The following is a 72,089-nucleotide window of genomic DNA, read 5'->3' as shown; positions in this document are numbered from 1 at the left end:
AAGATTTTCTCAATATTCCTAAATAAAAAGTTTTAACAAAAATTTATTTTTAAATAAAAAAAATTATTATTAAATTTTAAATCGAAACAATTTCATCCAATACTGAAATAGCACAAGATTAAATGGTACCAATTTATGGGCATTGTGAGGTGCTAATCCTTCCTCACACGTAACCGACTCCCGAGCCCAACCTGATTTTTCGTAAACCAAATTTTTTTTTTGATAAACTCTAAACCTGCTTTTATAGTTTTATTAAAAAGATAAACATTTTGGTGGCCAATCACACCCTAAAAAAGATTGGTTGCGACTCTTTTCATTTTCTTTGATTTTAAAATTTTTTACATCTGGCGGTCCCAGAACCGTTATAATAACTACTAAGTTATCAATTTATTATTAAATTATCAATGATTTACTATTATAGTTTTATATATTTATTATTATATTATTATTGATTTACTATTTAATTTTTAATTATTTATCACAAAATTATTTCTGATTTATTACTAAATCATCTATAATTCACTACCAAGTTATTACTATTTTATATTAAATTATGCATGATTTACTATTAAGTTTTTAGTTATTAACTATTATATTATCAATGATTTACTATTAAGTTATACTTATTTACTTTTCAATTTTCAATGAATAACTACTATCAATTAATTACTATTAAATTGAAACTAATTTACTATTAATTATCACTAATTTACTATTAAGTTTCATTAATTTATTACTAAATTATCAATAGTTAACTAATAAGTTCTCATTTATTTTTTGTTAAGTTATTCTTGATTTAGTACTATGCATTTATAATTATATTATAATTGATTTATCATTAATGTATTATGCATTTGTTATTGTATTATTACTTATTCACTAAAAAGTTATCAACTATTAACTACTAAATTATCATTCATTTACTATTAAGTTATTACTCATTTACTACTAAGTTATCAATTATTATTATTAAGTTATACTAATTACATTTAAATTTTCAATGTTTAATTACTAAGGTATTAATTATCCACTACTATGTTATCACTAATTTAAATATATCCATAAAAAAATAATAATCACAATGTATAGTAGATTATGTAATTCGTAAGGTAAAGAAAGAAAGAAGAAAAAGTTCAAGTGTAAATGACTTAAAAAATATGAGTAAATCCTTTTAATTTATTATCAGTAGTTTAATACATAATAATAAATTAAAATCATAATACTAATGTAAGTATTAAACTAAATAAATAAATATATATATATATATATACAATATGCATTAAGTCAACATTTTAAAGATGTTTTTCAGATTTTTTAGTTCATGATAAAATAATACATATAAAGATAAGCTTTAATAATGATTTGATTCAATTATTATTGCATATATTTTCATACATGTTACCGAAATATTAGTGTATATAAAAAATTAAAAATTTTGAAGCCTTGTCACCAATGAAAGTAATAATTTAAACTTATGTTTCTATCTTTAAGTATATAATTTTGGTTAAAAATTTTGTTATATATGTTATAAAAGTAATGAGAACAAATTTACTAAATAAAATTTTAAAAAATTAACAAATCACAATTTTAAAAAAATATTAAATTCACAATAAGTATCTTCGCGTTCTACATAAAAATTTTCTTTTACTAAATAAAAAAATGGTATATTTTTAATTATTGCTTTATTATTATTACCGTAATTCAAAATGACTTTTTTTATATTTTAATACGACTTAACTTCTCTATTTGAAAAGAATAAAAAATATTGTAAGGGATCATAATAACTTAATTTCTATTTAACTTTATGTTATCTTCCTAAATAACTTAATTTCTATTTAACTTCATAGAAGAACAACTTAATCAACAAATGAACAATTATAAACTCGTTAATCTATATCAATATTTCTACAATGTGAATGTCAAAATCCTTGAAAGAAGATTTATCCTTTAATCTCTGTAAAATTTGACTTAAGGATTTTCTTCTTTAATCATTATTAGTATCTCTATATTTTGCACTTAAATTTTTATTGTATTGTGTTCTTATTTTATTTTGAAATTTTATATTTATGTCATAAAAGTATAGCTAAAATAATATGGATTAATCAATTCAAACTTGAAACAATTCAAAACTCAAATTGAGTATAAATAAAATTTTTACTCACTTTAAATTTTAATTTAATAAAAAATAATATAATACAATTAATTATAAAAATAAACTGACTTAACTCAATTTCAATTGATTTTAAAAATTAATAACTTAGTAGTTATTTAAAACTCAAAATGATTGAGTATAACTAAAATCCAAATTGAAATAATAACATAATCAAAATATAATATTTCTTATTATTATTCCGTAACAATTTAAAATTTTCTTATTTAATTTTTTCCTTAATCTTCAATTTCTTATTTTTATTGTTTTTGTGGTTGAATTAGTTACTTAATTTTAAAAGTATTTCTAAAATAAAATTACAATTATAAATAATTAAGTTTACTTTTTTTATTTGGATTTAAGATTATTTGAATTCAACTTTTTAAATAAAGAGAAATATGTACCAATTATTGAATCAAATTTACTTAGTTGTATAAGTGAATAATTGAGTACACTATGAATAGAGGTAAATGTTAAAACTTAACTCAACCTAATTGGTTGTTAATCCTAAACCTAAAATCCAACTCGAAATTATGAAAAATCAAAATTCAAAAAAATTGAAATATTAAATACACAATTAAATAAAGATTTATCAAATGAATTTTGTTGATGAATATCTTTAAATCACTTTTAAGTTTAGTTAAATTATAATTTATAATAATATTTTTATATTAAATAAAACCGTGATTATTAATTCGATGAATTTCAATTTTTTTTGAACAAATATTACCTAATATGGCAACTTTAAAATTTTTTATGCAATAATGAATATTTTTCAACTGATATAAAAGTGAAAATGAAAAAGTATACAGTGTTTTTTTTTTTTCTTTTCAAATGAAAGTTTCATATTAATGCTAAAAAAATTTGAAACCAATATATTTGTACTTGTCACTGAACATCATATAACTCTAACCTTCTTTATCATATGAAAAAGATGGAGTTATGCACAACCAATCAATCTTTCCTCTTATTTGTCTACTTAAAATAATCTTCCATTGATACTACCTTCAATTGAACGTAATTATGCATTTTATTCATTACAAGCTTAATTTTTCTTTTATTTAAAAAATTTTATTATGCATAAATTTTTATTATATAAAATTATTAAAATACATAATTTTAAAAAATAAAATAAAATCTTAATCTTGGTGCTTGTCATGTTTTATTAAGAAATTTTCAATTCTAAGAATGGTAAACTTGTTATGTAATCCCTATACAATTTATAACGGTTTCATTTTCAACATTAACAAATAAATTTTCATGAATGAATGGAACTTTGGTATAAAAACATTCCAAAGATAGTTTCAATGAATTTTGTTGTACTTTAAAAGAATTCACCAAAAACAATTAATTTTACTTCACTTGATTTTTTTTATTTAAAATAATTCACATTAGGTTGTTTAACCACCTAGATGATAAAAAAAAACAAGCAATTTAAAATAATTTATAAAGATTTAATAATCTTGAGATATAAATTAATCACATATAAGCATATTAAGATAAAATTTTAGAAAAAATCAAATCAATTATTATTTTAATCAAAGTGAACAATTTTTATAACAATTTGACAAGACCCAATCTTGAGCTACCGGTAACTTCATCATCTCTTAAATCATCTAATTTTACAGGTGGCCAGTCCAATTAAAGTGTTCAATGAATCATATAATACTAATTGTGGGTGAAGGGGGTGTAATTGATTTGCATTTAATTTGATATTATTTTTTATTCATAGAAATAGCAATTATAAAATTTTAAAGAAGAAATACAAAAAAGGAATTAATTATAAATGTCATACTAAATTGTAAGAATGATACATTAAAAAGCTATTTTAAGGACTAAAAATATTTAGTTATGTTATTAATGATCAAATAATCAACTCATAAGACACATAAATAATAAAATCATTATGATACATATATAGTTAATATATGAAAACAAACAATTGAAAGGCAAAAAATAGAGAAAAATGAATATGCTTAAATGATTTAATTATGATTATTTTTAATGAATTTATTTATCAATATAAACTGCATATATAATTATTTTTACAACAACTAAAAAAACAAACTTCATATAATTGTTTTATTTCTATACACATTAAATTTTTATATCATTCTATTTGTATTTTCATTTGATATGAAAAATCATTTTACCTATGAAAAAAGAGTTTAATAATAAAAATAAAATCATTTAAATTAAAATTTTAAAAAAATTACAAATGATATTTTAATTAATCACTTTTAATATTTTCAAAATTAAAATTTTATTAAGGATTTACTCAATCATTTTTAGTATTTTTTAGTTTAATTATAAAAAAGTCTAATAATAAAATTTTCATTTAAATTAAAATTTATAAAAAATAATTATAAAAATATTTTAGTTAATCACTGTTAACACTTAAAATTAAAACTTTAAAATTTTAAATAGTTTAATTTCTCATAAACTTTATTTTTAATTCTAGTTTATTTAAATTAAATTTAAATAAAATAATAAAAGTTATATATTTAAGGATAAATTTATTAATTTAAAATTTTGTAAGATATTTAAGTGATTAGTATTAATAATTTTGGAGTTCATATTTTTATATATAGATAATATATATATATATATATGACATATTTGAAATGAATACAGTGATCAAGTGAAGCCTTCAATTGGTGGTAACTGAGGAAATTGCATGGCTAACATAAATTATGGTATCTTTCATGCTTGATAGAGTAATATTGTTAAGCAATTATGTCTAGGGGTGTAAATGATACATTAGTACTCGCAAGCTATTCGGGTTTGATTCGAAAAAAATTTGAATTCGGTTCGATTATTGTCGAGTCGAATTCGAGTATTCTTATATTTGACTCGATTAGCTCGTAAGCCTAATCGAGCTTTTATATTTAAATATATTTTTATAATTTTAATTAATAAAATATTTCGAGTCCGAGTTCGAGTTCGAATTCGAGCATGAATAATCGAACTCTTGTCAAATATATGAATCGAGTTTATTTTTACATATTAATCGAGCTTAATCAAGCGAGCTCGAGTAACTCGAATTCGATCACAAATCGAGCTCGAGCTTGAAAAATAAAACTCGATCGAGCTCGAATTGAATATCGAACCCCAAGTTGTAAGTCGAACTCGAATTCGAACTTCTCACTATTCGACTCGGCTCGACTCGTTTACACCTCTAATTATGACTCAGAAAACAGAAGTAGACATATATATTAGCAGTGAATTTAGCTATACAATGCAAATTGAGCGTTACAAAGAATTTTTAAGGTGGATATAAAATTATATTATTAACTGCCAACCGACAGTTTCTTTGTTTGGGTAACCGCATACGGAGGTGGCGCCACTGATTGTGTCACCGGCAGGATTTTCCCGATGCCAACATTACAGCGACAAAAACTGTTCGGAATTTCACCAATTCGAAGCAACAAAGTTTTATCTTATATTCACAATTTACTGAGACCACAAGTTGCAAACTTCAAGTAAAATCATAAATAATTTTGACTGTAGATATTATATCTTTCGGTTTCCCACGTTTTATAAGTTCACGCCCCTTGGCTTATGCATTAATGTTCAAATTTCATCTATCTATGGTACAACTTGTGATTCAGAAATCCAAGCGTTGAGATGTGTTTCATCAAACCAAAACCTGATATGGCAGAAGGAAAATAAAAAATTGTCATACTTAATATACTCAACAAAATGAGAGAGAGTCGCGTTAACGCCTAAATGGTCAAACCTTGCTAGGCTGCTGTTGATAATTGGTTAGTTCGATCAGAAGCCGAAGTTGTGGAAACAAAGATTGTTCATTATTGATTTATTTTATTAATGAACTTTACTGAGTCGGTGTTGCAATATTTTGAAAAAGAGCCGTAATCCAATGGAAATTCCCCCCAAATTGTCAAGTCATCGATCGGTTTCTAGACCTGCTCGAAGCAATTAATCGAATAACATTTTATATGTGAGCATGGAGCAGTGAATTATAGGCTCCACAACCCTTAGACAGAAGTGACTAATGGTACGTACAATTGCACACAAATAATAATAACAGATAAATTAATATATATATATATAGTCCGCATGACAAATTAGAACTTATTTATAGGAGAATAATGTGTATGAAGTGTAGTAAACATGCACTTTTTTCCATTAGTGCGCCCATCAACTTTTCCACTTTAATTTCCTCGAAAAATTTTCAAAACGAAATTAATTAATAGATTATAAGGTTAGATCAATTGATACGGCATTGTAAAAATATTAAAAGCAAAATATCAAAAATAATAATAATAAAAATAATTGTTTATATCAATTCTGATTGTTCATAATTAATCATAAATAAAACGTATACAGATGAATAAAATTTAAGATTATGCTGGCACTCTCAATTGTTTTTTATTACTTTTCTTGTCAAAGTGAAACTTGTAAACCAATTGAAGCAGTGGAGGAAGATAAGGTTGCATTGCAAATGGCAAGCAAGAATTAGGATGGGTTTTGGGTGGTGAAAGCTGGGAAGCAGCATTGAGAGGAAATTGGTGCGGCTATTCAAAGCAGGCAGCAATTGCTTGGACAAGAAAATCAGTGATTTGAACCATGCACGGGTTTTAGTGGGCCACGCCCACATCGACATCCCCCACTCAACGCGACGCTGACATAGCTATCTCAACCACCATTTTTAAGAACAAAAACATTGTGGCCACAAAATTTATTTTCGTGATTAAATGAACTAATAATTGCTTTTGGGGAATATTGTACGTACGTAAACTGAAATTTTCATGCCAGAGTTCTTCCGAGGCCTGGCCCTCCTAAATTCAATGCCAAACTTCTATGGGTCTTTGCGCTCGATTCATTTTAATGTCGATTCCTATCAATTAATTACTCTTTGTGAGAATTGTTCAATTCAAATGATTTTTTTAAGAGGTGAATTTTTGTAAATTAAAATTTGATTTTTTACAACAATTACTATTTATGATGACCAAAAATTTGTATGGAAAGCTGACCGCCTGGAATCGTAATATTTGCTATGGTTACCAAGGGTTGCAATCATACCTGTGTCGACAACTTCAATGGCAATTGCAATGGGCAAGTAACTTGTGAACGTGCATGGGAAAATTTGTCCATTTTTTTTTAATTCTTTTTGTACTGACAAAAAGAGAGCAATGGTCAAGGCTTGGCGGTTTAAAAAAGCAACTTTGAAATTGAGTAGCTTATTTTAGTTTGAGTGTGACTGTGAGAGAAGGCCAAGAAGTAAATTACAGACGTAAAGATTTTTTTTGCTGGAAGATGATAATGGAAATTAAAGGCCTTGGATTAGGAGACTTGTCAGATGCCTGGCTTTTTGGTTACATAGCCATGTGAGAGTTGTTCGAAGAGCCAGTGGCATGGCAGTGACAAACTGGCTTATGAATAATAATAATAATAATAATGCAAATGTATATGTCAAAGAGTGTCTGCTGTTAATGTGTGTCTTGTGTCTATACCATGTTTGAAATGAAACCCTGAGAGTCTCGGCCCTCACTGCACGCCGAAAAAGGAGCTGCAACATCTGGGCTGCAGGCTTCAAGAACTTCCAGAGATTATTTACTTGCTCTTCTGTGGCACATGTAATCTTGAATGAGAGAGAAGTTTATTTTGATAGGATTTGTTTGCTCCTTGGGAGGGGATTTCATGTGTAGAGACTAGAGGTTCAATGTTTGTTGTTTAAATGCCATGTGAGTCTATAGCCCACTTGCCTTGCCTTCCCACAACATGGGACACTTCAAGTTTGTGTTCCCTCATTTGTCTCTCAATCTAAATCTTGGCTTTCTTCATTCTCAAAATATACCCCATGGACAAATAATTAACTAGCTGATCTCAATTTTATAAACAAACTGCTTGCTCACCACCCGCATATACTATTAGTGACATACTAATTAAATAGACTACTATAAATATATATTCTGCTATTGTTAAAATATTCAAACATTTGGTTCAATAATTAATGTATAATTTTTTGCTAAATGAGTATGTTGAAAATTTCTTTTTCTAGTATATATAGAGTGCCATTAAGCACATGAAAAGTACTTGAATTACATATTAAAATCTTAGCCATGGCAGGATCCAAGTGTTTTAGATAATTTTCTTTCATTATCTCTCTAATTACAACCTGTTTTCATTATTCACACCTCATTCCTTCACCAATGACACAGTTATTGCCTGTGATTCCTGTATAATTATTTATTTATTTTTTTTCTGCTCAAATAACCTACTTCAGGGAATCAAAAGGAAGTTGAGATCATAAGTGCCACATGCAGAGTTATCTGGCAGGAAAACTGTAATCAACCCTGCCAGGCTAACAGAAAACTGCAGTCATACCGATTAAAAAATGCATCGAGAATCTGAAATTGAAATTTTCTTTTTAGTCAAGAGTTCTAGCAAATGCTTATATCTTATAATTTTAGTTATACAATAAATCGAGTACAATGATGAGCTCCTTTACCAGTTAGACTTGTTGCTCAGTGTTTCAGAGAATATTGTGTTATAAGAACATGATTGGTAAAATTAATAATGTCACTAACATGGTTGATTATATCTTAATTAAGTAATAGTCTAATTTGAATATTGATTGAACAAAACTTTCTCTATTTCATTAGATTAATAATGCACTATGTTTTCTTTCTAGGACAGAAAAAAAATCCGAACGTCATATTTGATGCATGCTATCGTAAGTCTCACATGATTAGCATCTCTCGATCGATATATATGGAGGAATTGATCAAAATCTGCAAATGAAATCTGCTCCCTTTTTTGCAGTAGTTGTTTTCATTACTCCACTTTTTCTTTCTTGCAAATTGCAAACCAATGGGGTCTGTCTCTAACCTGTCTCCTTAAGAGGTATAAGTTCATTGCACATCGTTTTCCATTTGATGAAACAACAATTGGTGGTGAGCACATGATCAGGAGAAGAATTCGCCAGGCTTAATGGGAAAAATGCCGGGATTTCAATTTCCCATCAATCTTTTCGACTTTTCTACCTGCTACAAGCTGCTTTTTTCCTTCATGATGGATCATCGGCACACACATTGAATTTTACTTGGATTCATGTGGACGTAGAAGCCCTTCCATTTCCATTTTCAAAACTAGGAGAGTTGCTTTGGGTTGTTAAATGTCCATTAGGCCATCGACCTTATATTTTATCTTCATAAATAAATATATATAATAATTACTCAAGGTAAAAGCCTATTGGGATCTTCTATGGTCAAAGTATCAAACTAGAAGACGAGAGGCCATTGTCAAAGCATGGCCGTTGACGGATTGTGGGATATAATTTAATTGTAGGACCCATTGTCATAATAGGGGGGCATGATACAGAGTGGGATCCACTTAGATTTCGAAGATAAGGGTTATTTTGGAGTCAATGCTCCCACCTCCTACACCTCGACTATCCCTCTCAATTCTTTCTTAGCTGTTAAGGGGTACCCCCACCCCCACAATCCCACAAGTAATAAGGACTCATTGCTCATACCTGATCTTCTCCAGTTGCCTAGGTACCCTATTATTAAATGTACAAAATTACAATTATGCTATCACCTTATAGAGAGATTACTGACGTTTTAAATGTAAATTAGCTCCATTTAGAGGGGCAAATTCCGATTTATAAGTTTCATAGCGTGCCAAAAGTCGGACATTAATGGCTCCCTCAATGACTTGCTGAGGATATCAGGATAATATGAACTGAGGAAGATGGGGAAAGGTATTTAATTATTTGGAGGTATCGATCGCAGACATTCGAGAGGAGGGCCACTCGTGCTAACACACAAGACAGCTGCCCAACAAATCACTCCTCTTCACATATCTCCCCTCCCCCTCCACCCCGCCCTTATCCCTTCATGAATTGCCACGTGAGTCATTGTCTTCTGCTGACATCTCTTGCTTGATATCTTTGTTACAATTGCTAATAATCTTGGCAGCTTGACAAACGAAAACGCCTGTTTAGGCTAATGAACAAAAATCGACGCTTGGCTTTACTTGGTTTACAATTTGCAAACTCAAAATGAAAGATCTTGACTTGAATTAATTTAAAATCTAATCTAACGTACAATAAAACCTTTCCAGGGCATGTTTTCATGCAGAACTTAACTCAGCCTGTTTGTCTCCTCGTTAAACTCTGAAAGCCCTGGAAGAAAATCAGTTCCTAGTCCTTACTGTCCGGCGCATATTTCAGAATTGTCTTTGGCTTGGAATCTAGAGATATTAGAAGACCCTTTGATGGAATCAAATCAAACTGATTATCAAATGCTTATTTCAAAACGATTTGTCCCTTCAGATTATAGGCACCATCGAATTTGTAGGCATCTTTTTGACTTAAGGATACCTCTCTTTCCATTATTTTTTTAGTACAAAGAGAGTTTTTCTGCAAGACCTGACACTGGTAATGGCTCCTCACGCCAAAAAACGCACGTGAGACACATGAGCCAATGGCCGGAGACAGGGTGTTTCATGGCTTCCAGGGGCTAGCATATTCTCACAGCCACTATGCTGTTAAAAAAGACAATAAATAATGCTAAAGGTAAACAATGAGCCTTTTCCACTACTAGTCTTTTCCAAGTTTTCTAGGAAATTGATTATTCAAAACTTTAAAAGCATGGAGCAGAGGAGTTGAAAGTTGAAAACCTAATTAAAAAAGGAGAAAGATTAAAGAAGAGTGTCTTCTTCCCTCCCCTTTACACCTGAAAACCTCTTTTCCTCTGCTTTATCTTTTTGCTTTCAGCTCATTTCTGACCCACTTTCTAAGGTTGTTACTTGTAATATGGGTCTATGGGACTTTGTATTGAGCTTAGTTTCTTTTACTGGAGAGATCAGTGCCTGCCACATCATTAGATTAAACGGAAGAAATAGTGGTGTCAATCACTTTGCTTTTGGTTTGTTAAGTCAACCTTTTCTTTCCCTAAACTCAACTATCGTCACCTTCTTTGTTCTTGGAAATTGGAATAGAAACCTATACGGTGACTACAACAACACGAGATCCAAAGAATCAAAGATCAACTAACCATATGATATAATCTATTGAAGTAACTAAATCATCATAATTAAATAAAAAAAGGAAAATTCTGTAAATCATCTTTGGTAGGAGGGGTGCATTCATAAATTGCATCTGGATATTCTTCATAGGACTGGAGAGGAGCGATTGTTTTATAACTGTAGCAAATATTATTGATTAGTTTTCTTTTCTATTATAATGACTTTTTTTTATCTGTTTTTTACTCATTGAATATTTTATTTGTAAATGATAGAACCCCAATTTCTGCAAATTTTCACTGATATTTTGAAATTCAAATACTTCATTTAGACAGAGGTTACTTAAATTTTATTGAAAGGATGTAATTGATTGAGCTTTGAGGGTTCCTTGGAACAAAGCTAAAGGTTCTCTTTTACCTTGCTAGCAATAAATAGTGGCATTCATGGCCTACAAAGCTGATTTCTCCTCAGCATTGGAGGAATGCACTGAAAAAGAATATCTGATGGCAAGTCTTTTTCTGGTTTCGAGTAAATGGTTTTCGATCTTAAAAGAATGAAAAGAGCTACATGTTGGAAGTTTATTTCTTCCAACTTCATTTTCTTTTATTTATTTATTTATTTTTCCTTCAGCTTTCTTTTCTGCCTCGTCAGTTCTCTTTCCACTATCATTTGCCTCCCTTTTCTTATTGCACGAATGGATTGGATAGTCTGTGGCAGACATCAGGTAACCCACACGAAACTGCATTGAAGATTTGGATATGTATAGAGATTCCCGGCCAAGTCAACAAGAAAACTGCGTAGTGGATTCTCCCACCACAGGCATCTTTCATAATTTCGGATGGCTGCCCAATTAATTTTATAATGGCTTCTTAGATGGTTTAATATTAGAGTTTATATTTAATATATTATTAGTATATAAATTTTATATATTATTGATATATCAAATTATGTTATTTCATTAATTAGTTTTTAAAATAAATATATAAAAATTAAAATTTTTTTAAAAAATTTATTCATTGACGAGATAATATTATTTGATGTATTTCATTAATAAAATAATATCATTCTATTTATTGATAATATATAAAAATAATTTATCAAATATAAATTCTTAACATTATTACAGCAGATAAAAGTTAAAAGAGTGAGAAACTGCATAAGGAGTCCAAGGAAGTGGTATCAAATTTGAGGGCCTTTTAAATGAAGAATTATGTTCGATTGTCCATAGGGATAGGAGGGCTCTGGAGTATGAAGCACTGGAAATGGTCGGTAGATGGCCCAGGCCTGTTCTAAACTAACAATTGATAAAGGCTTTGTTTCTAATATAGGCCTCATTGATGCCCATCTATTTGGGACTGAGCTCTAAATGACCATTTAAATGAACTGTCCTAATGGGGCCAACAAGTGGAACAGGGTCAGACAAAGGCATTAAAACCATTATCTTAATCATAGAGCTTTTAGATCTGATCTGTATCTTAATTCCAACAAGTGAAGCCCACAGGAGTTTTGCTGACCAGGCTCAGCTCTAGGCCACATGTTACAATAGGGTTGGAATTGAGTATGAACGGTCAAAGGTTCCAAATTCCGCGAGTTTTTAACAAGAATATCCTGAAAGCCTGTTAAGAGTTCAGATCTTTGATACAGGCCTTTTCAGTTAGGTCCAATCTTGATCACTCCACAGTCCACCCAAGTATGATAAGGAAGTCCCAGGTAGGTTGGCTGGTAGGCAGTTTTCCAGTTTCCGTGATGATAATTGGGCTTTAAAGAAAGTCAACTGGAAAGAATGTTCTGCCTGATGAGCATATATGGGCCTAGTTCATCAACTCTTTGGGTAGCACGGGTGAGAGCATAAACAGCATTTCTTATCAAACGCAGAAGGTTTTGACAATTGGCTTGTCCCCAAAATTGCAGCTGGCGATTAAGAAAGCTGCTTGGCCAAAAGACACATTAGGAAATGTGAAATTTTCTATTCACTGTTTGTTGACCTAAACAATAAACATAATAACATAAAAGTAATATATTATAATAAACTCATAATAATAGACAATAATTAATAATCAATAATATAAAAAAAATAAAATACACTAAGATTTTTATTAAAAACCCTTCAGTGTAAAGAGAAAAATTATGGACTACTTAAAAAATATTCACTATCAAATAATTTATATACAAAGTTAATCAACAACTATAGTTAAACAACAATTAGAGAGATAATTAGAGAAATCTCACCAAATAAATGACTCAACAAATATACTTTAGATTTATTTTTAGAGAACTTCAAATTCGATCTTTCACCGTTCAAAATGTAAAACTCTGAATCATAAACCTATTGATAAAGTTTTAGTTCAATCGAACCACGAATCGACTTTCGATCAACCAACTCTCCCTTTTTTCTTTTCTCTCTATTTTTCTAGCTTCTTTTTTCTCTTTTTTTTTCTTGGTTTGTGACACCACCTTAAAATAGCCTCACATTTTTTTTATTAAATAGCTAAGGCTCTGTGTAAAAAGAAAGATTGAGGTCATGGCCTTTGATTGGTCTAAAACCAATTATATGAGGTTAAACCCTACTTTTCTAACAATCTTTCCCTCTAGTCCCATTAGAAAAAAATTCATCACTATAGCAGTTTCATTTAAAATTTACCTTGGCCAAAGAACTCATTTCAGCCAAGTTATTACAAAGCTCAAGTTTCTTTCTAAAAAGTATTTTAGTCAATATATCTACTACATTTTTATTAGTATGAATTTTTTTCAATAGCATCTACTATTCTTTAATCACTAAACGTAACCAGTGATATCTAATATCAATGTGCTTCGTTCTAGTATGATACATAGCATTCTTACTCAAATCTAAAGTACTCTGACTATCACAAAATATCACATACTCTTTTTTATTTAATCCCAATTCAAGAAGAAAATATTTCATCCAAAGTATTTTTTTACATGTTTCGGTTGTTGCAATATACTCAGCTTCTGTAGTTAACAAATCAACACACTTTTATAACTTAAATTGTTAAGACATAGCTCTTTCTATAAAATTGAATAAATACCTTGAAATAAATTTTTTACTATCAAGATCACTTGTCATGTTAGCATCAGTAAATCATTCTAGAACTAGTTATGAAACTTCATAACTCAAGCACATTTTTTATGTACCCCTCAAATATCAAAAATCTATTTTATTGCTTCTTAGTGAATTTTTTTCGGATTAAAAAAAATCTATCCACTACACCAACTGCATAAGTAATGTTAGGTCGTGTACAAACTATAAGATACATTAAAAAATCGACTGCAAAAGAATAAAAAATACTAGATATAGCTAGTTGCTCTTCCTTAGACAGCAGACAAGATTTCTTACTCAGATGAAAATTGTTGACAAGTAGACTGCTAACTGATTTAGTATGTTGTATGTTGAATCTACTAAGCATCCGTTCAATATACTTTTCCTGTGACAATCACAGCTTTTCAGCTCTCCTATATCAAATAATGTCCATACCAAGAATCTATTTTACTGTACCTAAATTATTCATATCAAAGAATTTAGATAATTATTCCTTCAACCTGCAAGTCATACCAGCATCTTATCTCACAATCAATATATCATCAACATATAATAAGAGAATAATGAAGTTACCATCAAAAAAATTTTTAACATACATAAAAGGATCCGCTATCATTCTTTTATAGCTGTGGTTCACTATAAAAGAATCAAACTTTTTATACTACTATTGTGGAGCTTGTTTCAAGCCATACAAGCTTTTCTTCAGTTTATAAACTAAGTGCTCTTTTTCTTTCACTTAAAAACTCTTAAGCTGATTGATATAAATGTTTTTCTGTAAGTCACCATGTAAGAATGTAGTTTTAACATCAAGTTACTCAAGCTTAAGATTTAAACTAGCTACTAATCTAGTACCACTCAAATAGAACTTATATTTACAACTGAAGTGAAGATCTCATCAAAATCGATGCTTAGTTTTTGAAAAAAAAAATTATCACCAATCGAGCTTTGTACCTCACTAGTTTATCATCATCTTTTTTCAACTTGAACACTCATTTATTTTTTAACTACCTCTTCCCTTTTGAAAGTTTAATAAGATCATATATATCATTTTTTCGTAATGACTTCATATCTTTTTTCATTACTTTTAATCAATGCTCTCTATTTCTAGTAGCTTGCATGTCTTGGAAGCTTTCTGGCTTCCTCTCACTGGTAACTAAAATAAAATCTAAACTTAGATACCCGGTAGATGATCTACATTCTCTAGTAGATCTCTTAAGTTGTAACTGTACATCATCTAATGTGAAAGGTAGCTCCTCTTGCTCAACACTCTCAGGTAGAGAAAATTGCTTCTCCTGTTCAAAATTGATTGCATCTGACTCATCACTAACTGTGACTGGATTATTTATATCTCCAAGTTTTGTTTCTTGCTCATTTTCACCATTTGTGACTTTTTCTTATGAAACCCCTATCAGTGTTGAAACATCACATTCAACAGTAACTTATGTAGTTTTCTCCATTTGTGACTTTTTCTTATGAAACCTCTATCAGTGTTGAAACATCACATTCAATAGTAACTTATGTAGTTTTCTCATTTTTTTGAAGGTCTACTATGGTTTATTTTTCATGAAAAATCATATATTTGCTTTTGATTGTCTTTCTCTTCACTAAATCTGATACCTTGTAGCTAAATTTCTTTTCACCATATCATATAAACATATACTGTATAGTTTACTGTCAAGCTTTGAACTCTACTCTTTCGGTACATGAATGAATATTTTACACCCGAAACTTTCAAGTAAAAGTATGAAGCATCTTTTTCTATTCATACTCTTTTTGAAATGTCAAAGCTTAAAGGAACTGATGGTGATTTATTAAGCAAATAACAACTTATGTTTACTGTTTCACCTCAAAATGACTTTGGTAATTTTGTCATCCTCAACATATATCTAATTTTTTTCATAATGGTGCGGTTCATCCTTTCAGCTACACCATTATGCTGTAATGTTTCAGGTTTTGTCATCTCATGCCTGATCTCATGCTTTGAACAATACTCTTCAAAGTCTTTGGATGTGTATTCTCCATCATTATCAGTTTGAATACACTTTGAGGGTAGCATTGTCAACCTTTCCATCATGGCATGAAATTTTTAAAAATACTGCAATACCTAGCTTTTGTTTTTCAACATATATACCAAAGTCTTAGGTGAAGCATTATCAATAAAAGTAACAAAATATCTACTATCACCTAATGATTCAACCTCAATAAGATCACATACGTCAAAATAAATCAATTTTAATCTATTTTTTTCTTTGAGAACTCTTACAAAAAGAAACTCTATGATATTTACCAAACAAACAATAATCATATAAATCGAGAGACATACTTTTGGTCAAGGGAATGAAAGATTATCTTATCAAACCTGTAACCCCTTTTCACTCATGTGTGTCAACCTCTTGTGCTATAAGTTGTTAAAGCATCATCCTTAATAGCATTTATCTGGTAGTCATTCAATTGTATTCATGTTTTGTACATTATGTAGCATAGTTTTCCCTTTGTAACTACCATAGATCTTTTGAAAAGCTTTCACTGTTTATTCATTTATCAACTCTCATATCCTTCCTTATCAAAAACATTAATAGTAAGTAAGTTTATTCTCATAACTAAAATGTGTTTGACATCCCTCAAAGTCAACAGTAGCCTATACTAGTTTATACAATAATCTCATCAATCCTAATAATCTGCGATACACTTTTATTTTTTATCTTGGTGCAACCAAAGTCTCATACTTTGTAAATTATAAACAACTCTTTCTTATGAACATAATGATATGTTGCTCATGTATCAACTATTTACTCAATGCCGAGATCACCAATATAATTACAATCATCATGTGTATAAATCAAAGTAACTAAATCACTATCTGAATTCACTGCTGTAACATTGCCATCATCCAGACTCTTACCTTTCTCATCTTTTCACTTTTGCTTCAAGATTTTATAGTATCGTTTTGTATGACATACTTTACCATAATAGAAATACTTCACTTTATCTCTGGACTTATATCTATATTTAGACTTACTATGACCTTTTGAGTTCTGACATTTGTCAATGTTTCTACCCCTATTCTCTGTTATCAGAACTTGATTTTTAGGGTTTACATCTTTTTGCCTTGCTTCTTCATTAAGCATATTGTCATTTACCATCTCCAATACCTTCTTGTAATCAAAAGTTGAATTAAGAACAGTCACAATTAAAGTATTCTAGTTATCTGGTAATGAATCCAAAAGAAAATAATGTTTTTATTTCATCATCCATCTTAAGCTTCATAGTAGTTATCCAATCAAATATATCTTAAAAATCACTCAAGTACTTTGTAATAAAACCATCCATCCTTATATTATAAAGTTGTAAGCTTTTTAACAAGCATAACTTTATTCATCTATATTTTTCTCTCATATAATGCTGTCAAATTTTTTTCAAATAGTGTGGACATTTATCTCTTACACTAAATAATGGAACACACTAATATTAACCCATTTTTTTATTGTAACCAGCGTCTTTTTGCTTAACTTCTTTCAGTTTTTATCTTTTATATCTGTTGATTTAGTCGAATCATCTAATATCGGCTCATATAAATCTTTGCAATATAAATGATCTTCTATCATAAGCTTTCAAATTGAATAATTTGATGCTGTCAATTTTATCATGAAACATATATCACCTTTCATAATCTCAAACAAAATTTACTTCTATCTTAAACTGCTTCTATATCAATATCTTAAAAATAACTTTCTCTTTGATACCACTTATTGGAGAGATAAACCACACTTAGAGTCTATGAAAGCACACCAAAGAGCTCATACATACATGTTGGACATCACTTGAGCCCAAAAGCTTAAGTTATTAGATTCTTGGGTCCTTCATGCATATATAAGATATCTCATTCAAATTTTCTAATAATATGAAATTTTTTACTTATATGTGAACCATATCCCAACACTATTTTAAAAAATAATAAAAGTTTTCGTTACATTATCTAAAAGTGAACATTATAATCTATGTTGATATTCAATGATTTTAGATTGAATAAGAAAATCCATAAAAATTAGTTAAAAAATAAAATAATTTAAACAAATATCAATAATAAAAAAAAATGTGTTATTCACCTTTAAATAAAATAGTAAAAACTTTCGTTACTTTTACATTATTTTTGAATAAATATTAAAAAAATTAAAAGAAAGAAAATGATACATATGTTCCTTGTTTGATAATTATGAATAATAAAGAAAAAAATTCTAATAATTATTATTTGATTAAACAGAGAAAAACAAAGAATTCATTATAATAAATTTTCTAATTATAACCATTTTTTTATAAAATAACATATAAATCAAACAAAAATAATATAAAATTCTCTTTCTACTATCTAACTTTTATAAACAAATAATTCTCATAATGACCACTCTTTCAAAAACATTTATTTATAGATTGTTGTGATATGAAATTGCTCTAGAGATGAAATATTTAATTCATGAAACATATTTATTATATAATTATTTTCTTCTTTCAATGACTGTCAATATTTGTTTTTAACACATAAAAAGGTTCATCTGATAGTCAGACCATGAAATTTAAAGTCTGATTTATATAGTTCAGTTCACCTGATTGATTTTATGTCGTCAAAACTATTTATAAGTAATTTTGAAATCTACTGTTATTTTGTTTATTCATCGTTAACCATACATAGACAGGTAAAATGCATTTGACCTCCTAACTATGTGTGAAATTCAAAAAGTTATAACAAATATTGAAAAATTGAGAATTTCAAAATAAATCAAGTTTACATTATTCCTCTAAAAGTTATTAAACAAAAAAGGTGCAATCACATAAAACATTACACATTAAGTTATCAATACTTATCAAAAGATTTATTAAGTTAAATGAAAATATTGGTATAATAATTTTTTCATAAAACTTACGGTTTTTTTTTTTTTTTTTGAATATAAAATCCCCTTGCAATATCCATTAGTACAGCTGAAGTTATAGAATCCGAAAAATCCTTTATCCAAAATATGTCGCTATCTACCTGCAAACTATACCGTGCAAGTGAATGAGCTGCCTCATTTCTTTCTGTCTTCGTGTGTTCTATCAAGCATGTATCAAACCTCCTTACCCATCCCCTGCCATCACGAATAATTGGGCCTATGTTGGATAGTACCTCATCCTTTGTTTTCAAACAGTTTGTAACTATCCGAGAGTCTCCTTCAAGCACAATCTTCCCGAATTCCATTTGTGCTACGAACCCCAATGCTTTTACTGTTGCTATTGCTTCTATTACATAAGCATTTGATACTAGGTTCACTGTGAATGCCACCGCACCTGCAACTTGTCCCATGTGATCTCATATGAAAACTCCAACACCTCCTTTTCTACTGTGAGAGTTCAGAGCACCATCAAAATTGACTTTGTGGAGCGTTTCTAGTGATGCTTTCCATTTCGTCACTTTTGTGTTCCCTTGGTTATTTTCTGTAGAAATTTACTTTTGTGTTCAGTCAACAGTATTCTGGCTTTCTGTTCAATGGTGTTTTTCGGTTGTGATTGCCCCGTCTTCACATTCGAGTTTCTGTCTTCCCATAATGACCAAAGTAACACAAGAAAGATTTCAAAGTCTGTATTTTGACAGTATCCTTGCAGCAGTTTCCAGCCACTCCGTGCAACTTTGACTTGTTATCTATACCATCTGTTTCACATTATTGCTCTCAGACAGTACTCTGGATGGGGTTGAGCAGTTCTTTAAAGCATGCAAGAAAGACTCATTTGTTATTCCACATCTTGGGCACCATGGATTAACACTATTGATTTTGGCTTGTTTGGATATTATTTGGATATTGTTTGGATATAAAACTTACGTTGGATTGAGAAAAGGGTGAGGAAAAAAAAGGAAAATTGAGAAAAAGGGGAAACATTTTCCTTGTTTGGATATTATTTATTTTAAAATAAAGAAAAAAAATTGGGAATTGAGCATTTTTCTCTTTCCCTCAAATAGTCTGTCTTTCAATTACTTCAAATTGCAGGAAAAGTTAAGAAAAGGAAAGAAAAATTTTTTTTAAATATAAAATGCCATTTACGCTATTATTGTTTTCTTCAATTTTCAAAAAATGCATTATAAACTTGACAATTAATATTTATATTTACTTTTTATCACATCTAAACTCTTGTCCCTACTTACTTTATTTTTTAATATCTTTCATTACTTTTTTAATTTATAATGGAACTTTATATTTCTTTGATATTTTATTAATATTTCACAAATTTAAGAAGAAAAAAAAACATGTACATGAAAAAACACATATAATTGGAGAAATTATATCTATATTAATGGAACTTGTTAAATTTCTAAAAAATACTAACACAAATTTATAATTAATTTTATTTACTAAGACATATTTAGATTCTCGAATTTTCTCCTTAAAATTAATTTTTTAAAATATTGATATATGGAAATAATTGCAAACATACATTTTTTTATGGATTAATGAAAATTCATCTCTTTTATTGAATTTTTTCTTTCTTTTTACTTAAACAATTAATTTCTATATTATTCAAGTGATAAATAAAATATTTTATTTTAAAAGAATATAATCAAAAAAAAATTATATGAATCCTTTCTTTTCCTTTCTACTATTTAATCAAATAATAATTATTAAGATTTTTTTATTAATTTTAACTATCAAAACAAAAAATGTATGTATTTTTTTTCTTTTCTTTAAAAAGATTTTACTTTTTTATCTTTTCTTGTCTTTATTAATACCTGTTCAATTATAAAATAAAATAAAATTTTTAAAATTTTCTTTTTCTCAACTTTTCCACCAAATCGTAATATTGAAAAAGTTGGAATTATAAAAAAAAAACTATGAGTTGTTGGGTTTTTACCTCTTTTTCTTCTTTTAAATGAAAAAAATTATCCCAACAAGACGAAGATTTTCCTATTTTTCTAACTTTTCTCATTCTTTTTTCTTTTCTCTCCTTGCTGCTAAATCCAAATATATAGGCTTAAGCAAACGGAATAGAATCCTTTCCCTGAACGGATGTTGCATTCAAAATAAGATTGGGAGATAAATGAGTAAATGACAAATCCAAGCCCACGTAAAATTGTTTTTCATATTTAATATCTCAAAAAAATTTTCCAACGAACAATCGCAACCCATTAACAAAACAATTTTGTAGCCCGGAATGTTGTGGAGACAACACTGAAACAATGCAGAAAAAGCCTTTTATAATGGGCCTCTGTTGACGAAGAGCCTAATTTCCCTTTGCGTGCTTTATATTTTTGGTGATGCAAGGGCCCTCTGCTTGCTTTGATCAGTCATCATTTTAGCCGCTGGCTATCCTAGCCTGCGTGAGGTACATAAATTTTATACCACTCATCAATTTTCAGCGGGGCGGCAAAACGTCGGTCGTCACGATGTTAAATTTGGCGGCTAGAATTTCGAGTGTGTGATCGTGTGGCTTTGATTCGATTAAAGGACGGCAACATCGGGGTCCTACCACCCACATGTTTCATTTATGATCAGGTCGGTCCTATAGGTGCAGGCTAAGACTATAGTGGAAGAAAAAAAAAAAAGTTAAAACCCTTTTCACTAGTTGTTTAGGTTGGACCAAAGCCTGAAAGTCATGATCACCACTTATTAAGATCTGAGGAGATATATGACTGTCTTTGGCAATAAGCACTAGAAAAGTGCTTTTTCTTAATGCCAGTGATTCATTTTGTTGCAATATTGTAAAACTAATAGACACCCAAATCTTTGAGGAAATCTTTGTCATTTCTAAATTATAATTGTTTTATTTATCCTATTCCTCCCAAGTTCTAGTACCACTCACATTTTTATTATATTTTCTAAGAATGCTATCAGGGCTTTCTAGACTCAAACATGCCATGAAAACAATGCTGGTTGTGTTTTTTTTTTTTTTAGGGGGTGTTCTTGTCAATACATGTAATCTAGTTTCATGTATAATTGCCGGTGAAATGATTCATTATCTCTCTTATCCATAGCCATGGCAGCCCATGCTGCAACCTTTTTCTTTTTATACTCTTCTTACCTCCTTGAATTGTGGATTATGCGGTTTGCTTCTATTAATTGTAAGACAAAAGCACAGAACAATTTGCTGCCATGCTATTGTTTTCATGTACATATATACTCAATCTTTCAGCCAGTAACTACTTTTTTACAATTACAGAGCATAGAATTCAAACCTCACATTTCACAAGGAAGAATCAATCCAAAATTTATACATCCAGTTCATTCAAGCATGCATTTTGATTAAAGCATTTCACTAATATGATTTGGTAATTAATTAAGCAGCTGTTTTACAATAGACTTACAGAAAAGAAATTCCTAGGCTATACACAATAGTAGTAAATGTGGATCGCGTGTCCAACCTTGAGAACGAACATCATTTCATATCTTTAATTAGTGGTTGGTCCTACGAAAATTTGTCGACAGTTCTTGGCTTCGGACTTTTATTAAAAGTTTAGAATAAATGCAAGGTCACATTTAAGTAGGGTGAAAATTACCCATAAGAAAGAAAAAGACATCCAAAATCATTACATGATATGCAGCAAAGAAGCGACTTTTCAAGGTGTGTGGATTATGAAGTGGTCGGTCACATGTCATCACAGTGAACAGTTCATTGTCCTCTTCAATCAATGAGAAAACGCCAAAGAATGTAGCTTGCACTCCCTCAATCTTTGTCCCCGAAGTCACGCTACAAATACCCCACCCCCTCACTTCCAAAGCTATGCCCATGATCTGTGAGTGCATTGCTTGATCCATTCGGCCTCATCAGTAAGCCAGAAGAAATAAAAGAATCGCATAAAGAGAAGTGAAACAATCAACTTCTTGAGTTTCCTTCGCCGAGCAAGAAAATGGAAGGACAAAATGAAGATGTGAGATTGGGAGCAAATAAATACAGGGAGAGACAAGCTATAGGAACAGCTGCTCAAAGCCAAGATGCCAAGGACTACACGGAACCACCAGCAGCACCATTTTTTGAGCCTGGCGAGTTATGCTCGTGGTCCTTTTACAGGGCCGGCATAGCAGAATTCGTGGCCACTTTCCTGTTTCTTTACATCACAGTTTTAACTGTAATGGGTGTCGTCAAATCTTCAAGCAAGTGTTCAACTGTAGGGATTCAGGGCATTGCTTGGGCTTTTGGTGGCATGATCTTTGCTCTTGTCTACTGCACTGCTGGCATTTCAGGTACAAAATACACATGCCTACGTGAGTTAAATCTTGGAAATAAGTTTCAATATGAATAAGTAACACTTGTTTTTTTATGTGGGCTGGTGGTGCAGGGGGTCACATTAACCCGGCAGTGACTTTCGGGCTGTTGTTAGCAAGGAAGTTATCGCTGACCAGAGCAGTTTTTTACATGATAATGCAATGCGTTGGAGCGATATGTGGTGCTGCTGTTGTAAAGAGCTTCCAAAAGACCCAATATGAAAGGCTGGGTGGTGGTGCAAACATGGTTAACTCAGGATATAGCAAGACTAGTGGTCTTGGAGCTGAGATTGTTGGCACCTTTGTTCTTGTCTACACTGTCTTTTCTGCCACAGATGCTAAGCGTAATGCGCGAGACTCCCATGTTCCTGTAAACAAAACTACAGTTTCTCCAGCTTTCCTTTCTATTTCAATTTGTTGTACTTCTTCATTGTTGCCATTTTATAACTTGATTTTGGTTAATTTGAATTAATATCAGATCTTGGCACCGCTGCCTATTGGGTTTGCAGTGTTCCTGGTACACTTGGCAACAATTCCCGTTACAGGAACAGGCATTAATCCAGCAAGGAGCCTTGGCGCAGCTCTTATTTACAACAAGGAGCAAGCATGGGATGACCATGTAAGTTTTCCCAAGTTGCCATCTTTTCTTTTAGCATAACGTCCTCTAAAGCTCTGCCGAAACTATAGGGACCAGTTCAAGAACCGGATTACCGTGTATTAGTAGTAAAAAAGGAAATTAAGGACATATGTATAAGAGACCAAAATTTGACTATAAAGTTTCTCTAATGCTAAATCCTCTTTGGATGCAGTGGATTTTCTGGGTAGGACCCTTCATTGGAGCAGCACTGGCAGCTTTGTACCACCAAATAGTGATCAGGGCCCTCCCTTTCAAATCCAAATAAGCGATTGATCATGAAACAGTGCTTGATAAGTGAACTATTCAGTCTATGATAATGTGTTTTTCCTTTTCACCTCTTATGATCTTTTTCTTTCTCCTGGATGTAAATGGCCAATTAAGGATAAAGGATGGCGTCTACAAGTACTGGTGGTTCCATGCCAATGAAATTTATCTTTCATTGGTTTTCTCATTCTGAATGTATTGATCCTTTAAAAAGTTATCAAGTGTATGGAAAATTGACCATTTTCTACTCTAAATAAATTATTGATTGGAATAATTTACTGTATCACTCTATGTTTGACTCTAATATGGGCTGAGTTTCCAACAAAAATAATTTTCTCTCCAGTGTTCCTCTACATGATATGCATCCTTAGAGATAGATATATTCTCATTCCTCATACACTAAATATAAAAGGGTTTGAGTTCTGGTTTCCTCCCCAAACCCCTAAACATGAAAAAACAGACAAATGGGAGTTAATCATGATAGGAAATCGAGCATATCCGAATGCAAATTTTTGCTTTAGATATATGTAATGGACAAAGTAGCTACTAAATGCAAGAAGCAAAGATATGAAAGACTACGCTAACGGACAAACACCCTTTATAGGGGAGAGCATTGGTCGTAGAAACCGACTAAATCGTTCAAAGACCTATCACTAAATTAAATTGATTTTGATTTTTTCGATTTAAAAAATTAAATTAATTTTATATTTGATTTATGCAATTTATTCTATCGGTTTATGATTTTGAGTCTTATAAATTGAATCGATTGAAAAAATTAAATATTTAATAAAATATTATTTTATATTTAAATTATTTTGATTTTCTAATTAGTCAATTACACATTAACTTTTACCCAATATCCATTTAGGAAACCCCAAAATGTAAATCCCTAATTTTATTATCTTTCTCCCTCACACCTTCACGGTGCCGCTCTAGCTCCACCATCAAAATATTTTCAAGAGGGGTATGTTTGATACAATATTTTTTCAATATGGCTTCTTCTTTGCCATCAAAAGATTTTCAAGGAGTTTGATGATGCAAGGAGACCTATACCTACCGACGGCAATGTTGCATTCTTTGACAGAAACTATGATGGCCATGTTTATCCATGAGAGATTTTAGAAGGTTCTTTTCATTTTGCTCTTAAAAAGAAGAGAGAATTCCTTTTATTTATTTTAATTTTCGAGGGTAAATCTGTTAAGGGTTTTTTCTTTTTAACAAGTTATCGAGCAATTGCGCAGGTTATTTATTGTCTATAGCCAGTACCATATTCAATGTTGCTTTCAATAACATAACTCAACTTGTAAATTCTTGGAACTTGCTTTTTTATATTTCTTTCTTTTACGTATGCGTTTTCTTTCCTTTTCCTATATTTGGTTTTTTTTTTTTTTTTTTTTTTTCTGATCCCCGTTTTTCGATTATTTCTTGTCTGTCTCAAATTAATTGTGGTTTTAGGTCGTTTCTTTGGTGAGAAATATCTTATAAATTTTACTCTGAAAAATGCATAGCAAATCATGTTCCAAGCTCAATTTTAAAGGCATTCACTTGCTTCTTCAAAGAAATATGAGTAGATTTTAACCTTGTAACACTTCTCTGAGTGAAACATTGAAACCGATAAAATCGATGAAACCAATCGACCTAATCGATTCAGTAAATTTCGGTTTTTATTTTATAAATTGATCAATTTGGATTTTCAATAGATAAAATTGATTTAATCTATTTTCATATTTTTACAATTGAATTAATAAAATTGACTATTTGCTCAATCATATTCCTTAACCCCGGTTAGGGGTGATAATAACTTAAATCAAATTGAATTTAGTTCAATTTTTTTTGAATAATATATAGTATTATAAATTTTTAAAATTTGATCTGAATTTATATTAACCTTTCATATGATTTCATTTTATTTAAATTGAAATTTATTGATAAGGATTAATTTATTCTCAAATTTTATTTTTATATATTATTTTAATATATATTTTTAATATATTTAAATAGTTTTAGATATAAAATAATTATTTTATTTTATAAAAATTTTAAAAATATATAATTTGGTTCGATTTTTTTTTTTTTCAATTTTTGATTTGAAATCTGATTTTGACCTATTTAAATTTAAATTTAATTTGAACTGAATAAAAAAAATTAATTCAAACTAAACTGAATACTATAATTTTGAATTAATTTTTTATTTTCTAAATTTTTTTGTCCAACCCTAACCGTAGCCATGTTGAGCATCCCACATATTGTAAAACAAAATGAAGAGAAAAAGGGTAGAAACTTCTACTTACCAAAAGTAAAAAACACTTGTGTAAACAAAGAAACATGCATTTCATAAGCAATTGAAAGCTGTAAATAAAGAGTGAAACTTTACGGTCTAATCCAAATGACTCATATGAATTTTCATAAAATTTAAATTTAAATTTAAATTTAAATTTTAACAGTCGCAATTCTCTTTTTTTCATCTCCCTCTCTAAACTTCCTGGACTTGGTCTTTCTTTCTAAAAACAATGTATTAATAACTACTTTCAAGCCCAATTTCCAGTAACTTATTGCACCCCAGGGTCTTCAAAACTCTTCCTGGATTGCAAGATAAGCTTCTAGAAAATTCGAGAGAATACTAGAGTAACTAACAAGCTATGCTCTATGGACCAAGATACAATAATACATAGCCCATCCGGAATTAAGGATGTCTAAAAGAAAATTTTATTTTTTATCCGAATGAAAATGATTATGAATATTATATTATGGAATTTGAGATGAAGATTAATATGATTTTAAATTTTTATTTAATAAGAGAATAAATAATATAATATCATCCTGTACTTGTATCATATTAGTAAATAATTTTTTATTAAATAATATAAAATTTTATTTTAATTCAATTAAAACTAATCTATTTTTATTTAAAAAATATATTAATATATATTTATAAAAAAATTACATAAAGGTGAAAGGTTAAAAAATTATAAAAAAATTTTTATTTTTTATTTTTAAAAGCTTCGGTATGAAATTATCTGTATCCATTAAATATTCATAAAAGTAAAAAATAAATAAATTTAAAATAAATAGATTTAAAATATTTATTGATATAAATATAAAAATAAAAATAATATAAAATTTTGATAATAAAAATAAAAAATACTTTACCTCTCACCATTCACAATCCTAAGCCGGAGCTCATAAGCTTATTAATGCTACTTCAATTGGAGTTTTTGGGCCTAAACATTCATTTGCTATTGGACTCATTACTTTTCTTTTGCGTTAACATGATGGCCCATGCTATATTGGCCCATGGTCAGGTTGCCTCCTTGTTGGCTGTTTTGTTTCTTTCAGCATCATCAAAAACTCAATTTTCAAAGATATCTATCTAATTATTCTAAAAAAAAAAATGTCTATCTACTTGATTATCAATTTCTTGATGGTTCTTATGATATGAGCATTTTCTTGATAGTATAGGAAGAAGACTGATAATCATTAATTTATTTATAGGCCATTAGCCTTTGATTTCATGATAAAATAAATTCTGTAATTATCAGAACTATTAACGGATTGATTGGGGGATCTTATCTTATATAAAATGATTACTTTCTTTTTTTATAACATGACTTCTTTAAACTGAACAGGGAATCCCAAAAATGGACTAGAAAAATAACGTATCCACAAAAAAAGCTGTTGTTTTTTTCTTTCAAATTGAAATGATTGATTTATATATTCTTATACAATATAAGTCTAAATCGCAATATTTTGAATGTATTGAAATCATGAGATAAAATCTTTAGGTCAATTATCCAAAACTTTCTTTTTTATGTATAAATAAAGTTATTGCCATAATGAATTTGGACAATGTGAACAAATTTAAATAAAGAGAAATAATACCATTGGCAACAAGGGTTTTAGAACCAAATAATCGGTTGCTTTGATTATATGAAAAGGAACAAAGCCGATTAGTTAGGTAAGACCTAATGCAAAAAGCTATGTGCCCTTTGAGTAACTCCACTCTGTGCCCCTAATAGAGTGACATAACAACAAATATCAGAGGTTCATTGATGCTTAGAATGTGACTTGCATTGTGTATATGTATAATATACCTAAATCAAAAATGAAGAAAAGGCCTAAAAAATTAATGTTAACATCATACATGAAAATTGAAGAAAAAAAAATCTATGAAAATGGACCATCTTCAACTAAACCGCTTTGTTAGTTGTGCTAAACCTTTGTATTTAAGTTTCGACGTAGGTCCAAAAGTAAAAGTATAATTTGGGATGATTTAATTATCGCTTTGTCACACAAAGATTACAGCCATAATTATTTATTTACATATTGAACTTATGTTGAGTATCACCATCGATGAGTTGTTCATTTTTATGATTTGTTTTAACAATTTAGAAAAAAAAAATGCTATGCAATTACCATATATTTTACACATTGATTGTAAAATTTTTGAACCAATGACAAAATTAAAAAACTAACATATATTTCGCTTTTTAAATTATATTTTTAAAATTATGTGTTATTTTGTTAATCCCTCTTATAAAATTTAGTAAGTCATTGATGATGTATGAAATAATTTCTGTTTTAATAAAACAAAGTTGAGTATATCTCTATGATCAGATTAATAATTAATTTAGTCTCTCTCTGCAATCAATTTCTTGTTCTTCCTCTTAAATCAGGTGGTTTAACCTAACGAATTGCATACGACCCCTGCTCTTTAAGAACATTTCTTGATTTACAAGAGTATCAAGGGACGTTGGATATCTCTTAATGTTCTTTTTGCTTTTATGATTTGACTCTTGCCATCTTTTTTTGTGTAGTTTCTATGACCTCTGTTTTGTCTTTTGGCTAATATTCCTTGTACCTGAAAATCGGTACAGAAAATCACAACGCAAGACATACGCTTTTATAATCATAATAATCATGGAAAATGGTAGCTACATTGTTTGGTTTAACCCTTACCTAACAATGATCCACTCATGAATTAATAGGTCTCATAAATTGATTAACATATTATTATCAAGGAAGAAATAAAAATGATTTGACAAAAAGTAAGTTATGTTCATACCTAAAATCTGTTATAGAAAAAATTGATAAGACAAATTAAAATTATTATAAATATACATCCAACACATTTAGAATTCAAATATCAGAGGTTGCAATCTCTTTCTATCCTTAAACTGCAATTTCTTTTATAAAAAAATTACTCAAAAAACATATTATTGTATACTTATATTTATTTATATTGAACTTAAGCAAATTCTTTTACATTAAAAGAAAAAAGGCCAGAATTGCATAATAATTGGGCAACGAACGGCTATGTAATTAATATGTTTGGTAAATAATTATGTAATTAATATTCATAAACGAATTGCATGTTAAATTCAGTTCCACGACTGTTGAGAAAATCCACTCGATCCATGCTGAGATACAAAATCATGATTAATTTTGTAAACTTGTAACCGTGAGTAACTAAAAACTTTCATCAAATTTCATACACTTAATTAATTAATCAATATCTATAGATCTTTAATTAATTAATTAATCTTTTCTCAGTTGATAAATATAATAGAAAAGAAAGAACAATTAAGTTGGAAGGGGGTGGATGGGTGATTTTGCCATCTTTCGATATATCATGGGGGGTTGCCAGAGTCGTTGGGAGCGGCTTAATAAATGTGGAAGAAAGAGAAGCCAAAGACTTTCCTACCTTTCAACAACAAAATACTGCTTTAAATTTTCTTTTAAGAAAAAAATGGGACTTATATTTCCTAACAATGAGGTTTCAATTGCTCTTGTCAGCCAAGAGAAGGGAAAAAGGAAACTGGGATTTTGGTTGACGTCAATATCTACCCTGTTAGACATTTACTAAAACTTTTCAAAGTCTTTGATTTTTAATTTCCGTAACAAGTTTTAACAGAAATTGCATAAAATAAGATAAATGGTTTCTACATGATGAATGATGCATTTGTATTTATTTATTTTACATTAAATTTATATAAAATTATCATGTTATAATTTATATTAATATGTTAAATATGAAATATATTTTTTTATTTTTATTAAATTTTTATTAAAATTTTAAATTGTATTATATTTATATTTTGCGTTATTTTAATATAATATCTTTAAAATTACTAGATGACAATTCTTTTGTTGTATTTTTTTTTTTGTCAGAAGTCAAGAAACATAAGCCTTTAAGCTACCTCCAGCTGGTTCAACTGCTCAAGATACATCCAGCTGTTACCATCTATTGAGGTCAACGTGTTACAATAAAAATTATTCATTTTCTTCCTACACTACATCATCATACCCTGCAATTTTTTTTTTTAAGAGGCTTGAAAAGCCGTAGTGCTAGCTAGTTCTTGGTCACTTTCTGCTCACCCCCTCCCCTACAGTAACCGTAGTCATATGTCAAAATTATTGTTTCCATTTCTTTATTCCCTGCTTTGGCCTCTCCTCAATAACCATGAAATAAATCATTTCACTAACCAAACTCATGCTAATTCATGAAATTCATAGCAAATCAAGAAAGAATATTTTATAAGCCAAAAACCGATTTCCAACTCAAACTTAATTATTATTCCAACCTAATTTTGGTACTCTATTATTTTGACTTTACACAACTTACTTGGTTTAAGCAAATGGAAAGTGGAAGGTTTGCATGAAACTCGTCTGAGTCTGGTAAGAATAATTTTTTTAGCTGTTTCTTGTTGAAGCTATAGTATGTTAGTAGTAACCGAGAAATTATTACTATTCCTTTATGGCCGGCGTCCCTGAACTATAAAGTATGCTAATTGAATGAAATGTAGGTGTTGGTGTCGACATCCAACTACTCGGACCCCTCTTCACAAATGCCAAATTTTTTACGTCAAATATAAAAATAAATAAAAGAAAAAACCACATAGAAAAGCATTTTTCTTTGTAAATATTTTTTTATTTTTTTATAATTAAAATTATCAATATTAAATTTAATATTAAAATTAAAATTTTAATACTTCCATTGTTTGTGTATAATTTTTGTAATTAGAAATTATTGCCTTTACTTATCCTTCTGTCTCATCATATATTGTGCTTTCAGGCTACATAAAGCAAACATCATCATTGCCAATTGTCATCTTTCTCCCATCCTTTTAAATCCCCATCTCCCCTCTTCTCACTTTCTTCATAAGTTACATTGAGTTTTTTTTTTTAATCTCTTGCTAGCTATAAGCCCCCTTTCAACTTAGAAAACATTAACCTCTCATCTATGGTCATGGGGGCTACCCTTTGTTTCGAACCAATTTCGAAATGTAGCAGCGAGGGAAGATCAAATCAGACGGTGACTGCAGATTTAGATGGCACCCTTCTTGTGTCACGAAGTGCTTTCCCTTATTTCATGCTAATTGCTCTTGAAGCTGGTAGCCTTATAAGAGCATTTGTTCTCTTAACATCCGTTCCATTTGTGTATTTTACGTACTTGTTCATATCTGAATCTGTAGCCATTAATATCTTCATTTTCATCTCCTTTGCCGGATTAAGAATGAGAGACATTGAACTCGTTTCAAGGTCTGTCTTGCCGAAGTTTTATGCTGAGGATGTTCATCCAGAGACCTGGAGAGTTTTCAGCTCCTTCGGCAAAAGGTACATTATTACAGCAAATCCTCGAATCATGGTGGAACCATTCGTCAAGACATTTTTAGGAGCTGATAAGGTTATTGGAACAGAGCTGGAAGTGACAAAATCCGGTAGGGCAACTGGTTTTACCATTAAACCAGGAGTTCTCGTTGGAGAACACAAAAGGGCTGCCATCTTAAAGGAGTTTGGCACAAATTTGCCAGATTTGGGCCTCGGAGACAGACAAACTGACCATGATTTCATGTCATTATGCAAGGTTCAGTCTCACTAACTAACCCAGATTCCTTTCTCTTTTCTTCTTCCAAAATTTCCTTTTTTAACTGTCATAATTGAACTTTATAACTTGCTTCCTAAAACGGATTCTTGAAACACAAGATTAACTTTGTCTTTGCAATAGGCTTGGTGAGAGTTTTTATGATATCCATAATGTTTTGTCTGATGTCTCCTCTGTCTCTCCCCGCCTTTGGAGTGCTGCTGCCTTTTTGTAGTTACAAATTTTAATTTCCAACGGTCCGCAGCTTCCGTACTGGTAATTTTGACGTTTACATTTTACCCAACAGCTACTAATCCTAAACTCCTTTTTTTCCCTCTAGCTTTTTCTTGATATGTCTTTTAATTTTGTTACACTGGTCGCTCGTGAAAACATTATCAAGTACAAGCTGCAATTTATTTTACATTTTCAGGCCATTTCCACTCAACACAACTTTTTGGTGCCTTACCCACTCTTTGTTCCAGCAGCACCATCCCCGTGATGTTCAATGTAGTCTTTCAATTTATTTATTTCTCATAAATTTGGTATTGTTGCCCACATGGAGCCTACTACAATTTAAATGCCTTAATAACGACAAAGAAAAGTCCTTTTTTTTTTTTTGTCGAGGAACAAAGAAAAGTCTTACATGAACATAACATGTAGCCATGAATACACTAACTCTACTCATGAAGTTACTCTGTTTTTGTTATAAAACAAAAGAAATTACCGAAAACCTTGAAGATTAATTTTATTTATGAGAAGAGGGAGAGAGAGAGAGAGAGAGAGAGAGAGAGAGAGAGAGAGAGAGAGAAGGTACTAAACTAAGGAAATGGGATTATAAATTGCTTGGAATTCTTACAATGATTTTTTCCTTTTTTAATGCGCAGGAAGGATACATGGTGCCAAGAACCAAATGCGATCCATTACCAAGAAACAAGCTTCTAAGCCCTATCATATTTCATGAAGGACGCCTAGTCCAAAGACCTACCCCTTTGGCAGCCCTCTTGACCTTCCTATGGCTTCCTATTGGCTTCATCCTCTCCCTACTCAGGGTCTACACCAACATCCCTTTGCCAGAGCGAATTGCTCGATACAATTACAAGTTCCTAGGAATCAAACTGATTGTTAAGGGTAACCCTCCACCCGCACCTAAGAAAGGCCAAAGTGGAGTCCTCTTTGTTTGTAACCATAGAACACTCTTAGACCCAGTTGTTACAGCTGTTGCCTTAGGCAGAAAAATTAGTTGTGTTACTTATAGTATTAGCAAATTCACAGAAATTATTTCCCCCATTAGGGCTGTTGCATTATCAAGGGAAAGAGAGAAAGATGCAGCTAACATCAAGCGCCTTCTCGAAGAAGGTGACTTGGTAATATGTCCCGAAGGGACAACCTGCCGAGAACCGTTTCTCCTCAGATTCAGTGCACTTTTTGCTGAACTTACAGACAGAATTGTGCCGGTCGCAATTAACACAAAACAGACAGTTTTTCATGGAACAACAGTTCGGGGACACAAATTGTTGGATCCTTACTTCGTTTTCATGAATCCAATGCCAACTTATGAGATCACCTTCTTGAACCAGCTGCCAACAGAGCTCACTTGCAAAGGTGGAAAATCAGCCATTGAGGTTGCAAACTACATACAAAGGGTGATGGCTGGGACATTGGGATTCGAGTGCACTAACTTGACTAGGAAGGACAAGTATGCTATGCTTGCAGGAACAGATGGTCGTGTTCCATCCAAGAAGGAAAAGGAAAAGGCCCAAGAAAAAATGGCTCAGAATTCAGAAGCAAATTAATTTGTGTCAATTTGTCTATTGTTTTTCATCATGTTAAAACTTTGTCTTAACAAATAAAAATTGATTATAATATTAACTATAAAAATAACTATGTATATTTTTGCTACTATTTTGATACATACAAATCTTTAATGTGTTAGGGCCAATGTCCAACGACACTGGTTTTCTGCTGACGATGGTGGTGCCTTGCCATATGATGAATTGATGATAGGGATGTGACTGCCTTGCCTTTGCTTTGTGGCCCCAAGGGTTGGTTTCATAAGATGTGGACGATGGACTACGGAGATTGGTTCAGACTTGAGAGTGAGTAATGCAGCATTGATTTGAGACGTATGATTTGTATTGTTGTTGTTTTAGTTTCAAGACAAATCTCAAACAAGGGAAATTGAATCATAGTTTCAAATTAATCGGTATAATCAGCAAGCTAAATATGAATATTTATGAAATTAATCTCTCTTCAATTTCTTTACTTTTCTCTCTTTGATAATTAAAGAAAGTTAAAGGTAATCAAAGGATGGCTGCTGGCTTTCTAGTTAGTTAGTGATTTGATATAATTCAATGCATTTGTGTCAATGGAATTTATTAAGCATTTGTATTTGCCTGCTTAGGTGAAATGTACTACAATCGTCTCTTTTCCATTTTAATGGACCAACCGCTATTCAAGATGATAGATAATAATAAGACCTGCTTTTCACCTTTCTCTTCCTTTTCAGTAGGTCTCAGATGCTTAAATAACAACCTAGTTTCCATAAGAAATTTTCTGACAACACTTAGATGAAATTGCAGGATATGCAGCTGACTAGATGTCCAGTCTTTTTTTTTTTTTTGGACCTATAGTAGAGAGCCATAGACCAAACTAGATCATTAATGTCTCAAAAATGAGCTCACAATTTACAGAGTTTAGTTGGTATATTCCATCTGATCAATATCAAAACTGTTGGCAAATTTTGGAAATCTTCCCATTTTTTCTTAGTATCTCTCATCGAATTTAAGCAAATGAGCAATATGGTCACTACCAATGAATTCTAGGAGCTGGCTGATACAGTGGACAAGGTTACAAGCATCCAGATTTGGCTTACTCCAGAGCTGTAACGAACAATAAACAAGTTATATGAAGCAATAAAAGGTAAGAAATAAGTATTAGAAAAATCAATGGACTGCTTTGGATTTGAGTGGTCCATCCTGGCAAAGGGGACCAATCCCCATCTTCCTCCCTTGATTAGAACCAGCTGGATTGCCTACACTCTGCCTCATAAATCAACGTAGACTTGTGGGTGTTTTCAGTTTATTTATTCACTAACAATGAACGTGGCCATGACAAAAGGGAATGGAACTTGCTATACTACTCTGCAATTGCTCCAAATCTGGCACTGTTATGTTAGGCACACTGTCAGCCTACCCCACAACTGCAGCAGCTCTTAAATTCAATCTGTTTAATGCAAGGACTTGACATTTATTATATTTGCTATATCAGTAAAGCTCTGATTTGTTACTGAGAAGTATATAGTTTCCAGTTTGCAGATATACTGCCAAACTCCAAGAGAAAGATTTGGTTTTAATCCATTTCTTACACCCTTTTCAGAATTAAATCAATTGTCTTTTATACTTGTAATAGATCTTCTTTCATTTCATAAACTTTACCACCCACATTTGCCACATTAGCTGAGCTCAGTTCACATAATTTTTCTACTTCATTAATGAATATTACACATATATGATATGCCAAGGGTGTCGTTTTGAACTTCCGAGTTCCACAACTTGGCAAAAAAAAAAAGAGTTCCATATTCCAAGCTCCAAATCCAAGTACTTCACCATTAGGCTACGGACAAGTTGGGATCTTTGGACCCTCACCATGAAAGCTTATGGGTCAGTTGCCAGCGTGAGACACCTAGAAGTGAACTGGATTCATCCAATTAAAGAAAAAAAAGAGTGAAGTAAAAATACATAAATATTGAGGCCATTGTATTTGTGGTAAGAGAATGAGGATTGAGGGGGGACCGTAAATGTTTATATTCTCTTTTTATATTCTTGTCACTGGAAGAGTTCCAGGAGCAATTAAGGCATATTCACTCTGACAGATGCAGCCCATTCAGAGTCTAGAGACATGTTAATGGTATGTTATGCTATGCTATTTTGATACTGGTTCGACCTACCATCCTCTGTTTCAGGTGGTTGGACTTTGGAGCTACTTGGGTCACAAGCCCGCGTCACTGAGCTTGGTAATCGAATTTGTATGTAGGCTCAACTCCATATATACAAAAGGGCAAATAGCATCCGTAGTTTTCAAAATTTAGATTGCATATGAACAAATTTCAAAATAGAACTTTTTGGTTTTTATTTGTTAAGTATCATATTGAATTGGTTCTTCTATTTAATCATTAACTCTAACTTTAAGTGTTTTATGTGATTTTAACTAGAAGAAAATATTGATGTGACATTTGAAAAGAAAAAATATTTACTTTTTTGTTTATTATTTTTAAAAATAAAAAAATAACAAAAACAATTGTTTTTTAACATCATATAAATTTCTAATATATTTACAAATATTATAATTCAAATAAATAAGTTTTAAATTTACTATTTTTTAAGAAGTTTTTTATTTTTCAAAATATAATATATATTTTAATATTGTTATCAAATATTATTATTTAAAATAAACAAATTTCGAAATTTTCTTTTTGAATGAGTTTTTTTTTATGTATATATAATACAGTTTAATATATTTTATCAAAATTTATAGTTTAAATAAATAAATTCTAAAATTTTCTAATTTTAAGAAGTTTCTTTTTTCATTTTGTAGATATAATATATTTGTATATTTTATCTAGTTGTATAATTGTAAATAAATAATTTTCAAAAAATTATTTCTAAATGGTTTTTTAATTTTTTAAATATAATATATCTTTAATATATTTTATCAAATTTTATAGTTTAAAATAAATAAATTTCATATTTTAATAAGTTTTTGTTTTTTTTTTTATTTTTAAACATAATTAATAATTATATTTTATCTAGTTTTATAATTTAAAATAAATAAAATTTAAAGCTTAAAAAACTAGATAATATATTATAAATATAAAATAAATAAAATTTAGTATTTTCTAATTTTAAAGTTTTATTTTTTTTATTTTTATATATAATATAAATTTTTAAAATTAAACTTAAATACAAAAATACAAATAATTTCAACATTTACATGTAGGCCATCTGTGCTTATACATAATATCAACTAATATTTAAGGTAAGATTTTTAAAAAAATTAATAGAAGGACTATTTAAATATAACGTTGAAAGTTTAGAGATCAACAAGTGATATTTGAAAGTATAAGGATTAAATCGACATGTGGTTCAAAGTTTAAAAGACTATGGCTATTATTTACTTTAAAATATATATATATATATATACCGAAATAGAACCAATGTATCATTGGCATGTATGAGGCTAAAATATGTAGCAATATAGCTTTAAATACGGCAACTTAATCTCCCGAAATTTTTTTAATGAAATTGGTACAAGATATATTTATATAATGGAACTAAAAATTTCAAATATTAAAATTTTAATCAATAGACAACTTTTATATAGTGTCGTTGACATATACATTACAAAAACTTATTGTTGATATTAGCTTCATTCTTATCAATTGCAATATATATATATATATATATATATATATATGACTAGGAATCTAGGATTGTAGCGTCTTGTTTGATGGATTCTTGCAATTCCTTAATGAATAACAGTGTCTGCCTTTCAGCTTCAGTCTTTTATTATCCTTGTTTTTATCATTCGTGTCAACCTTCTTTAGATGAAAAAATAAAACGTAAAAGCAAAAAAAAAAAGCATAAGGAATAAGAAAAAGTGAATGGATGTGGGTTACAAAGCAATAGGGTATTCCTAAGAAAACGGACCATTCCCCTAGCTTCTCTGATTTCCAGGTCCAGCTAGCATTCCGGAGGGAATCAATTTTCCTGCTAAAAAGCATAGTATCTTACCGATGAAAAAGAAGTAGATGAATTTTTTTAAATGAAATTTGTAAATTTTTTTTATTAAAAACATTAAATTAAATAAAAGTTAAAATTAAAAATTAAAATTTATGAATTGAAAGGTCTGTTACGTAGAAAATGTGTAAATCTAAAAAATTTTTTAAAAAATTTATATATTTTTTTAGATGAATATTTTTAATAAAATTATTAACAAAATTTTTATCTTATCCAATTTGAATTATAAATAAAATTTTTAATAATTTATTTTATATATTATTAATTTTTACATTAAATTTTATCAAACTAAATTTTTTTATTAAAATTTTTATTAAATCAATTAAAAAATATTTTTCTCAATCTTCATCTAAGAACCTTAATTTAAGTTTTGTCCTTACCAGCGTACCTTGCGTCGTTAGTATCGTCAGGTGTTTCTAAGAACTGCTGATTGAGACTAAAACACGGTTTTCGCTTTCTTTTACCCTTTTTTTTTCTTTTTCTTTTTTTTCTTTTTTTTGTGTGGGAGGATAGGAGTAGAGTTTTACAGCGATCTGGTCTATATAAGCAGTACTTCACTGCTGGTGTTACCGGATAAGTGAGACCAGAAATGGTATCTGCTATCTGGCGAATAATTGGTAATAACTAGCCTTTGTTTCTTTATTCCTTCCCCTCTCAGCCTTAATTTGATTGCTGATGAATAAGATTATTGCTTTATTTTTGCATGGAACATGTTATAAACACAGACTGTTTCATCGGCCTATCTCTTTTAGTTACTTTTAAGTCTTATCTGTGTCTCTTAACATTTTTATCTTCCATGTTTGCCAACTTGCACGAAACTGTTATCGGTACTGCTGCTGATTGTTAAATCTTGTCTCCTCCAATGCATGGTAGGTCTTAACTGGGCGGATTTGTTTAATGCCTATGTCGTATGGCTGATGACGCCATACCTCACTGATGTATGGAAGCTTAATTTCACGCCTGCCGCTGCCATTGTCAATCTTTGGCGGGGTCTGATGGCTACGCTGCCATTTTGCATGTTATTTCTTGCTGATACTGTGATGGGCAAGTTTTGGATGCTCTCGATGTCCAGTCTAGCCTGTAGTGCAGTAAGATTCTTCTCAACACAAAGGTTTATATTTGAATATGAACACTTAATTTTATATCCTATTCATTTTCCCTTCTCTGCAAAAAGTCACATTTTCATATATAGGAGGAGGACTACATGTAAGTCTTCTCTTCAAATCAAATCAATGCATCCCCTAATTTTGTCTTTAATTGGTATTGCCTCTCTTATAATAATTTATGGCGTACAGGGGATGGGGCTATTGTCAATGTCAATACCATCAGTTTTTGCAAAGGAAACAGGCGGCACGTGTACTTCATACGAGCCCACCTGTATCAGCGACGAAAAGAGAATTCTCTTCTTCACAGCATTCCCTCTAGTAGCTTTTGGAATATCAGGTCTAAGATCCTCCCTAGTCCCATTCTTGAAAAAACATGATAAAGAAATGGAGGGAGAAGATAAAGAAATCAGTGGTGGAGAGGCTATAGGCCTGTGTTTTGGACTCTTTGCTGTGAGCTTAATTCCCTCAGCTGCATTTTTATCATTGAGCTATATAAATCCATGGACTATTAAATTTGGGCTACCGGTAATATGCACAACTGCAGCGACCTTGGTGTTTTTAACTGGTTCGTGTCACTATAACCGTGAACCCCCAAAAGGGAGCCCATTACCACAGTGTTCAGGGTCATTCATGCGGCTGCTTCCAAAATGTGCACTCGTACCCCAAAGGATGCTTGTCGGCCTTATGAGAAACCTGCTGCTAAAGCTGATGATGATATCCTTTTTCTGGATCACACCGATGATCTCAGGTTTTAGCTCTCTCTCTCTCTCTCTTAGATTTTCAGTTAATTAATAGCTAGTAATATATTTTTAGCAAAACTATAGTTTGTTGAATCTCATAATATTTGGTGCAGTTTTCTGGATAAAGCTGCCATTATATTGCCAAATCAACCTCTAGAGCAACAAAAAAACAACCGATGGAGACTTTGTAGAGTAACTGAAGTTGAAGAAACGAAGATTGTCATTCGCTTAATTCCTATGTGTTTGTGTTTCATTGTCTGCGGGCTTGCATCCTCTATTGGCCACATTCTCAAGCGAACCACTTGAATCGCAAGAAATACCCTCTTCTAGCGCTTCCCTACATTTGTGAGGTTTGGAAGTCAAACTACAGTAGTTTCTACTTAAATTGTGGAGGCAAACCAAGCAAGTATCGTCCCCCAATTGGCATTGCGGTTTCCATGGTTTTTGCCATCCTTTGTTGTATAACTGCTGCAAAAGTTGAGGTTCGGAGATTAGATGTGGTTAAGAGCCATGGTTTACTCGACAAGCCTGATGACGAAATTCCCATTAATTTTTTCTGGCTGTTGCCACAGTTTGCGTTACTTGGGGCCCTGGATGGAATTTTCGAACAAAGTGTTGTCGGTTTCTTTACAAACCAGGTTCCTCCCTCCATGACTCCATACATGAATTGGTTGAGTGAGGGCATTCGTGGAGTAGGGATAATGAGCAGTGTCATTTCGGTGTTTGTGGTGGGAAAGATAAGTGAAAAGGGGGGGACGAAACCAAGTTGGTTCAAGGACACCCTGAACAAGAGTCGCTTAGACAATTATTACTGGACATTGGCTTTCATGGTTTTAGTTAACCTTGTTTTCTACAGTTTGGTGGCATTTCGTTTCAAGTACAGGGATTCATTAGAGTCAGCAAATAAAAGTGAATCCCCAGACTTTAGTGAAACATTACAAGAACTTGCCTTTCAAGATCCAGAAAATCTCCTTGATTAAGATGTGTAAGGATAAGATTAGTTATATGTAACATCAGAAATAATTAAGGATCATTCTTATAATTCTATGTAGCAAACATAAAATTTTAGCTCATCATTTAAAATTGTTGTTAATTTGAACCTGATTTCTATTCTTACTTCTTTAATGTTTAATTTGTAACTCTTTCTCTTAAATATGTTAATCTTACTCAACCCAACAGGAATAGGGAAGAAATAGGTATTAAAATTTGAAAATGGAGACAAAGATGCGTCTGGTTTTAAAATTTTTTTAATGAGTATGGATACAAAGATGGATAATGTTACACTTGTCTCGTATTTGTACTTTATTTATTTAATAAATTAATTTTTATTTAATAATATAAATTTTATTTAGATTAATTAAAACTAATATTTTTATATTTAAAATATATATTTATAAAAAGATTATTTAAATATGTAAGATAAAAATAAAAAATAAATTTTTTTATTTTTTTAAAAAATTATAAATATAGAGATTATTCATACTCATTAAATATCGATAAGAATAAAAATTAAAATAAATTTAAAATACCTATTAAATATAAATACCAAGATGTATACAATATAAAAAATTAAAAATATATAAAAGTGAAAATATTTTACTTGCCTCATATTTTTTTTATTGACATCTCTATTTTTTGTGCTAAACTCGTAACCTATGTATGTATTAACTAATTTTTTTTCTAATATGATAAGAGGTATGTCAAGCTTTGTCTAAATTTAATCTTTCCTCAAATGATTTTAAAACGCATTCTCTCGCACTAACTTGATGATCATGAATTTTAATTACTAAAACTTTTTTAGTTTGATGTAAGAAATATTAAAATGGCAAATTAAATCAAAATCAATCATGATGATGAACATTAACTCTAATTTACTTGTATGGATAAAATGTAAAAATGTGTTATAATGGATTAAAGCAAATAAATTACAAATGATTAATATGTAATCCTATTCAAATGAATTTGATTCACATAAATATAATCTCATATACTTTTTTATTTTTAATTCTTTAAAAGTTTTATTGATTTTTTTTAATACAAAAACTTGTTTGCTTTTTGCTATTGCAAACAAAATGTATTATAAATTAAAGTAACAATCACGCTAAATGTAAAAGATATAAATATTTGTGAAGTAGGAAAAAGATACATATTTATTTTTTATTAGAATTGATAATTTGTATTTTTATGTTATATTATATATTAAATGCGTATAAAATATAAAATAATCGTATTATAATTTATACTAATAAATCAAACACAAAACACATTTTTTTTATATTCACCTAACTTATAAATGATTTTTATTTAAAATTTAAATGGTATTACTTTAATTTTTTTATATCATTTTCGTGCTTTAAATTGTAAGTTATATTTTCTACACAATATATTAAGTGTGTGTTTAGCATACCAAAGTATGATATGATAAGATGATATTATGAATAGAATTAAATTAAATAATGTAACTTTATCTTATATTTGATGTATGTAAGAATTAGGACAAAATAATTTTATTTATTAATAGAAAATATCTTTTCTCAAAATTTGTATAATTTAAATTATTAATATAATTTTTAAGGATATAAGATAACAAGTAAATTTTATCCCATAAATTAAAATAATCATCTCCGTTTTGAGAAGATTGAATAATTTATACAAAAAAATGATTAATCCTTTTTATAATTTTTTTTAGATATAAATTAAATATATCATTATATCATAACCATCATCTTAGATATTAAGGATATATTTGGTACACAAGATTATAATAAGATAAAATAAAATAATATTATAAATAAAATTCAATTAAATAATATCATCATATTTTGTGTTCGATGTGTATAAAAAATATGATATAATAATTTATTTCTTAGTCAAAATTATCTTTCTTCAAAATTTATATATGATATGTATGTTCAATATTATGGATTAAAAATAATCATTTTCATTTTAGAAGGATCAAATTATCCTATACGAAAAAAATAATTAACTTTTTTTGTAATTCTATCAATTTTTTTAAATATAAATCAAGCATAATATAAGATAATTATTATTTTATATATTTTATCCATAAATCTATACATCAAACAAATAAAAAGAATTATTTTTAATTCATGTATTGAACTTACGTATCTATTATATTATTAAAAATTATATTAATTATTTAAATTATTCAAACTTTAAAGAAAGATAATTTTAATCATTATATAAATTATCATATTTTAATTTTTACACATATTAAATATAAAATATAATGATATTATTTAATTTAATTTTATTTATAATATTATTTTATTTTATTATATTATAATTTTGTGTACCATATTTTAAATAATTTAATAATAATATATGTAACAAAATTCTACATGATAATCACGAAGAAAAAGAGCACTTTGGTACAATACATTCGTTTCCCGTGCGGCAAGAAAAACTCATCACTGGAGAGGAAACGTAACAAAAGCAAGAAGAAAAGGCTGACGCTTTCGCAGAGAGAAATCAAAGAACCAAGAAAAAAAAATGGATGTGATAAAAACACAGCAAATATCGTCTCGACCGATAGAGAAGGTGATAGTCCACCCTTTGGTTCTCCTCAGCATCGTCGACAACTACAATCGCGTCGCTAAAGACACGCGCAAGCGCGTTGTCGGAGTCCTTCTTGGCACTTCCTTCAAAGGCAACGTTGACGTCACCAACAGCTACGCAGGTTTCCCCCTTTATTATTTTTTTTTCCTCTTTGATTTCTCAGAATTTCATTCTAGATCTGATTTGTTTTGATTGCTGTAATAAATGCTGTTTAGGGAAATCTTTTGTTCTTATATTTTGCACGATTGCTGATTGCTTTGACGTTTGAGTTGAATTATAGTTGTTAATTTTAGGTTATTGAGAGTGAATTTTGCGTTTTAGGGTTTTGTAGCTCAGAATGTCCAGTTTGAATTGAAGGCAATTTGTTAGGTTCCTTTACATAAAGTTTCCTCTTTTTGCTTGAATTTATGGAACTGAAGCCAAAGATGGCATGTTGTTGAAGATGGTGTAATTAAAGAAGTATTTGATGATATGCCTTGACCATCCTCATGTGTCTGTAGTTTAGTTTTCTTATTATTGAGCTTGTTTTAACACTTGATTCTCTATTATTATTTTTATCATGCATAAACGGTAGAATGTTGAATTTTCAGTCCCTTTTGAGGAAGATGAGAAGGACCCCAGTATATGGTTCCTTGACCACAACTACCATGAATCAATGTTTTCGATGTTCAAGAGGATTAATGGTAATTATTTTCTCAACTTAGAGTCAACAATGCTGCTACTTTTAATTTATTTATTCTCTCTCCTTTCTTGTTTTGGCTGTGAGGAAGTGATATTCTTTATCTCTGGATATATTGTGATAATTGTTGTAGCCAAGGAACATGTTGTTGGTTGGTATAGTACTGGCCCAAAATTACGGGAGAATGATCTAGACATTCACAGATTATTCCACAAGTAAGATTCTATTAATTGTTATACTGTTTTTAACTTCATTTTGGAGTCCATTCTCTTAATCAAGTATTTTTGGTGTTGCAGTTATGTCCCAAATCCTGTCTTGGTCATCATTGACGTCCAACCTAAGGAGCTGGGGATACCCTCCAAGGCCTACTATGATGTTGAAGAGGTTAAGGAGGTAAGAACAATTTTTGGATGCATCATTTTTTATTTTGTGGGACGGAGAGAAGGGGCTTAACTGTTTAGGCAGACAGGCAGTCCTTTGGATGTTAAGTGGGGCTATAACTAGCAATAATCTTTTTGATGAAGGTTCTGCCTTTTTTTCTTACTTGGTGAGCATTTGAACTAATATGCCTGTAATGTTGCAGAATGCTACGCAAAAGAGCCAAAAGGTTTTTGTTCATGTTCCTTCAGAAATTGCTGCACATGAAGTTGAGGAGATTGGTATGTCTTTAGATGAAAATTTGTTATCTTCTCAGAAAGTTACCCTTTGGGTTAAGATGCAAGTTGATTGGATTTTCGGGCCATTAATTTTGTTACCAATATAACTCCTTTTTCACCACAAACAGGAGTGGAACACTTGCTAAGGGATGTAAAGGACACAACCATTAGCACACTTGCAACTGAGGTTTCTTTCTTTCTTCTTTATTTATTTATTTATTTATTTTTCAGTTGTAGTTAATATTAAAACTTTTACTTTCGTGGAAAGTTGAAGCTTTATTTGAAAAATAACAAAGGGAGTATGTATATATATACCTTGGTCTTATTCACAGGTAACTGGAAAACTCACAGCTTTGAAGGGTTTGGATGCAAGGTTACGAGAGATACGTTCTTACCTTGATCTTGTTATTGATGAGAAGCTTCCGCTGAATCATGAAATACTGTACCATTTACAGGTAAACTAATTTGAGTGAAAGCTGAAAGTGAAATTAAAAAACATTTGCAGTTATGAACTTTAAGTCTTTAATACTTGATTGCATAAATTTCCCTTGGACTTACCTACATGATTATATCCCAAATATAGACAAGAGTATATAATTTTGAACCTATATGGGTTGTTTAATACCTGCCTTACCTGTGTTCTACCATGTTTAAACTGCAGGATGTGTTCAACTTGCTGCCAAACCTAAACGTAAATGAATTAATCAAGGCTTTTGCGGGTATTACAAAATTGACCACAAATATCTCAAAAATTTCTGAAAATGCTCATGTTCTTTCAGATTAGAGAGGGGTATGTTTTAACTTTTGAAGTTCATTGATCCACATTCTCTGCATGTTGTGCAGTAAAAACAAATGATATGATGTTGGTTATATATCTGTCATCTCTCATCCGAAGTGTCATTGCACTCCATAACTTGATCAATAACAAGGTGAGAAACTCACTCATGATTTCCCTGTTATATTTAAACCATGCTGAAGCTTGTAGATTGAGTTTTGACTGGCAAATTTGGTTTTCAGATGCTAAACAAAGAACATGAGAAAGCTGAGGATGCAAAGCCGGCAACTGTCCCTGCTGCCAGTTGAAACTGAATATCATCTGTATTACATGGAGTTCTAATCATGACAAAAACTTGAGCATAGGGTGCTATTACCTTTCATAGGATCCTCATTCTTGAGATTTTGTGTTCTTCATAGCCCAATCAGAGTGTCACCGGCCTTCAAAATTGAGATTTTTGGATCTCTTTGTTTTTCAGACAACTATAGATTGTAGAAATGAAGTGCATTCCATTAGCGTTACAATTATGTTGAATCAATCATTTGAGTGTTAGATACTGCTTATGCAACTATATATATATATATATATTGTTTTGGTTGTGGTATGATTTGGAAAGTCTTTATTTGCATTCTTCTTTATGGTATTGGTGAAATAGAACCTCTAATACATGGCATTCAAGAATTTAGATCGAAATTGTAACTTCCTCAGATTCTACGTGAATCTTGCTATAAATGTTGGAGTTTTAACAGAGCAACTGAGGGAGGTTCGGTGTCCTTAGATGTTTCTGATGCAACATAAATTTGGGTTCTAGCTGATTGAACGTAACACACGTTAACAAACAACTGGTAATCTGAAAAAAACCCAACTGGAACAGTAAATGAAACGGCTTTGACCTTCTGAAAATAATTCTAATTGAACATCCCCAATGTCGTCTTGTTTTTTGTCGGCCCAGTTACTTTCTTCTAGATACGAAGTTTTGAGTTTTTAACTTTTAACATAGTCTCCATTTTACTTCTTGGCTATCGAACAAGCCCTTTCCCTGCTCCGGAGTTTTAGAAAGTCCCCTCCCCACCGCCCTCCTCCGTGCCCTTCAATGTTCTGCTCCGAGCCAACTTTTATGAAGTTTTTCTCTGGAATTTTGTCGGTAGAAAAATATAAAAGCGGTAAACCATTGAAATCATGGGTAAAGTTTCCAGGGATAAAGAGGGTGAGTTTTTTTTTTCTTAATTTCTTTATTGGGATATTTGGTGATTTAGCAGCCTATATCAAAGTTAAGCTATTTGATATTCAGGATATTTGCTATCGGAAAGCAAAAGAAGAAGGTTGGCGTGCCCGAAGTGTCTTTAAGCTTCTTCAGATAGACGAAGAATTCAACATTTTGGTAGGTTAAATTTCCAAATATGTACCGGGTAATAGTATATTTTAAATGCCTTTAAATGATCGTTTTCACTGGTTTGATTATGATTTGATTCATAGGAGTAAAGCGCGTGGTAGATTTATGTGCCGCCCCAGGTAGCTGGAGTCAGGTTTGTACTAATTTAATAATACAGAATAGCCCAATTAGCCACCTTTAACTAATTTTTCCTTATTAACTAGCTTGCTAGTAATGCGACAGGTTTTGAGTTGCAAATTGTATCTTCCTGCTAAGCAGTCGCCTGCTTCAAAGTAAGTTTCTTTCTGCTTTCTTGTTGGTTTTTATTTGCCTTCAAAAGTTTATTTCTTTATCTAATGGGGCATGCCAATGCATATGTCACACCCTGCGTGAGCGACCGACGCCCGTGACACATCCACCTTGAAGTCTGGTCTTCGGGCACTGCCTGCTCGTTCTTTCTCAATCAGAAAATTTAATTTGCTACTGACATTTTCGTTTGCTTTTATCAGTGTTATCTGTAAAAATGTGAAACTTTTTCAAACATGAGGCCCATGATCTTTATGCATACTAATACTACCTTCTGTTGTGACCATAGATTACTTCATCATAACTTGTAGGGATGGTGATCTTCCTCTTATTGCAGCCAATGGCTCCAATTGAAGGTGTAATCCAAGTGCAGGGTGATATAACTAATGCCTGAACGGCTGAAGTGGTGAGGATGCTTTTTTTTTTTTTTTTTCACTTGAATAAATTCTTTGTAACGTGTCTTTCAGTTTATGAGAATTTGAAAATTTCCTTTCTTTTATCTTTTTTGGATGGTAGCACGTTAGGAGATTGCCTGAATGCCAAAAGCACTGGGACAGAGAGCCAATTATTATAGGCAAGATAATGTCAACCTTGATCCACTTGCATAATCTATGATGGCTTAATACTCATTGTGTTTGTGCTTATCACCATGAGGGAGTTAGAAAATATGGATGGTGCATATGTATGATTTACTTGTTTAGAGCTAAGGTTTAATTTGCTTGACCTTATGTTTTTGGTTGAATGCGTATATATATATGCTGTCATTTGTTATTTATTTGCGTCATTTGCAGGTAATTAGACATTTTGATGGCTGTAAGGCTGACCTTGTTGTGAGCGACGGTGCTCTTGATGGTAAAAAACAATATCTGTGGTTTTTAACTTCTCAGCCTATGGTTTATAGTGTTGGGCTAAAAGCTTCCAATCCAATCACATTAGCGGAAGCGAAATCAAACAATAAATCAAACACACAAGAGACAATAATTTAACGTGGTTCGGTCCAACTGACCTACATCCACGGATGAGAAAAAAGATCCACTAGTTGTAGAGAATTACAAACATACATCAAATCATCAACTTCACTCAACAATCAATACTCATAAGACACTCTCAATCTCCTCTAGTCTTATGAAGTATTCTCAACCCAAACAAACACAAACCCAAACCCTTGTGCACTCTTTCAACACAATCAAACACATACCCATATGTTCTCATACATCATACCTATGTGGACTCTATCAGTCTTCTCTAGTCCACTCACAAACAAACATACATACCCATAAGACGTAGAGCCCTAATACTCTTATGGGGTGTCTATCCCACAAAACCCTACAACTCTCTTACATCTTTTTCTCATACCTAACCCTGTAGAGACTTCACCTATTTATAACCATACAAACTTGCCCATTAAGAATCCCTCTTCTCTTAGAATTCTTCTCCTGTAAGTCAAACTTGTCTATTAAGAATCTCTTTTCTTTTAGAATTCTTCTCTTGCAAGTCAAACTTACCTATTAAGAATCCTCTTTCTCTTGGAATTCTTCTTTTGCAAGTTTTCTTGTCCATCAAGCAATATCTGACAAATCTCAAACAAATCTCAAACAAATCTTTTATGGGATTTGAGTCAATATTCCCAACAATCTTCACCTTGACTCAAATTTCATCAATCATCTATCTTCATGCTAGACATGCTTGGCTCTACCTGCACTGAAAGTCTCACAATCATCTTCTCTTCTCTTGTGTCTTCACGCTTCATAGAAACCAATCCTCAAAACTTGAACTCGAACTCTTCTCTTGAATCGAGCTCCTCTAAGCTTACTTCTTCTCATATCTCAAACCAAGCTCTTCCCATATCTCGAATTGTCAACTTTTCCCATGTCTCGAACCATCAACTCTTCCCACATCTCAAACATTTGACTCTTTTCACGTTTCGAACTTTCAGCTCTGATAACACTTGTTAGGGAACACCACAGCTCTGATACCATTTGTTGGGCTAAAAGCCCCTAATCCAATCACACCAGCGGAAGCGAAATCAAACAATAAATCAAACACACAAGAGAATAATTTAACGTGGTTCGGTCCAACTGACCTACATCCACGGATGAGAAAAAAGATCCACTAGTTGTAGAGAATTACAAACATACATCAAATCATCAACTTCACTCAACAATCAATACTCATAAGACACTCTCAATTTCCTCTAGTCCTATGAAGTATTCTCAACCTAAACAAACACAAACCCAAACCCTTGTGCACCCTTTCAACACAACCAAACACATACCCATATGTTCCCATACATCATACCTATGTGGACCCTCTCCTATGTGGACCCTCTCAGTCTCTTCTAGTCCACTCACAAACAAATATACACACCCATAAGACGTAGAGCCCTAATACTCCTATGGGGTTTCTATCCTACAAAATCCTACAACTCCCTTACATCTTTTTCTCATACCTAACCCTGTAGAGACTTCACCTATTTATAACCATACAAACTTGCCTATTAAGAATCCCTCTCCTCTTAGAATTCTTCTCCTGTAAGTCAAACTTGTCTATTAAGAATCCCTTTTCTTTTAGAATTCTTCTCTTGCAAGTCAAACTTACCTATTAAGAATCCTCTTTCTCTTGAAATTCTTCTTTTGCAAGTTTTCTTGTCCATCAAGTAATATCTGACAAATCTCAAATAAATCTTTTATGGGATTTGAGTCAATATTCCCAACATATAGCATTGTAGTTGTTTCTTTTTTGCCCCCTTAATCTTCTAAAGTTTGCTTTATTGCCTCTGCATTTGCAGTTACTGGTCTTCATGACATGGATGAATCTGTTCAGTCCCAACTCATACTCGCTGTAAGTGTTCTAATTCGTCTAATATTAGCCTGCTTCTAGAACGAGAAACTCAGATTTGTGAATAACTTTGATGCACATGGATGTGAATTGTGATAACGCCTTCATCATAGATAGTCCTTCCCACAAGATCCTGCCATTAATTAAACTTGAATATCATGATTCTACCATATTTTACATCTTATTTTTTCTTTCTTTTTCCCCAAATTTGCTGATTTAGTTTTCGTGATTTTGCATATTCATGCAAGGTTTAACTATTGTTACCCATGTACATAAACAAGGTGGAAAATTTGTTGCAAAAATATTTCATGGAAAAGATACAAGTCTTCTGTATTGCCAGCTAAATTAATAAAACCTCTCAACTTTAGTATCTAAGCTTGTTAATATAATTATAAAGCTTATTACAGTACCCAACTCCTTAAATGGATAAATTCCCTTTCCTTTTACATTTACTTTTTCCTTCTTTCCTGCAGCTGAAATTATTTTACCCAATAGTGACTTTTTCAAAACCAAAAAGCAGCAGAAACTCCAGCATAGATAAGAGTCACGTATGTACTTGTTACTTACGTGTACTTGTCCTTGGCTGCTCACTTGGTTTATCCTTTATTTTTTTTTTCCCTTTGAATATAAATTTTTTTTTGGCTCACATTTTTTAAGTTTTCTGTAATAGCCGCATTACTTTTTCTCCTTTCAGTGAACCTAAGACATTGGCTCATTCATTGCAACAGGGAATAGTCTATACCTGAGACATTGGCTCATTCATTGCGACAGAAACCCGTGGAATAGTCTATATTGCCTTGTATAAACAGGGAAATTTATACTATTACATGAAATGTCCAGTTCTTACCCTCCTTCCTTTCCACTCTTTGGATTTATTGTTTGACAACAATTTCTAAACAAATTGACAATATGTAGAAAGTAGTTTTGCTTTGTTTGTCGTAGTGTGTGGCTAATACTTGTCTTATTCTTATACAGAGGCATTCGCAGTTTGTGAAAATTATTTACCTCCTGAAGGATTCAATCCAAAAGACTTGCATCACCTCCTGGAAATGGTGGGCAGTCCCTCTGGTGGAGATGATCTAGGTAAGTGGACATCATAGTTACAAAGAATCCTGTTTCCTACTTGTATGAAATCTATACTAGTTGTTAAGATTTTTGTATACTTGGATAAATTCTCTTAGATTTTTGTATACTTGGATAAATTCTCTTTCTTTAATAAAAGATACATATTGTTTCTTAATTCCTTTGTTTGAATGGCTGATTGTGGTAGTGAATGGTTGGAAGGGCCGACTAAGGTTTATATCCCATTTTTAGCTTGCGGAGACCTAAGTGGATATGACTCTGACCGTTCATATCCTCTGCCGAAAATTGCTGACGGAACTTTCCAGAGAGCTCTTGAAATGAAGAAAGCTTCCAGTCATGGTATCCGAGACCTTGAAAAGCTTTCTTTGGATTCTTGATTTCACTGCTACTTGCCTTAAACGGATGGACATATTAAGAAATTGACAAATCCACTTCAATATCCAGTTATTAATGGAGAGAAAATGATTACTGTTCTTGTTTCATACTATGTATTCTTTCTCTATATTTCCAAGAAAAGAAAGTGGAGTGCTCTCTCATGGTGTGGCCTGTCTGTCCCTCAAACTATCAATCATCTTAGTCCTTCCGCGGCATCTTGTTCCAAACAACCAGTACTTTTCTTTTTCATGGAAATTCGAATTATGATTCAAAGTTAAGATTTCTATTCAAAATTTAACTCTTTATCCATTGTGCTAAACTCATTTTATAATTAAATTGTTTGTTTTGTGAAATTTTAAATATCGAAAAGAAAAACAATTTTCATAAAAGTGTTGATTTCTGATGAGAGATGATTTTGCTGGCAAGATAATGTCAAATTTTTGCATTTGATTTTGAAAAAAATTGGATTACTTAATAAAATTTTTTACTATAATATCTTTTATTTTATATCAAATATATTGTTTTTGTTAAATATAAGGAAGTATTTGATCAATAAAATTTTAATTCAAATATAACTTTTTTATTAAAAATATAAAAAAAGAAAAAAATTACATTAATATAATAAAAACGTTGAATATAATGTTTTTTTTAAAAACAGAAACATAATATTTAATATTAATACGATGTTTTCATATTAAAAAATATCATATTTGGAAAAAAAAATTTACAAATATAAACGACGTAATCGAAAGCAAATATAATGACGATTTTTTCATATTGAAAATGTCGTATTTAATACAATAAAAAAATTAAAAATAAATACTATATTTTTGAATATAAAAACGTCATATTTGATATAAATACATATTAACAGAGTTTAACTGCAAAGAGCGATCAAAGCACTGAGAATATAACAAAAATAAACTTGTAAATAAGTTATAAGACTTTTACAATCAGAAGAGTAGAATATGGTAAGACCGATTCATTCAAACACATGGACATACTCTGGTTATAATCCTCTTGATCGGATTGGTCCAATTTTTTCAATACCATCTGCAAATGATGACATCGCTCTTCTCAGTGAAGTTTTTTAATTCCCTTTGGACTATCCAACAAAGGGGCAGGAAAATCAACTGGAAGTTGATTGGATTCTTGGGGCGCTAATCTCTAGCAGACTTCCCAAGAGGTAAAGGCAATGAAGGTTTGGCAGATGAAATTGCCAATCCAAGGAGGCCGTTGAGAATGGTGCAAATGCTAGAAAACAAAAAAACTTTTGGCTGATTTGTTTGAGATTTTAATTGGTTAATTTCCTCCAGTATACAAAGACTGCGGAGCAACGAAATATGGTATTTTTTATTAAAAAAATGAGGTTTTATTTCATTAATAAATATGAGGTTTGTTATGTTAGAAAAGTAATTTTTGTATTATCAAAGACGACGCTTTATAGATAATAAACTTTGTATTTATTTTTTAAATTTCAAAAAAAATTTTATTTAACAAATACTATATTTTTAATGTCATAAATAGTCTTTATATTATTAAAAATTACATTTCTACATTACAAATGTAATATTTGTTTAATAAAAAATATTTTATATTTGGGTTAAATATGAGACAATTTTTTTTTTTCATAAAATTTTAAAAAATTATAAAAAAAAAAAAATTTTTAATTTGGAGACTTTTGAATATTATTGAAATCTAATATTATTTAAGAATAAATACCTATAAACAAAATATAAAAATCACATTCCCCAAATAAAATTAAAAAAAAAAATCTCAAATTCTCCTAAATCAATCACTTCCTAAGAGTTTTGAAACCATTACAATTTACTCGAAATTCCCTAAATACACCGTGAGCGTTTGGAACTATTTCTTGAACTAGACGCAGAAATCTTGTGTGAATGATCTGAATTCTGGAACAAATGGGTGTGGGGGAATTTGTATCATTCAGGTTCAAAGTACTACATAAATGAGAAAGCAAGTGGCAGATATTTGGCTGAGTTTTCAGCTGCCGTCCTGACAGTGACTTTTCCAATTTGAATATTTGTTCAGACTCAACCCTCTACGGTGGCCCAGGCATAGAAGGGTTCATTTCCCTGACACGTATGTTCGCAAATGATTTCTCCCTAAATCACCACCTAATTGCCCAGTGAAAGCAGGCAGTGGTTATGGCGTAATTAATTAAATTGCATAAAGTTCATGTGTTGCATCTTTTAATTTTCTAAACTGAATCAAGTTCAAGTCATGAATAGAAACAGAATGTAAGATTCAATTGCTTTCTGCATGCATTTTTCTACATCTCATATTGAAAATTAAATGATCAATGAATTATATAGAATCCCTTGTGTTTTCCGTTTCATTTACATGTTTTCTTCCCCGGGACTGCAATTCTAGCAAGAACATGTAGAAACCGAGTTTGATCTTGACAAAGATGAAGAAGAGTTCAAGAACTCGATGCAATCTTCTATGGCTTCAGCACGATGATAGTCAATAGATTCAGCCAGTGATCGTGACCTTGGTAGATTGGAAGAAGAAACCTTATGTGAAGATTTCCTTCGAATGGATACAAACTGCACAGCTGTTGCAACTTTAGCTCCAAGACGCCTCAACAATCTTGCTGGTGAAAATGAGCTTTTGACAAGCCTAAACGTAAAAATCCCAGCAACGACCTGTCTTCTGTTACCTCTTGTTCTGCCACTGCCCCCATGTTTCAGAAAGATGGTTGGCCTTTCATTGACGTCAGGACTGAAACTCACTCTCTTGCTTGTTCTTCTTGACATTCTAGACTTTGGGAAGAGATCAGTTCCTTTAGAAGAAACTTTGGTTCCTCCTGGTGAGATTAAGAGACGGGGAAAGTGAGAATGGAGTTCTCCTAAGTGAACAAAGAAGAAGAGGCAGTTGGTAAGGTTTAGAGGGTATTTATTGATGAATTAGTGTGAACAAAGTGAAAACTGAAAAGGAAACAGAAGATACTGAAACAAGGAATAGGATAGGATTTGTTCATTGAAATGAGTGATTGGCAGGTGAATTAATTTATGAGTAAGCATATTCTTGTTCAAAGAAGTTGACTGCAGGCCCAAATTCTTTAACATTTGGCTAACCAACGCCCTTTTAGACAGAGCATTTCAATTTTCACATGTGTTTGTATATATATATATATACACACACTCACATGCACACTTGCAAGAGCCAAGCACCAGGCGCATTTGAATGCATGATTGCTGTTTATTTCACTAATTATTGAAGCCAAAACTGACCATCAAATACACGAATGTCATTGTTTGTCATAATTGGTTCATAATTCATTGATTCTGATTTCAGGATTGCCCAAATTGAAACTACATTCATATGCATTTTATCTCATAACTATGGGACCATAATTCCAATATAGGGAGAAAGTTTTTGGAAAAAAAAAAGAAGAATTTGAACCTCAGATCAAGCAACTTAGGCAAAAGTGGGTCTACTTATTTAATGTGGGGTTTAGTATAAATAGTAAGTAAGAATCAGAACGTTAGGAGCATACAAGAATTTGAACGTAGGAAAAGGAGAGCAATGAGGGAAAATGAAAAGGGGTTTGCAGGGTTGGTCAAAAATAAAGAGTAGCAACAACTAGGAAGGGAACACAAGGAGACAAGCACTCGATATATACTCTTCTTATCAGCGCTGCTTTTGAGGTGCTGTTAGGGCCTACTTTTTGCTCTTATGCCGGCCATATCTTGATTCTGTTCTGGAAATAGAATTGCTGGAGATTGGCCCATTTTCTGAAAAGATACTAAATGAAAAAGAGAAGAGAGAAAAGAGGGAATCTATTTGAATATGGGAGTGTGGGCTTTGGCGTGAATATGAGGTCAACCATCCTCTTTTTTTTTTTTCCCTCTTTCTTTACCACTTTGACAGAAGAAAATTTCTGTCGAATTTTGCTGTCTTCTGGGATTTATTTTTTTTGACTGGTAGCCATGACAAGGCCAGGCCCCAGTTTTGCATCTCTATTGGAGTGCAATTCCTGGTCAAGTAATCAAGAAGTCAGGTCAAAAAAGCTTTTGAATGCCAGAGTAAAATGAAAAGGAAAGCAGCAAAAGTGAGACACGGCCATTCAGAGAACTTATTTGCCTGATTATAGAGCTAAGCTAGCCTTCATTCAAATACAGTACAGTAAGAATTAGTAAGCCTGGATGCCGTTCTTCAACTAGATTTCCGGCTCATAAAATGGGACTGCAAAATCTGGTTGAGTCACTATCTTACCTAATCTAATCCTAATATTTAACAAAATGAATAAAAGAAAAAAATTATAAGAAGTGGGGCTAGAGCCAAAACAATATCTAGAATTTTGTGTCCTATATCTCTTATGTTTGATGTAAGAAGATTTCTAATATTATTATTATTTTTTTATTTTTCATATAACCAATTCTATAATTATAAAATATAAGACTTAGATTATTGTTATATTGAATTCTCTTCTGTGAGATAAAGTATGAATTAACATTCAAGCAACATTGTCTAAGCAATAATTTTAGTCCAAATCAATATGTTGGAATTCAGCTCTATTTAGAAAATTTGTGGCTTGTGCCTTAAATTTTTTGGACCGAAACTTGGCTTTGAACGTGAAACTAACCGTAGTTCATAGCCTTCAGGAGATAAAGAATTATACTAATTCATAAATGCTTCTTTTGGTTGTCCTTAGTCTTTATCGGGTGTACAATGATAATAAATTGAATCAAAGTGAGTTTTTATTTGTCTTGAATTTGATTTAATTTTATATTTATAAAATTTGAATTTAATTTCATTCGAAATTTTTTATTTTTTTTTATTCAAATTCAATTTGATTTGAATTTTTTTTCATATTTGAATTCAATTTAATTTGATATTATATAAATATATTCGATCTTAAAATTAATAAAATATTTTTTAAAATATAAATATAAAATTATATAATATATATAAATAAAATATTAAATAATTAATTAAAAATAATTTTATAAATATCAAATCGGATCAGATTAAATTTATCTAAAACTTGAACTGATCCGATCTGATTTTTTTTTAATATCAAATTTAAAATTTAATTTTAAAAAAAAAATCAATTTTATGAAATCAGATCAAATCTTGGGAGTGGGTAGTAGACTGAGCTGCCAACCCTAACCGGTGGAACCAATTCAGCTGGTTGGCTTTTCCTGTTTTCCATCATAAATTTCCTGTCCCAGTGAAGCAGGGACCACTGACCACTGACCGGTGAAGGCTTCCAGGGTCCAGCTCTCATTTAGTTTAGGACCAGAAAAGATGGGCTGGATTCTAATGACATAAGACTTAAGCGTTAAAGTTTGTCAATCCAAGCAAGAAATGGAGCCGAAGGGTGTTTTATGGACCTGAAGCTAGGATCGGCATAGGCTTTTAAGCTCTTTTGTTGTTATGGGTTGGTTTTTTTTCAAAATAAATTTTGTTTGAGGCAATGAAATTTTGGGAAAACGTATTTTGGACTTACAAGAAGCTGAACCTCTTAAGATTGGGTCGTTGGGTTGAACCATTATCTGGCTAAGACTTGTTATTCTTATTTAATGTATAAAACATATCCAATCTGTTTTTTCTTGTTGCCACTAATAAGATTGATGAAAAAAAAAAAAATGTTGCCATCAGAAATCAAAGTTACATTTGTTACCCAACAGGACAACCAAGGTTCAGGATATTCCCATCATATCCTCTTTCTCATTTTCCGTTGAATTAATGATTAAGACTTCAAACCAAGCTTGATTTGTCAAGTTGCTTCATAATTGTTCCCATATGAAACTCCCATTTCATTTCATTAACAAAAAACTGTTTTATTTTATTGTTAAGGAAAACTTCAAAATATCTTCGAGACATATAATCCTTTCGTTATGAAACTTGGCAAGAAGAATACAAGAACCTAACATAATTTGTATGCATATAAAGGAACAATGCCAGGAAATGATCAATTTTCCTTGATGTTAATAGGGAGTGTCAAGGTGTATTAATCAGTTAATAAGACAGGTCTGCAAATAAATTATTCTGAACAACAAATAACAAATACTATTTGAACTGAACCATTAGCTTGTGACCCACCAGATAAGTGTTAAAGCATGCAAAGGAAAGTATATTCATGGAATATGTCAAGATCTCCACAGTTTATACAGTTCAAAATATCCTTTTTTAGCTCTGGCCAAAAAAAAAAAAAAAAACCAAAAGCTGCATGGTATCAGTAAGTAAAATGGGTATCTAACTCAATTACTTATGAAATAATCTATGAGATCAAGCAATGTCCATTTAAAAGAAATCTCCTTAATTTGTTTTAGATGTTTATAATTAATGTATGAGCTAGGTGACTAATCCATTGCAAAGATGACAATAGACTTCAGATCAATATATCCATCAAGCAATCTCATGTTTTACATTGACTTGTCAAATGTTTGATAATGACATTAGTCATGTTAATTTTAACAGTGAATTGTTGTAACCTTAGTCAACCAGAAATCGCCATATCTTGACAGGTAGGTTAGTTTCAAGTTTTACTTCCAAAAAGTCTTCAAACCAACTCATGACAGCCAACCACAACCACGAGCTATTGCTGTACCAAAATGCTCTGATATTATATATTGCCAATGAAGAGAATGCAAAGAATCAAAATTGAATAATTTATGGGGTCATATTCCATGTATATCGAAACAAAATTCTTTGATTCTAGTGAAAAAAAGGACAGGCAGGAAAGGGCTGTATCATCACTAAAGAAGCCAATTTGTGGTACTACTTTAGCTATATGACTCCTTGAGGATAATGAAGCAAGACCTTTGCATGGAAAGTGTGAGCCTTTATGCTTAATAGAGACAAGCAATTGCTACGCATTTTATCACATGTTCCCAACGAATTCCAAAAATGCACCCAATGAAATTAATTACCATTGCAGTAAAAATATCAATGACAAAGCCTCTTGGTATTATCTTGAGCTTGAAAAAATTTTTAATAATTTTTTCATCACCAAAGGAACAATCATTTAGTTTTTTTTTGTCTAAGCTTCCGTAGGTTTCTGCCATTTAGCCAATAAGCATATTCTCAGTGAGCTTTCCTTCGATACTCCTGTCTGCCCTTTAAGAGAATATCCATTCTCTGCATATTCCATAGGCCCCTTATATTCCTTTATCAATTCTTCTATTCCATAATAATCAATCAAAAGATTTTTTTTTCTTAACTCACTTGTTCAAAGTACCGACTCAACACCTTCCCGCTATAATTTTTATACACTACTACATCATGTCTCCTTCTTCTTCTTCTCTCTCAATAAATCCTTTTCTCTATCCTCCTCCTTTCTTTGCTTACCCTCCAAGTTATTCTTCTTCTTTTACTTTATACCCTCCCAATTCTGTTAAAGTTTTGCCTTTTTATTCTTTGTCTACAATACCCATTTGCCTGATTTGTAAACAAAGACGTTTTCCTGAGCCTCTAAGGTTGAAGAGTGAGAGGAATAGAGGGATAGCGGTTGTTAGAGCAAGTAAAATGGCTATTACAGAGGTGAGAGAAGAAGATGGGGAAGAGGAAAGGCCTCCCTTGATTGATTCTGAGAACAATTCCAAGCCTCGTCGTATTGCTCTTTTTGTTGAGCCTTCTCCTTTCTCGTGAGTCTCTCTCCGTTTGCTTTCTTTGCTTGGTATAACTATTTTTGAGGATACCCTTTTCTTCTTATGTTTGATTCATGTACTCTTTGCTGTTAAATTTGAAACCTTTTTCAGTAACAGCTTTATCATTGTTATTCTTTGGGTGTTAATTGATGTTATTAGTAATTTAGAGGTACATTTCACGTTGTTATCTTTGTGGCAATCGCCTTTGTGATACGCCAGCTGTCAATTATGTCAAAATTTAGATCTTTGCTGATGTCTCCGATATAAGTTACATGATCTTGGTCTATTTGTTACCTACTCTGTTAAAATGTAAAAACTTGGGACTCACTGAATGCATTTGTTTCCCTTTTGCAGATATGTATCAGGGTATAAAAACAGGTTCCAGAATTTTATAAGATATTTACGGGAAATGGGAGATGAGGTATGCTCATTATATGTCTGCAGTTGTGCTTATTTATTTGTTAGCTAATGATGTTTATGGAAGTACCTTTAAATGATTTGCCATGAGCTTAGTCTAAGCCCCATTGCATTTTAAGAAGCTTAAACATTTGGGTGGGGGTCAGATTGCTTACCGGCCCATGTTATACAATTTTTAAGAGTTGATTTCATTAGCTTTTGATTTGACTCAAGTGATTTCTAGTTGACAGTAGTAATGTTGGAGGAATAATGTTCAAACAACTATGCAGGCTGTACAAATACCGCTTTAGCTTAAGTTCATTCTCAGTTAACAGTTCATAACCAAACCAGCTAAAAGTTTTGGCCATCAGTCTCCTATAGTTTGCAGAAACGTTTTCAAATGACGAACTAACAATAAGGGTATTGGTCCTAATAGGTAATGGTTGTAACTACACATGAAGGGGTCCCGCAGGAGTTCTATGGAGCGAAGTTGATTGGATCAAGAAGGTTGGTGTAATCAACAAAATTCTAGTTTGTACTATGCTTCCACATCATTTCCTTTTTGTTCTTACCTATGCTTTTCAAAATTTCAAATTTGCTTGATGTTAACTTACATTTCAACATGCTTTCCTAGGCAAAATTATCTAGAACTGAAAATAGAGGGTTTATTTAGAAGCAACAAAATACTAGCTGCTTCACCTTTGATTGCATTCTAAGATGTTGAAAGTCAGAGGTGATTCATTTTTTAAACCCTACAAAAGTTACTATTGACAAAGCATTCTTAGGCTTATAAACACCAGAAAGGGTTGGTAGATAAATCAAACAATGTTATCAATCCCATAAAGTAGAAGACATGGTTGAAATGACTATTAGTTAGATCTTAGTTGTGTGTCATCTACTTACAATTGATTTAGTGTCCATGTCTTTAACCCCAAGGATTCTGATAGCCTGGTCCATGAAAGATGTTAAGCACTTTTCTTCTGTGAAGATATATGTTATGCTCAACATTCTTATGTTATATCAAGTATAAATTCTTTCCATCACCGTCAAGTAATCTTAGTTTACGTTCCTCAATTTCAATCTTGTTTTGGTCCTTTTTCAATTTGTTTTGAAGTTACCATCTGGCTTGTTGAACTGGTTGAAATAACTGTATGTTTTTACTATTTCATTAGCGTATTCTTTGGATATTCGTACCTATGCTGTTTTTTTTTTTTTTAATACATCTTTTTCTTCCTCATTGCAGTTTCCCCTGTCCTTGGTACCAGAAAGTGCCCCTTTCCTTGGCACTCAGTCCAAGAATAATTTCAGAAGTTGCACGGTTTAAGCCTGATATAATACATGCCTCTTCACCTGGGATCATGGTACACTTCTAATTGCTGCTATTTGAGCTCTTGATAAATTATTATGATTTCTTTCAAGTGAAAAGTTAATGAGTGATAGGAGATACATTCCTGGCTGTTGTGGACTGCATTGCAGGTTTTTGGTGCTCTCATTATTGCAAAACTACTATGTGTACCCATAGTGATGTCTTACCACACCCATGTTCCAGTGTGAGTTCGATTCTTCTTTGATTCACCAGATAAATCCTTCATGTTACTCCTTCAACAATGATACCCAGAAAATTATATGCTGCTTCTTGGAAGGTTTATCATTCCAGGTTCAAGACAACATGAACTGTTATATGGACCCGACCCCAAATCTAAAATTTCTTTTATTCTACAGGTATATCCCAAGATACACATTTAGTTGGTTGGTGAAACCTATGTGGTTGATATTAAGTATGTAAGACCTTTTCTTTTCCCCCCTTTTAAGCTAGTTTTCATGCCAAAGTCTGAGTAATGACAGCTTTTGCGCTCTTTCTTATCAGAATTTCTTCACAGAGCAGCTGATCTTACCCTGGTTCCATCAGCTGCTATTGGGAGGGATCTCCAAGAGGCTAGGGTAACTGCAGGTAAACATAGACATTCTTTACATTAATCAATTTAACTTGGTTGTTAGTACAATGCTAAGCCATGTGTTTTTTGCATTAATCAATTTCCTATCTCCATTGCTTGCTCCAGTGTGATAAATGCATCTTGTGCTTTATTTGTTCTCCTTTTTTTTTTTTTTTTTTTGGTACATAGGAGGCTGTAGCCTGAGGATTAGGGAAGGGGTTGCAGGTGCTGGGATTCGAACCCCATACTTGCTACCCCAGACTTGCTGGATGTCACCTATTATGGGTGGCTACATGAACCAACTGAGCTAAGCTCCGGGATTTGTTCTCTTATTTCCCTTCTACAGATGCTGGCCTGCTGATGATATCTATAGATAGCTGAACCCTAAACTAACCTGCTTTTCATTTATCAATACTTTCAGCTAATAAGATTCGTCTTTGGAACAAGGGTGTGGATTCTGAAAGCTTCCACCCTCGATATTGCTCTCATGAAATGCGGTTAAGATTGAGGTGCTCCACTTATCCTTTATTTTGTTCCTCTCTCCTTAATTACAGAGGAGTAATTTAATGCTATATATTTTTGCTTTGTACAGCAATGGTGAACCAGAGAGACCATTGGTAATTCATGTTGGGCGGCTTGGAGTTGAAAAGAGTTTGGATTTCCTCAAAAGGTACCATTTATGAATTGCATGAAAATTTGTTGCTAATATCTTCCTTTATATATTTACTAAAACATAATACCATGTCATAGCTGTAAACAACAATCCAATGGAGTTATGTCAAATTTTCATTGCGAACATTTTTTCCTTTCAGTTGATGAATTTTGAAAATTTTTAACATTGGGAACATATGATTTAACAGCGTTATGGACAGACTTCCAGAAGCAAGGATTGCTTTTATTGGGGATGGACCATACAGGTAATTGATGTGATGCTCATGAACTTAACCTACTCTAGAAGAATATCTATATCTTGTATTAGATGGGTCAGATCGAATACCATACTCTCACTGAGAATGCCCTAAGTGGTTCAACAAATGCTTTAATCTGGTCTCACCAATTTCAGGGATATGATTTCCACTAAGTGATTGTTAACCTGAATTGTTTCCTCAGTAATAGTCTCATGTAGCAAATGACAGAAGTTGGATCAGGAGATGTAAGATCATGCAAAAATTTGTTCTTGTCTCTTAAAAAATATATGATCTCTTCTTTGCAGGGAAGAGCTAGAGAAATTGTTTTCAGGTATGCCTGCAGTTTTTACTGGAATGTTACAAGGTGAAGAGCTCTCTCAGGCATATGCTAGTGGGGATGTGTTTGTGATGCCTTCGGAATCTGAGACACTCGGACTTGTTGTTTTGGAGGCAATGTCTTCAGGAATCCCTGTGGTGGGTGCTCGTGCTGGGGGAATCCCAGATATAATTCCTGCAGACCAGGAGGGCAAAACTGGCTTTCTCTTTAATCCTGGAGATCTTGAGGACTGTTTGAGCAAACTGGAGCCCCTGTTACAAAATAAGGAACTGAGAGGAACCATTGGCAAAGCTGCACGTGAAGAAATGGAGAAGTATGATTGGAAAGCGTCCACCAAGAAGATACGCAATGAACAGTACAACGCTGCCATTTGGTTTTGGCGGAAGAAGAGAGCACAGCTACTGAGACCTCTGCAATGGCTGGCAAAATGCCTTTTCCCATCCCCAGAAGTCAACTACAGGTGATTTGGATATATTACATAGGTTGGCTTGGTAGAATTAGAGGAAATAGCATTTTGATAGGGATCCCAAACTTGTTCTGTGCTTCAAAGAGGCTCTTATACGGTATGCATGATTTTTTTTTTTTTTTTGGAAGTATGTTTATTTGTTGTATATTTTGGACTTGAAATGATTGGAATGGAAGTTTACAGTGGTATGAACGCCATTGGTTTTGAAAATCTTGGGGGTTAAAATAGTATGGTCATTGTATTGTATGAAGGTTTTATGTGAACTTCCATTAACAAACTAAAATTTTCCATGAATCTCTTTATTTTGGTTTCCCTGCAAAACATACTTTCAACTTCAAGCAAGTTATAAAGTGCAAGTAGACATAACCTTGAGAGTTGGAAGTTGGAAGGCCTTTCACAATATCTTGTTTACCTAGGGTTTGGAAGATAACCTGCCCTTCAACATTTTTCTTCCTTTGTTGTTTACACGTGGTTTGGAAGATAACCGAAACAGCTGAATCATTCCATTTCAATTTGAAAGTTCACCATTGAAAGTTGCTGTTGCTGAGACTGCCAGTTGCAAAGTGATCAAGTCTATAGTATCATTAATTAATAATTAATCATGGCAGAGCACTAAACGCTAAAGCATACCTGTTCGACTTTTATTCCATAGTTGAAGTTCAGTATTTTATTAAAAAATTTCTATGATTTCTGAAATCTAATTACAATTTTTTTTTCACTCTAGTCTTTCTCAACTACTCGATCCAATAACTCCATTTGATTTGTATATGACACTTGATTAGATTGTTGACAAATTGAGTGAAGATTAAAAACATTTCTTTAAAGAAGTGGGATACTTCATTTTAAACAGTCGAACCATTTTTTCTCTCTTTTTCTATTTCCTAAATTATTTGTTGGGCAAACTTAATTATGATTAGAAAATTCACACATGCCTTTATATCGGAAAGGAAAAGAAAAATAGTAAAAAAAAAAAAAAAGTTTGCTTTGATTTCGTCACGTGGAATATGAAGCTTTCACGTACATAACCCAACATGCGAACTTTGTGGTAAAAGTAGCCATAACGTTGCCTCTTTAGCTCTTATGATTTACACAAATGAAATCACAACCGTCCAAAGATCACGGTTTCTCAAACCCAAGATTTGGATCATGGTTTAACAAGTAATCGCCAATCCTAAATCGCCACCTGGGTTCCCCCCACATAAAAAAGAGGTTTCACTACAGTGTACCACTCACACGATTTCTGATACATACTGCATAATCTCGCCGTCGCATTCAAGCCCCGCCATGGTATCTGGCGCCAAAACAATCTCCAAGTCAACGCTCCCATTCCCTTCTCGCCCAGGAAAGGCTGAGATCTTCCCATCAAATTTATTGGCCCTACCACTCCTCACCGCCAAAGGTCGGCCCCACCCAAAATCATTATTGTACATTGGAAATCTAGGAGAACTTCCCATGGTGAGTGATGCACCGTCAAAGTTCCCCAACGGAAACAACCTCGGCTGCTTTTCCCAATCCGCTACACCTCTCCGTACCGTATCATCTTCGTGCGCCACCACGTTTTTGTGAAGCAGATCGGCGCCCCAGCTCAAGTCCTTGGCCAGCAACTCACCGACTGGAACAAAAGTCGGAATACTCTGAATCGCGTTTCCGAAATAGTACTGCTCAAGCTTTGGGTCCAACCTGTGCCGGCAATTCACCGCCATCCTAAACGTCGTAATTTTGGTTGGCTCCAATTTCCTGGCTCGAGTCACCGACCTCCAAAGCTGAGCACAAAGCGATTGGAAAGACGAAATCTCATCATTACTGTTTCTCAGCGTACCGTTAGTTTCTCCGTTAACGGATTTCCAACTGTCATTACAGAGTTTCCCTAAAACTTCGGAATTCATTTGTTTAGTTAATAAACAACCGTAATTAGCTCTATATTTAAGTTTTAGAATTGCTTCTCTGCTGAAATGGAAAATCCTTTCCCTCAAAGGCTCGTCGCCGGCGAAAGTAACGGTGGGTCCGCCAGGTGGGAATTTAAGCACGGCTTGAGAATTAAACACGGTGTTACGACAAAAATGGGGAGATTTCGATATTTTTGATGCTCCTTTAGAAATCTCAGCAAAGGTATTGAAAAAGTGCCAAAATGAAGTCCCATCGGTCACAGCGTGGTTCACTGTGCACCCAATAAAAACCCCGTCGACTAACTCGGTTACCTGAACCGCAGCTAACGGCTTGAAATGGCCAGAGTAACTAATTGTCTTGTCAAAAGTGAAAAACTCCTTGACACAATCAGGGACATCGCCGGGGAACAAAATGTCGTGGATGGAAAGTTTAGGAGATTTCACTACGAGAAAGTCGATGCCGGCGTCGTTGCACGTGATGTGCAAGTGACCGTCAGGGTCGGTCGTGAGACGACCGGCTAAAGGAGGGAAGTAAGAGAGAGTAGTGGAAAGAGATTGTTTGAGGAAAACCACAAGGTCGTCGAAGGAAAAGGGTGGAGACGTCAGCAAAACTCCTTTCTGAATGTACTGACAGGAAAGCATAGGGATGTCTGAAACTGAGAGCTTTAAGGATTTGATGTCGGATTTTTGGTCTGGGAAAATCGTACATTTGGAAATAAGAGTAACTGAAGAAGAAGGCATGGTGATCTTCGAAGGGTTTTTCTTGTTTTTTTTTTTTTTTTTTCCTTTCGTTTTAGCTTATCAGTAGAGAACAAGGGGAGCGAGGGAGTGAGGAAAGAAGGAAGAAGGAAAAGGGTTTATATAGGAGGAGGAAAGGAATTGGGTTCATGAACTTAAAAGAAAAAGAGGTGGTAGTTTCGTGGTGGTTGTTTCTTTGCCTTTGTTTGTTTGTTTTTTTTTTTTGGCTGTCTTCTCACTATATCCATTTGTTTATGTTATGGATATTTTATCATTTTATCAAACGGAGAAGATATATGTAAGAGAGAGAAAGGCATACAGGGACGTGGCAAGAGAAAGTTGAACTTTGGAGTGGTGAAGGGAGTTTTTTTTTTTTCGGTTTTGAGAAGTTAATGTTGAGACTTGAAGTTTGATCCGCCACTGTATTTATATTCTTTTCTTGTATGTCAGCCATTGTCAGGGAACTAAATAAAGAAGCTTTAATAGGAGTCCAGCAAGTCTATGTTTTTCCTGCGAAAGTCAGATTCTGAATCCTTTTATAGCTGCTAATTCTCGAGACTTGCTGTACCTTTTTTTCCGTTTTTTTCCATGGGTTTCACTATACTTTCTAGTTCCTAGATGTGTGCAGGAACCCTTTGGCTTTAGGATTCAGATCAATTCTTAAAAACTGCAGTTGCCAATTATTTAGTTCATTCTTGGGGAGGTTTTGTACCAAAACCAGTTTCCTAGTATGTTCTTTCACAATATGTAATGTCTGCTGTCTTGCCTGAGTTGTTCAGCTAATGTCCTCAAACTAATGTTTACAGGTTTTAATATTTATGTAGTTTTTAAGGGACATTGGGGAAAAAATGTTGTGTTATCCAGCTGTTTTGTTTTGTTAAATTGTTTGAACAATCGAAACGAGCATTAAAGAGGTGTAAGAATTAACATGTTCCGTGACCACCATGGTTTCGCAATCATCTATCAGTTGCAAAGAAGAAAAATGATTTTAGTATAAAAAATCATTAATTTTGTCTAACTCCATCCTATAATTGTCTAAGGCTCACATTTTTTCCACATGTTTCTTGGAAGATCAACTACTTTCTTTCATGAAATTATTATGCTACTGATTAAACCAACGAGACATGTCTTTTCATGAATACTTTAACTCACCAAACCTTTTTTTTTTTTCACATTGAAAATCTCAATTCATCAAAACCAAATAATTGGAATTTTCTCTTTTTTTTTTTTTTTTTCCCAAAAACCCATCTGTCCAAAGCATACTAACTGGTATTTTCTTCAGATTAACTGAAACAAACTTGGGATTCTGCAAAGATGTTGACATAATGATTATGAAATGGGAAAAAAGGTCATCATAAAGTAAAGAAAAATACAAAAATGAGGTCATTGACTCATTGTCATTAACTTAAGGCATTAATCATAAAAAATTTTTGCGCTGGTTTGTTACACAATCCTGCGAAGGACCACAAAATTTTCCGCATGTGCTACAATTTCAGTTCTGGTTCTGAGAAAGCTCGAATTGAACCAGACATATCCGCGAAGCTCATGAGCTAGGATGTTACCCTTGCCAAGAAATTGCTCCCAAGCCTAATTGCTTTGACTATAGAGTCACTACAGGATCATTTTAAACGTGAAGCAAATGATTTTTACATTTTTCAATGCTTAATTCAGAACAATTCTTGCAATAGTACTAATTGTAGTTCATACTCACCGAGAATTAACAACCTCAACTTTGTCCACTCGCAGGAAAACTAACAGGGGAAATTCTTTGGACTGTAAATGCACTTTTATAATCTCAACCTGTTGTCGACCCTGTTCAGTTTTTTGACATCTTTGCTTCCTGTTTGACGGTTCTGTTAAAATAAGGGACTCATCTACCGGCACATAGCTCGCCAAACCTATCGATTCAAGCTCCTACTGCCACAGGTTTGGCTCTTCCATGAGAGACCTTAACAACACCTAGTTTGCATACGGACGGCAACATAATTCATTGTTTTAGAAGGGGCCACTTCACATAAGAACCTTTGCTGGTGGATTTGGCATGGAGCTCTTTACCATTTTGTTTATTGATTAATAAAGCAAGTAAGGAAACAAAACGTATGGATCACATTTTAAGCTACTCTTTCATGAAAATTCTAAAGCTGTTCCAAAGTCCAAAGTATAGTGATTGAAGGACTTACCCACTCTTTCTCTCCCTTTCTTTTTTCCAATAATAAAAAAGGAGCCTTTTTCTTTTAAATCATATGAAAAAGGAGGTTTAGTTTACGGAATTGAAATTTTTTTTTCTGGAGTTTAACTTTTTGATAAATTAATTCTTTAATTTGGTAAGAAATTTTCTTTCAATCTGAAATTTTATAATCCCAACAATATAAAAAAGATGAAAGTAAGCAAAAAAATAAAATCTCTCCCTTGACATAATTTTAGATTAAAATTTTTTTTTCCATATTATTCTCGCTTAATTGCACCTTCAAACTAATATTACAAAGAAAGGTTTTTTTAATAATCTTTATTAGTCTTCTAAGTCCTAATATTACAAGAAAATATATGTGATTTTTTTTTCATTTTCAAAATAAAAACAAAAAACTAGTAAAAATACTAGAAAATGCAAAGAAAGATTACGTTTTTTTTTTAACTTAGTATTTTTTTTTCTTATTGTTAAAAAAACTTTTATTCAAAGCTAGGAAATGCAAAGACAGCTTCTTCCGTAAAAAAAAAAAAGGTAGTCTTTCAGTTCTTCCTATTATTAAAAAAAAACTTTTATTTAAAGCTTTCTCCGACCATGTCTCAAATGGTGTAGAATGCCAATTCACTTTGAAAGAAGTAGCTGAGTCAGATTCCTTGGTGTTGCTCACATGATTCAACTAGGTCCCAACGGTTCCAATTATGGGCATCTCATCTGGACTTCTACTTGGAGACATCGTACGTGAAGAAGATGCTGAAGACTTCTTGATGATCTCTTCAAGAGTTAATGCACCAAAAGTGGGTCTATCTTCAGGGCTCCTCAGTGAATTTGATCCTTGTGACATGCTTCTCTCTGATGTACTAGCATCGAAAGTGCTACTCTTTTTGAAATGTATATAGTTTCTGTTGAAGACTACCAATTCGAAAGCTTGGCTTCCACTGATTCTTCTTCGTTCAATTTCTTTGGTTCATGATCACATTTGAAACTAAAGTCCGAGCTAAACAAATGCCGCTGCTCTTCTTACTCTAAACTAAGATTCTCCTTTTCCAGTTTGAAATAGACGTTATTATTTTTGTTGAAAGTATATTATGAGAATTTTTTTAAATTTTATAATTAAAAAAACTATATTTGTAAGATTACAAACATAATTTTTATTTAAAATATATTATTAGAAAAATTATTTTTCAAAATTTTATAGTTTTGACATAAATTATGTTTTTAAAATTAAAAACTTAGTATTTGTTGAAAATATATTATAATACAAAGATAAAAAAATGCTACTCAAAGGATTTCAGCAAAATCAATATACATTACGTTTTTAAGATAAAAAAAATATAATTTTATTATAAAAAGAATTATTTTTTTAAAAATTCTACAGTTTTAAATTTATTATGAAAATATTATTTTTTAAAATTCTACAATCTTAATTTCAAAGAAAAATCATATTCACTTTTCACAACATATCCTGATCAGCATCTCAATGCAGGCCAGACAATTGCAAACATAATCCAAGAACCACCCCCATAGCTATCTATACAAATAAAAAATTCCATGCGCTTGGAAAATAAGCTAAACAGCAAACAAACACCATAAAGCAACTAAACCACATCTCATGATATCACTACTCCTATTTAATTGTCAGGCTGAAGTATCAGTGGCTTCTTTTGACTGGCAATTTTTATATATCATTTTCCTTCATGATGTGAAACTCTTCAGAATTGAAAAGAAAAAAGTTGGCTTCATTTGATTGAGATTGAGATAACAACTAGTAATTTACAAGTGAGAAAAGGCTTGATACATCGAATGTGTCATGTGTGGTTCTTGTTTTGAATTTATTAAGATATCTTAAAGAAATCAATAAAAATAAATACATGAAAACAATCTTATGTGACAAATCATGCCTCCATAGCTAACATTAGTGATAAGGACCTGAGATGAACCGGACGACACTACGTTGTCTGTTGTTGTTATCTAACCATTTGAGATAGGTGACCTACAAAATTTAATACAGTTTCTACCAATGGTGGCAAATCCTCGCGCAGCTTCCTAGACTGCTAATTAGAAAGACAGAAGAGAAAGAAAGGTTTTTTATTTTTCCTGTGTAACGATTATGTAATGTCGGTAAAATATCTTCCATCTGTCAAAATCTCATGTTACATATAACTGCAATACGAAATTTTTTCCAAAACTATTCGATTTAAAAATATATGAATGAGTTAATACGTGTCAATAAACCTATGGCAAAGGGAATGGAACTAAACCAGCACCAATCGAATGAAAGGATCTGGATATATTTTATGGCATATTGATCAAATGAACGACGTAGGTCAAATGTAATTCTACATTCATCATTCATGCATATTAGAAGAAACTGTCAAATCAGCCGTTGACAAACTTCCCCAGGAAGAAAAATGAGCTGGACAGGTCATTTTGGAAGGTTAGGCCCACACATTACGCATAAACATTGTATAATCATCTCTAAAACTATCACCCTGTACAGGAAAATTAAACCCTAGCCTAGTCATCTCAGGCCAAAAAGCTAAGAATCTTTACCCAATTATTAAACAAAATCTCTGCTTTTTTGTTTTTTCTCTTGCTAATCTGATTTTTGCTCTTGTTCCCCATTTTCTTCTTTGGATTTGACGCCTAGATAAGATTCCATATTTTCATCACGCCTTCAGGGCTCCAAATAAGCATTAATTCCTTTGAAAGTCTATATAGATCATCCAATATGTTTGGTAGCTTTATTATGTGCTTCTGAACTTTTGGTAATTATGAGAGGCTCACACAAAAATGAAAAACAAACTTAAAGCAATACCAGAAAATTCCTTGACCATCTCCAAGGATACCCCATTTCTTAGGTTTAGGTCCCACACACCAAGGTTCTTTAGAAAAATTAAATAGTAGTAATACATCATGAAATTCGCATTTTTTAAATAATACTAATATGTAATCTTCTCAATCATCCAAGCATTTGTTTAAGTATTGATGCACAATTTCCTGTTCAAAGAACAGAGTTAGAATCTCTGCTTCATCGATTGGAAAGCTGTGAAGGTGGGAATTTTAAATTACCCAACCTTTCTAAGTTGGCCTGAGAAGAGGAGACAAAATACAGTGCCGCCAATAAAGACAAGTTGCGTTCCATTACTAAATGATAATGTGTTGTGATTGGAGCTTTTGAAATATTAGTGCAAATTTTCCATTAATCCTGGTCTTTGGTGATTTTATAGTTTTGGTAATGACAACTTAATTTGTTGGAATGCTAATGATTATTTGTCCGTGGTGCATGTACGCAAAGATGCTCTAACAGGTAGAAAATCGAGAATCTGCTAGCTCGACCGTTGCAAATTGAAACTAGCTAAATTGGCGATATAAAATAACAATTTTTGTTTGTTGGATTCACTACACACCTTTAAACCATAAAGCTAAACTGAAAGAATGGAGTAGATAACAATCAGCACACACTTGCAAAAGCTACGGTCAAAAGTATATATGTCATCATCTAGTGCCCACTCTTGGTCGGATCTGAACATTAATGAGGGTTTTTTAATTAGTTGAAGGATTCGGAGGCCAAGGGAAAGAAAAGAAAGCCAACGGCAGGTTGGCTCAGCGGTTAAGTTCCTACTCCTGAATGTAATCAATCAAATTTTTTGAGACGACGTACATGATCTTGTCCTGATTAATTAAGAGTTAGAGCAATCTATCTGAATTTAACAGCCCAATGGAAAAGAAGATGAATCGCTTCTTTGTATATGGCTTCTCGTTTATCCCACGTGCGGCTTGGAAAAAGTGCTCGCTAGCTTGAGGAACTTTTTGCTTTAAAAAATTGAGAACAAGAACCATGTATAAGAGAAAGTCTAGCAATGTTAGTGACAGTTTTCGGCTGTACATGTATTCTATATGGTAAACTGTTACATGCGTGAAAATACATTTACGTTTATTAACATTAAAAATCAAAACATTCCGTTGCTGTTTTTAGACATTTGCATAAATATAACGCGTATTGGCAATATGTACAGACAGAACCGGACAAGGACGTCGTCCTCCGTATAAAGGAAAACTCACAAAAAAAAAATAAAATATATATATATATATATATGTCAGGAGAGAAATAACTTTAGTTAACTGTCTC

At 31.8% G+C, this 72,089-nt stretch overlaps 7 protein-coding genes and 1 pseudogene across 10 annotated transcripts; 6 read left to right on the top strand and 2 right to left on the bottom strand.

Moving 5' to 3' along the window:
• Positions 1–22,940: 22,940 nt before the first annotated feature.
• On the top strand, positions 22,941–24,597 carry LOC111311121 (aquaporin PIP1-2-like). Its single transcript, XM_089762389.1, has 4 exons — positions 22,941–23,401; positions 23,497–23,792; positions 23,901–24,041; positions 24,232–24,597. Exons 1-4 carry the CDS (start codon positions 23,068–23,070, stop codon positions 24,322–24,324), a joined length of 864 nt encoding a protein of 287 aa, XP_089618515.1. The 5' UTR covers positions 22,941–23,067; the 3' UTR covers positions 24,325–24,597.
• Positions 24,598–31,378: 6,781 nt separating this feature from the next.
• Positions 31,379–34,427, top strand: LOC111311119 (glycerol-3-phosphate 2-O-acyltransferase 6-like). Its single transcript, XM_022910490.2, has 2 exons — positions 31,379–32,187; positions 33,069–34,427. Exons 1-2 carry the CDS (start codon positions 31,564–31,566, stop codon positions 33,975–33,977), a joined length of 1,533 nt encoding a protein of 510 aa, XP_022766225.1. The 5' UTR covers positions 31,379–31,563; the 3' UTR covers positions 33,978–34,427.
• A 3,962-nt stretch (positions 34,428–38,389) lies between these two features.
• On the top strand, positions 38,390–40,964 carry LOC111310651 (proton-dependent oligopeptide transport (POT) family protein). The gene is given in 6 exon segments (XM_089743005.1): positions 38,390–38,596; positions 38,853–39,067; positions 39,275–39,689; positions 39,692–39,833; positions 39,939–40,108; positions 40,111–40,964. Coding segments are annotated over 6 exon segments (1,665 nt in total). The 5' UTR covers positions 38,390–38,568; the 3' UTR covers positions 40,806–40,964.
• A 2,255-nt stretch (positions 40,965–43,219) lies between these two features.
• LOC111312030 (26S proteasome non-ATPase regulatory subunit 7 homolog A) lies at positions 43,220–46,118 on the top strand. Its single transcript, XM_022911945.2, has 10 exons — positions 43,220–43,525; positions 43,995–44,087; positions 44,217–44,298; positions 44,380–44,476; positions 44,667–44,742; positions 44,868–44,926; positions 45,072–45,194; positions 45,401–45,458; positions 45,583–45,668; positions 45,757–46,118. Exons 1-10 carry the CDS (start codon positions 43,339–43,341, stop codon positions 45,820–45,822), a joined length of 927 nt encoding a protein of 308 aa, XP_022767680.1. The 5' UTR covers positions 43,220–43,338; the 3' UTR covers positions 45,823–46,118.
• A 575-nt stretch (positions 46,119–46,693) lies between these two features.
• On the top strand, positions 46,694–50,702 carry LOC111312031 (uncharacterized; annotated as a pseudogene). The gene is made up of 8 exons (XR_016327288.1): positions 46,694–46,721; positions 46,774–46,899; positions 46,991–47,040; positions 47,130–47,179; positions 47,504–47,598; positions 47,984–48,044; positions 49,981–50,033; positions 50,504–50,702. The product of XR_016327288.1 is annotated as an uncharacterized LOC111312031 (transcript).
• A 3,050-nt stretch (positions 50,703–53,752) lies between these two features.
• On the bottom strand, positions 53,753–55,812 carry LOC111310650 (uncharacterized). The gene has a single exon (XM_089761434.1). It carries the CDS (start codon positions 54,266–54,268, stop codon positions 53,879–53,881), a length of 390 nt encoding a protein of 129 aa, XP_089617560.1. The 5' UTR covers positions 54,269–55,812; the 3' UTR covers positions 53,753–53,878.
• Positions 55,813–58,613: 2,801 nt separating this feature from the next.
• LOC111312028 (sulfoquinovosyl transferase SQD2-like) lies at positions 58,614–63,361 on the top strand. Of its 3 annotated transcripts, none has more exons than XM_089762358.1 (11): positions 58,619–59,107; positions 59,465–59,531; positions 59,943–60,013; positions 60,750–60,867; positions 60,947–61,056; positions 61,229–61,284; positions 61,374–61,457; positions 61,862–61,949; positions 62,033–62,110; positions 62,301–62,357; positions 62,654–63,361. In XM_089762358.1, the coding sequence occupies exons 1-11, from the start codon at positions 58,746–58,748 to the stop codon at positions 63,147–63,149; spliced, it is 1,587 nt and encodes a 528-aa protein (XP_089618484.1). In that variant the 5' UTR covers positions 58,619–58,745; the 3' UTR covers positions 63,150–63,361. The 3 variants fall into 3 exon arrangements, with proteins under 3 accessions (XP_089618489.1, XP_089618484.1, XP_022767676.2); XM_022911941.2 differs by having other exon boundaries at positions 58,622–59,107; positions 60,983–61,056; XM_089762363.1 differs by lacking the exon at positions 62,301–62,357 and having other exon boundaries at positions 58,614–59,107.
• A 591-nt stretch (positions 63,362–63,952) lies between these two features.
• Positions 63,953–66,222, bottom strand: LOC111312029 (BAHD acyltransferase DCR-like). Its single transcript, XM_022911943.2, has one exon. The coding sequence runs from the start codon at positions 65,776–65,778 to the stop codon at positions 64,381–64,383; it is 1,398 nt and encodes a 465-aa protein (XP_022767678.2). The 5' UTR covers positions 65,779–66,222; the 3' UTR covers positions 63,953–64,380.
• Between the last annotated feature and the right edge of the window lie 5,867 nt (positions 66,223–72,089).

Source organism: Durio zibethinus, chromosome 1, assembly GCF_047325235.1.
Source record: "Durio zibethinus cultivar Kanyao isolate XHJ-2024 chromosome 1, ASM4732523v1, whole genome shotgun sequence".
Lineage (NCBI taxonomy): Eukaryota > Viridiplantae > Streptophyta > Magnoliopsida > Malvales > Malvaceae > Durio > Durio zibethinus.
The sequence above is the reverse complement of the archived record's forward strand: the minus strand, read 5'-3'. Positions and strand labels throughout refer to the sequence as shown.

Coding starts and splice junctions, on each gene's coding strand:
- LOC111312030 (XM_022911945.2), top strand. CDS start 43,339: ATGGATGTGATAAAAACACAGCAAATATCGTCTCGACCGATAGAGAAG. Junction 44,927..45,071: donor TTAGCACACTTGCAACTGAG/GTTTCTTTCTTT, acceptor TCTTATTCACAG/GTAACTGGAAAACTCACAGC. Junction 45,195..45,400: donor AAATACTGTACCATTTACAG/GTAAACTAATTT, acceptor TTTAAACTGCAG/GATGTGTTCAACTTGCTGCC.
- LOC111311119 (XM_022910490.2), top strand. CDS start 31,564: ATGGTCATGGGGGCTACCCTTTGTTTCGAACCAATTTCGAAATGTAGC. Junction 32,188..33,068: donor ATTTCATGTCATTATGCAAG/GTTCAGTCTCAC, acceptor TTTAATGCGCAG/GAAGGATACATGGTGCCAAG.
- LOC111312028 (XM_089762358.1), top strand. CDS start 58,746: ATGTCTCCTTCTTCTTCTTCTCTCTCAATAAATCCTTTTCTCTATCCT. Junction 60,868..60,946: donor CCTCTTCACCTGGGATCATG/GTACACTTCTAA, acceptor AATGAGTGATAG/GAGATACATTCCTGGCTGTT. Junction 61,057..61,228: donor TACCACACCCATGTTCCAGT/GTGAGTTCGATT, acceptor TTTATTCTACAG/GTATATCCCAAGATACACAT.
- LOC111311121 (XM_089762389.1), top strand. CDS start 23,068: ATGGAAGGACAAAATGAAGATGTGAGATTGGGAGCAAATAAATACAGG. Junction 23,402..23,496: donor CTGCACTGCTGGCATTTCAG/GTACAAAATACA, acceptor CTGGTGGTGCAG/GGGGTCACATTAACCCGGCA. Junction 24,042..24,231: donor AGCAAGCATGGGATGACCAT/GTAAGTTTTCCC, acceptor CTTTGGATGCAG/TGGATTTTCTGGGTAGGACC.
- LOC111310650 (XM_089761434.1), bottom strand. CDS start 54,268: ATGTCAAGAAGAACAAGCAAGAGAGTGAGTTTCAGTCCTGACGTCAAT.
- LOC111312029 (XM_022911943.2), bottom strand. CDS start 65,778: ATGCCTTCTTCTTCAGTTACTCTTATTTCCAAATGTACGATTTTCCCA.